We start from the raw sequence: 72,089 nt of genomic DNA, 5'->3' as shown, positions 1-72,089 counted from the left end.
AATATAAATATTCTGATAAGTAATGAGTCAATACTACTTCCTGGGAGTGTTGCAATGATTAAATGAGATAGCACATTTAAAGCATCCAAAGATTTCCCAGATGATTAATAAATAGAAACTTCCCTTTCCTCCTACTTCTTAGTTAACTGTGCTCTTTTGTTCCCTACTGGGGTTATTGTTTTATAATCATGAGGGCTTTGTGTCAGCAACCAGCTGGTAAGCCCTAAACTTATCTGCACTCCAGACCTTCTTGCTGAGCACCGAGTAACCTGTGCAGAGAGGCTTTCCTGGAGAAACTGGGGCTTGATCTAAGCATGGGAGAAAGAATCATGTTTAACATCAGATTTATAGATCTTTTTGTGGTGCTGGGGTATTGTGGAGAAAAGGAAAACTGGGAATTAGAGGATTCCAACCACAAAACTCCCCTCACTTTAGTAGGACACCACTTTGGGAAGCATCCATGATTTATCTGTGGACAAAGTTGCCTGGATTCCGCGCCTGGGGGCCTCTTGGATGACCAGGGCAGGACTTTGCTGCTGTAGGAAGAAGAACTTGTCCTGGGCCACTCAAGTAGCCCATGTGCCTCAGTTTGCATGGGTGAAGCTTGGGTGTGGTAGACTTTGGCTACTTTTTGTCATCTATTCACTTCAGTTTACTAAAATACCCTGATACTGCCTTTGGGTCATAGTGGGAGGAATTGGGGATCCAGAGAAGGACAAGACAAGGTGCCCTCTTGTGGTGCTTCGCTGTCTTGCAGAGTGGTCTGTGGGAAGGTATGAACTAGGAACATGGGTGCTGACTTCTGCCTGGGGGCAATGGGAGGCCTGCCCAAGACTTTGAGGGTGAGACATCTGTTGCTATTATGCTCTGCCGGGTGGGTGTTTCCACTTCAACAGCCAAGAAACTGTCATGTAGTGGATCAGACAAATCTTGGTTCAATCTCAACTCTGTCATTTATTGCTTGTGTAACTATAGCCAAGTCACTGAATTTTTCTGAGCTTCCATTTCCTTTTCCATATAGTGGGAATAATGAGAAAAGCTCCTAAACTTGAAATGGTTTTTGTGACGGTTAAGAGAGACAACAAGTACTACACACACAGCGTCTGGACAATCACCCAACCGGTGTGGTGGTGGTGATACTGATTTTCCCCTGAGAGGTCCAGGAATGGAGGGGTCAGAACCTCAGAGCGAGTCTATGGTTGGTGCTTGGGGAGCTGTTTTTTCTTGGCCTTCTTATATTTTCTATCATGCTCATAAATTCTCTTCCCCCTCTGCCGTCAAAAACTGGCTGGCTCTACCACATTTCAGTTCAGCTCTTCTCTCATCCTGATGCTCCTCTCTGCCTACTCTGATAAGATAGAGAGTCACAGAGAAGCACTAGCACAGGGACATTTCTTTGTCAACTTGGACTTTGGCCCCAAAATCTCATGAAATCCCAGTGAGTTGGACAGGATCTCTCTCATATCAAGTCAATCCTTCATCTCTACAGAGAAATAAAAGTCCAGAAGCCTCCTATTCCTTAGTTTCTTTTTCTTCTCCTCAGTTTCAGCCACGAAAGGTCTCTCTCTGGGGTGCCCAAGTGTACTCTGGGCTCCTTATTTAGCAGGTGCTATGTTGTTGAAATCATTTCACTATGAGTATAGACTTTTTTAATTTCCCCCATGTTTTTCTGTCAGTTAACTTGCTTCCCCCCTTTATTTGTCTAACAGGTTGTGCTTTATATATTTTGAGCCTGTTATTGGATGCCCAGAAGTTCATGATTGCAATAACTTCTTGGATTTTTTTAAATCATAAAGTATCCATCCTTATCCCTATTTGTGTTTTTCACCTTGAATTCCATTTTGTTTGATTTCAATGTCATGAAAAATATTTCTCTATCCTTTTATTTTCAATCCTTTGTTTCAGGTGTGGAAGTACAATAGGTCTGCAACTTCCCTGCATGCCTTTAAAACAGGTCCCAGTCTAGGGCTCTGTATCCAAAGAGGTCTTAGTTAAGACTGATGACTAGGAGTGAACGATCCTCCTCCAGGCTGACCTCTTGTCAGAACTGTGAAGGGGGCAGAGTTAGTCTTTGTAGCTTCCTCCCCTTATCTCACCATCTTTCCTCTCTCATCTTCCCCTCCCCTCCCAGCATTGCCATATTGACCTGGATTTTTCTGGTCTGAAAAACTCATCCCCCTCCTCTGAGGGCTTTGAGCCCTCACTCTCCTCTAAAGCATTTGTGTTATAAAGAAGGAATCACCAGCGGCAGCATTTCAGGCACTAGGTGCAGATGGAAATGTGGATGATTCTCGCCATGTTTTCCTATAAATCAAGGGGTATTAAGTTGCATCTGACAGGGCCCACACTGCTGTGTCCTCCGAGTGCCCCTTTGAACCATGCCTGGCCCAGGACTCTTGACAGCTGTGGGCAATGCCTCTGATAACCCCACTTGTACTTCTTGGGTAGGTTGAAAGAACAACGATTTCACAGGATGTTGGTCAGGACTGAGAGAAGAAACTAAAGCAATCACTTCCCAGATACATGTCTTTCATTCACTGTCATGTCATCTATGGGCAGGTCCTTAGGAACTAATGGTTCCTTCACTGATGGTCAGTGAAGAAGTTGTACTGCCTCTTCCCACCCAAGGGTGCGGAACAGCCTTCCCAGGGGCTTGGCCAAGCCAGACAGAAGGCAGCATGTAGGAAAATTTCTACTGCCCATTCATCCTAGCCTCCCAAAATGTCCAGTCACCATTAGAGAGTGGGTGCTGGTGGTTCTCATTCTCTGCCACCAGCTGCCCTAACCTGCCAGGTGGTGAGGTTTCAGCTTTATTCTAAATGGACCAGAGGATGTGGAAAGAGCTTCTGTGGCTTTTGGCAGGCAAACGTTCAAAGCAGGGCTTGGCAGCCAAAGGCACAATGGAAAAGGCTAAGATCAGAGGGGAAGGGCTTCGTTTGAGAGTGAACGCTCCTGTTCCTCATCCCAGCCCTCACTGAGGCTTCTGTCATTCTCTGTTGAAAGGAACTGAGGATGAGGAATTCGGGCTGCGGCTGGCTGCTGAAGCCACGTGCTGACAGACAATCCTGGAACGGCTGCAGTGTAATTGTAGGCCTTAAAATTCAAATAAAGTCCATTGATGTATAAGAAGAAAAGAGAGTCAAAATTAGTGAGGTCATAAAAGCCATTTTTAAGAACCCTTGGGTTGGCCTAAATCCTGCATATCAAATGGGAAGTAGAAGTGTTTGCCAGGAAAACTGTCAGAGGGAAGCCGAGGGAAAGCAGGTCTTGGCAGGTGATTCCAGCCCTTGGTGCAGGCACCCAGAGCACAGGGGGAATAACTGAGGCTCAGTAAATGGGAACTCAGGGTAGGCCAGGGCCAGTGCATTCTGTAAGGGGAAAGCCTCCTCACTGAGGATGGAGAATCTGCTTCCCAAACTGTATGGCTGGCAGCTTTGTACACTTCGTGTCTGGAGGAGTTTCTTGTAACTTCATTATGAAGCTTTTCTTCTCCCCCTGCCCCCCCACCCAGCAAAACAAAATTTGGAATAGGATGCCCATAGAATACCTGTTTGCTGACTTTATTTCCCTTTCTGTCTGGGAAAGGACCTTAGCTTGGGTGTGGGAGAGTTAAGCAGCTCTACCCTGACTCAGGCAAACTCTTCCCCCTCTTTGTGCCTCTGTTTCCCCATCATACAATGAAGATGTAAGATTAGATGAGCACTTCCCGAATGCACTATTTAGAAACGTGAGCAAAACGTGGGCAAGGCACTGGGAGGAAGGGATTTAAGCATCCTAATACTAAATGAGCGTGTGCAGGTTAAATCCAAGTTGGCACATACACCGCCATACAGCTCCCGGGTTCTGGCTGTGGAGTGGGGCCAGCTGGGCTCTTGCTCCTTACCCCAAGTTTGCTTTGCTCAGTTTGCTTCTGGGCAGAGCTCTGCTGGAGGCTGTGGCCCGAGTCTCTGGAAGTGACACCACAATTTCATGTTTCCTGGAGGACAAGCTCCCCTGGACTCCTGCAGGCCCCCCGCACAGGCTTTATTGTGAGATGGCACTCGCTCATTGTTTCAGAGTGAAAGGCTCCTTGTCCATTCGAAGCAAAGCTTTTATTGCTTGAGAGGAAAGCCTTGTCGTTCCTCGTGTGCTTCTCATAGGCCTTGTCTCTCTCGATCAACGTGAGGGGGTGTTAATCTCACTTAATCCCCTGCAGCTGGCCCCACTTTGCATGGCTGGGGATAAGGTTCTTTTGTTCTTCTATTTTCTTTCTTCTTAAGCAAACAGATTGTCTTTTGAGTTCTGGATGAATGTCATTAGAAGTTTTGGTGGGAAGTGTCTCTCTCTGAAACTAGAGAGGCTGGGTATTAGAGCAGCGGGTAGGGAAGAAGCTGTTTCACAGGGCTGGAGAAATGAGCCTGCTGGAGGCAAAGCTTCTGTGTTGACAGGAAAGGTTACGGTCTGGATCCACACTCACTTGCTGAGTGACCTTGGGAAATCCCCTTATCCTCCCTGGGCTGTATTGCCATCTGTGCAACAAAAGGTTTGGATTTGATTAATGGTTTGCAATGTTTAAGAATACTTTGGAACCCTCTCTTTAATTGAGATCTGCAGAAACCTAATATGAACCCTGTGAAATCGCTGTTTTTGTAAGTGCAAATGGCAACTGTGGGCACTATCATATGGGTTAGCTCAGAGCTTCTCAGCCTCAGCACTATCAGCCTCAGGGGTGGGTAATAATGGAGGCTGTCTTGTAGGGTGGCTAGCTAGCAGCATCCTTGGCCTCTATTAATTGGATGCCAGTAGCACTCCCCCAGTTGTGACAACCAAAAATATCTTCAGACATTGCCAAATGTCCCTTGTGGGCAAAAGAGCTCCTGGTTGAGACCCACTGCTTTAATCTGTTAAAACAATTAAATATCGAGAGTCTCTTGAAGGGGTTGGTGGGAAGTGTTACCTAGAGCCTTTCTGATACACCGGTATCGCAGGAGACAAAGTTTAAAAACTGATAGACTCAGAGCCCTAAGAGTCTCTCAACTCAAAACTTCCATGTGAATCCGGGGTCTTCTTGCCAAGTCAGATTTGTAATTGGAAAGGTTGAAGAGGAGGTTCTGGAGGCTCCTCAACAGCTTCCTCGGTGCTCTCAGCTCTCAGTTCCGCAGGATGGATAGCAGTACAAGCTGCTTTTTTCTAGGCATCCTCATTTGGACACCTTCTCCAGAAAGCCTTCCATCATAAAGGCAATGAAAGAAAATGCCCTCGACTCCCACATCATTCTGAAAAGGACCTGTCCATTCTGTTCCTCCAAACTGAGCTGGCCTTTCCCTTCTGCAGATCCGGCCTTCAGCTCTTTGAGAGACTGACACTGAGATCTAGGGCTGGTGCTTGGGCATGAGGATCTCCAGAAAGCCTGTGCCATGCTTGCCCAGGTGCGGGGCTTGGCAGGAAACAAATCCATGGTGTATTTGGATCTGAGGTCCTTACCGCAGAATCTCCATCTCAGCTGCCACCTGGCTTGCCACACCAGCTGTGTGACCATGGGCAAACCTCTGCTTTCTCATCTACAAAATGCAGCCATTAAGACTTTCTTTACAGGATGGTTAAGAAGAGTAAATCGGGTTACCTATTTCAGTACCTACCCAATAGACACACAGTGGTCTCCTGGAAAGTGTTGATGAGTGTGGCAATGCCCGTGATGATTTTAGTCTTGGCACCACTCTATCCCAGTCTCCTTGCTCAGACTATCTTCATAGGAAGCACCTAGTTTCTCCCATGGTGGCAGAAACTTGGCTGGACTGGGGCAGGAGCTCCTCAGCCCTGGGTGCACCTCTTTGAGGACAAAACCTTGCTTCCATAATTGGAGATGAAGTTTCAAAGGATGTCTCACTGGATCTCAATTTCTTGGTCTACTGAAACACCCTCCTGGGGTCATGCGTTCATTGCTCACATATTTATTGACTATTTGTGATGTGCTATTATATTTTATGTGAAGCTATCCTCCTTTATTCTTAAGGGTTGTTTGCTTTTATTTTGCTTCAATTATATCTTTCCCAAAGTAAAAATAACCATTTTTTCTGATTTTAAAAATAGTACATTCTCATCATGAAGTTTCAAACAATATAGAAAAATAGGAAAAAGGTAAAAAATAAAATCTCTGTCTCAACAATTACCCACTCTTGACATCTTGTGGCCCACCTTTCAATTTCTGGTTGCACCTCACATGATTTTACATGCATGCACTCAAGGAAAATTCACTATTTGCTTTCACCTTTTTTGGAAGCATAACATATAACATGCATATAGGAAAGTGTACAAATCCTGTGTGTGAATCAAATTTTTACAAATTTTTATTCAACTATACCACACAGATCAACATATAGAAGATTCCCAGCACCCAGGAAGTGTGGCAGTCATTACCCATCTCACCAAGGCATCTACTACAGCTACTATTCTGACTTGTGTCACCATAGATGAGTCTGACTGTTTTTGAACTTTACACTATGGGACTTATGCATATATACTCTTTTGTGCCTGGCTTTTTAAATTTGACATTGTGGGATTCATTCATTTCATGGCATATAATAGCAGGTCACTCCTTTTCATTGCTGTATAGTATTGTACTGTATGGATATATCACATTTATCCTCCTACTACATTTATTTATTCTACTAATGTTGGTCATATGAGTTGATACCAGTTTTTGACTATTACAAATGATGCTACTATGCATGGTAAATTAACTTTCTAAAGCCTGATGGTAAAGACACATTGTCATCTGTAAGTGCCCCGTAAGCAGAAAAGAAACATGGAAATATTTGCCCCATGCTGGATCTTGTTTTCCCCACTGTATGTTGAGAGACTTGGAGGAGATGATATCTCAGGGTCCTTCCATTAGAGACATAAGGGGATTCTGGGAGTGCATCTCTATATACACCTCCTTCTCCAGGCCAAGGAACATGTATTAGTTAGGGTTCCACTGAGAAACCGAACCAATAGGATATATAAAGATATATTTAACAGGAGAGTAGTTGTAGGAATTGGCTTATGTTGTTGTAACTCCAGGGAGAGGAAATCCTGGGACAAAATAGCTCTAAAACTGAAATCAGTTTAAGGGAGAAATAAAGTTTAAAATTCGTTTATTGCTTACAAACTGCAGTCTGGGGCTGTCTCTCTTTCCTGCTCCAGTCAAAGTAAATCAGACTCCTCCTAACCTCTCAGGTTCAGATAAGCCCTTGGTTGCCCAGGTAATTACCCCCTGGTATGGAGATGAATGGCTATTGATATGCAGATGCATGAAAACCAGGCAAGATATTCTGGAAATATTACAGTTTTACCCACAGTGGTTATGGAGGCCAAGAAATCCCATTATCTGCCATCTGCAAGCAGTAGAACAAGGAAAGCCAGTGGTGTGATTCTGTCTGGGTCCAAAGGCCTGAGAACCAGGAGAGCCAGTGGCATTAAGTCCCAGTCTGAATCCAAAGCCAGAACACCAGTGTCCAGGGCAGGAGAAGATGCATGGCTTACCTCAAGCAAAAAGAAAATTTTCCATTCCTCCCCTTTTATGTTCTATTCATACCCTCAACAAGTTGGACAATGCCCACCCACATTGGTGAGGGCAGTCTTCTTTACCCAGTCTACCAGTTCAAATGCTAATCTCTTCCAGAAACACCCTCACAAACATATCCAGAAGTAATGTCTTATCAGCTATCTGGGCATCCCTTAGTCCAGACAAATTGACACATAAAATCAACCATCACAGCAGGCTCCTATAGGACTGGTCCCTTGGGTTTGGATGTTGGCCAATATCTCCTAAGATAGACAAAGCAAGCCTTCATCTTGGCCCTCTTATAGGACCTTGGTTCACCTTGAGTATCCTAGACCATTTCTTCCCCTTCTGCAAAAACCCTACTCTGCAGCCCTGGACATGTCTTGGTCTTTTGGTTAGGCTATAGAACAGATTACAGCTTCCTGCTGGCTCCCCTCCCTTGCCCCCTGGCAACTGGCTTTATTTCCCACAGAGGACAACAGGGAGTGGTCCCTGACAAGTGCTCTTGGCCTGAGCCTCGGCAAGCGGAACCCTTAGCAGTCCACTGGAGATGCAGGCTGGATAAGAGCATAGTGAGAGCTGTTTGCACACCAGTGAGCAGGCCTGGCCCTGCACAGACCCTAAGGTGGGCATGGGGAGGTGGAGCCTGGTCTAGGGATGTGGGAATGCTCCCATGGCCTCCAACTGACAGAAATCTACCCTTGTGAATTCATTCTCTAGGCTGAGCACCACTCTCCCTAGGCAGGCAGGTTAGGAGTTAAAAACACAGGCTTATTTTCAAATGCTGATGCTGACATTCAGCATTCAGGAATTTGGGGCAAGATAATAACTTTTGAAACCATAGGCTTGTCATATTTAAAATGAGGATAAATCCCATTTCCCAAGGTTGTCAAGAGGATTAAATGAGTCAGTGGGGGGTGTCACCCTTTTGATTCACAATGCTTGCACACTGTAAGGTCATCACCCAGTGGGGGGGAGGGGAGTGAGAATCCTCCTCCACCTATGTGGAGAAGAACAGTAGTCAGGGGCTGGCAACTGGTTCTAATCTGAGACCTACCAGCCACCTAGCCAAACCCTTGGTGTTTCTGTCATTCTGATGAAGAGGGTACTCTTGGCCATCTCGAGACTTCTAGTTGTAATTCTCTTGGATTCTGTGCAGCCATAATTGTTGCTTCCAAAGACAAACTTGTAAAGCAGGGTAGTGGGTAAAATGAAGACTTAGAAATTGGGGGACTGGAGATGGATTAAAGATGGCAGCGTGAGAGGTGAGACAGAGAACTCCTTCCAAAACCACATTAATATGAAAATATAGTTAATACACTAATCCTAAAAGAGCAACGGGAAAGAAGGTGGCACCAGACTGCATACACCTGGAGAAAAGAGCAGACCTCATGAAACAGGGTAATGTACCAAAGCCATGATCCAGCAGGACCCAAGCCCTTCCCCCACCCCAGCTCACTGGTGGGAGGAAGAAAAACTGAGTGGGGAGGGGGTGAAAGCCCAGGATTGCTGAACACCCAGCCCTGGAGAACTGCTTTGAGAGCACAAACCTACACTGCATGGTGCTCTGGAGATTAGTGGGGTTGGAAAGCTAAGACAGGCAGAATACTTGGAGAGACTGAGATTCCAGCTGTTTGTGGAAATCAGGGATCCACATCTGGCTACTCTGGGACAAAAGAAAGGTCAGCAGTCTGAGAGACTTCTTAACAGCGAGAGGGCTGCTAAAGGGGCAAGGATTGCACAGAGCTTGCTGTTCAGGGGAAAGGATAGGTAGACAAAATTGTCTCAGTGCACTCTGCCCAGCAGGTTGAGAACTTTCAGGAGCTTCAGATGCTCCATCCTCCTGACTGGCTACTCAGCTCTGAGGCCCCCCACTGTGATACACAGTCTGCTGCACCTTACTCCTGGCCTGCCAGCACTGGCTCAAAAACTGGCAGTCCCTGCCCTGGCATCAGGCCAGCCAGAGGGAGGCCCTGCCTATAGCAGCTACAAACACAAAGCACAGAGGCTTACACCTGTGTGCTTGGCCTACTGGTTCTGACACTGGAGGCAGGCACAGCAGCCGGGAAGCAGGAAACAGCTCTTTCCTCCCCCCAGGCACCAGTGCCACTCCCCTGCAACACTTGACATCACTCTGGGGGCTGAGCAGCACCAGAGAGTAGAGCTTCTGGGCACTAGAGGGCGCCACATACAAATATGAAACATCAAAGGAACCTGGTTCAAACAAAAATCCCACGAACACCAGAAAAAGGGCCAGATGAAGGGCCAAGTGAAACTGAACTCATCAATTTTCCTGAAAGAGATTTCAAAATAAAAATCATAAACATGCTCATGGAGGTACAGAAAAATATTCAAGAACTCAGGGACAAATTTAGGATGGAGATTCAATCATTGAGAAATTCCGTATCTGAAATGAAACATACAATGGAGGGACTTAAGAGCAGATTAGATGTAGTAGAAGAGATGGCCAATGGAATAGAAATTAGAGAAGAGGAATACAAAGAAGCTGAGGCACAGAAAGAAAAAGGATCTCTAGGAGTGAAAGAATATTGAGAGAACTGTGTGACCAATCCAAATGGAACAATATTTGCATTATAGGGGTAACAGAAGAAGAAGAGAAAAAGGGATAGAAAGTGTCTTTGAGGACATAATTGCTGAAAAATTTCCCAATCTGGGGAAGGAGATAGTCTCTCAGGCCATGGATGTGCACAGATGTCCCAACAAAAGGGACCCAAGGAAGACAACACCAAGATATATAATAATTACAATGGCAAAGATCAAGGATAAGGACAGACTTCTAAAAGCAACTAGAGAGAGAAAAAAGATCACATACAGAGGAAATCCCATCAGGCTAGCATCAGACTTCTCAGCAGAAACCTTACAGGCCAGAAGGGAGAGGCATGATATATTTAATGCAATGAAACAGAAGGCCCTTGAACCAAGATTACTTTATCCAGCAAGATTATCATTTAAATTTGAAGGAGAGATTAAACAATTTCCAGATAAGCAAAAGCTGAGAGAATTTACCTCCTACAAACCACCTCTACAGTGTATTTTGGAGTGATGGCTATAGATGGAAGTGTCCCTAAGCCTAAATAGCTGTCAGCAGAGGAAATAAAAGCACAGTAAAGGAAGTAGAACAATTAATTACTAAGAAGATGCAAAATCAAATCAACTATCCCAAAAGTCAGTCAATGGATTGACAAAGGGTACAGAATATGATACCTAATATATAAAGAATGGAGGAGGAAGAAAAAGGAGGGGAAAAAAAGAACCTTTAGGTTGTGTTTGTAATAGCATACCAAGTGAGTTAAATTAGACTGTTAGATAGTAAGGGAATTACCCTTGAACCTTTGGTAACCACAAATCTAAAGCCTGCAATGGCAATAAGTATATACCTATCGATAATCACCCTAAATGTAAATGGTCTGAATGTACCAATCATGACACAGAATCACCGAATGGGTTTAAAAAACCAGACCTGTCTATATGCTGCCTACAAGATACTTCAAACCCAAAGACATACACAAACTAAAAGTGAAGGATGGTAAAAGATACTTCATGCAACTAATAGTGAGAAAAAAGCAGGAGTTGCAGTCCTTGTATCAGACAAAATAGACTTCAAAACAAAGAGTCACAAGAGACAAAGAAGGACATTACATAATGATAAAGGGGGAAGTCCAACAAGAGGATATAACCATTATAAATATCTATGCACTCAACACAGGAGCACCTATATATGTGAAACAAATATTAACAGAATTAAAGAGGGAAATAGAATGCAGTGCATTCATTTTGGGAGACTTCAACACACCACTCACTCCAAGGGACACATCAACCAGACAGAAAATAAGTAAGGAGACAGATGCACTGAACAACATGTTATAAGAGATGGACCTAACAGACATCTTCAGAACACTCCACCCAAAAGCAGCAGGATACATAATCTTCTCAAGTACACATGGAACATTTTCAAGAATAGACCATATACTAGGCCACAAAAAGAGCTTCAGTAAATTCAAAAAGATTGAAATTGTACCAACCAGCTTCTCAGACCACAAAGGTATGTAACTAGAAATAAATTATGCAAAGAAAACAAAAAAGCCCACAAACACATGGAGGCTTAACAACATGCTCCTAAATAACCAATGGATCAATGACCAAATAAAAACAGAGATCAAGCAATATATGGAGACAAATGACAATAATAATTCAACACTGCAAAATCTGTGGGACACAGCGAAGGCCATGCTAAGAGGGAAGTATATTGCAATATAGGCCTACCTCAGGAAAGAACAATCCCATATGAACAGTCTAAACTCACAATTAATGAAACTAAGAAAACAGGAACTAATGAGGCCCAAAGTCAGTAGAAGGAGGGACATAATAAAGATTAGAGCATAAATAAATAAAATCGAGAATAGAACAGTAAAAAGAATCAATGAAAGCAGGAGCTGGTTCTTCAAGAATATAAACAAAATATATAAACCCCTAGCCAGACTTAACAAGGAAAAAAAGAGTCTACACACATAAACAGAATCAGAAATGAAAAAGGAAAAATCATTACAGACAGCACAGAAATACAAAGAATTTTTAGAGAATACTATGAAAAATTACATGCTGGGGCTCTCTTGTCCCCTCCTGGCATAAGCCAGAAGCTCTGTCTGTCTTCTCACTGTATCTCTCAATAAAAGTCTCTGTGCAAAAAAAAAAAAAAGAAAGAAAAATTACATGCTAACAAGCCAGATAACCTAAAAGAAATGGACAACTTTCTAGAAAAATACAACCTTCCAAGGCTGATGCAGAAAGAAACAGAAAATCTGAACAGACCAATTACCAGCAACAAAATTGAACTGGTAATCAAAAACCTACCTAAGAACAAAACCCTTCGACCAGATGGCTTCACTGCTGAATTTTATCAAACATTTAGTGAAGACCTAATAACCATCCTCCTTAAAGTTTTCCAGAAAGTAGAAGAGGAGGGAGTAGTCCCAAACTCATTCTATGAGGCTAGCATCACTCTAACACCAAAACCAGGCAAATTCCCCACAAAAACAGACAATTACAGACCAATATCTCTGATGAACATAGATGCAAAAATACTCAACAAAATATTAGCGAACCGAATTCAAAAATACAACAAAAAGATCATCCATCATTATCAAGTAGGATTTATTTCAGGGATGCAAGGATGGTACAATATTAGAAAATCCATCAGCATCCACCAAATCAAGAAAAAAGAAGGACAAAAACAACACGATCATCTCCATAGATGCTGAAAAAGCATTCGACAAAACTCAACATCCATTCATGATGATAAGTCTCAACAAAATGGGTATAGAGGGGAAGTACCTCAATATAATAAAGGCCATATATGACAAATCCACAGCCAACTTAAGAGCAAGAAGCTGAAAGCCTTTCCTTTAAGATCAGGAACAAGACAAAGATGCCCACTCTCTCCACTTTTATTCAACATGGTACTGGAGGTCCTCGCCATGGCAATCAGTCAACACAAAGAAATAAAAGGCATGCAGATTGGTAAAGAAGACATTAAACTGTCACTGCAGATGACATGATATTGTACATAAAAAACCCTAAAGAATCCACTCCAAAACTACTAGATCTAATATTGGAATTCAGCAAAGTTGCAGGATACAAAATTAATACACAGAAATCTGTGGCATTCCTGTACATTAATGATGAGCTGGCAGAAAGAGAAATCAGAAAAACAATTTTATTCACAATTGCTTCAAAAAGAATAAAATACTTAGGAATAAACCTAACCAAGGAAGTGAAAGACCTATACTCTGACAGCTACAAGACCCTCATGAGAGAAATTAAGGAAGATACCCATAAATGGAAACACATCCCATGCTCATGGATAGGAAGGATTAATGTCAAAATGGCCATCCTACTGAAGGCAATCTACAGATTCAATGCAATCTCTATCAAAATACCAACAGCATTCTTCAACGAACTAGAGCAAATAGTTCTAATATTCATATGGAACCACAAAAGACCCTGAATAGCCAAAGCAATCCTGAGAAGGAAGAATAAAACTGGAGGATTACACTCCCCAACTTCAAGCTCTACTACAAAGTCACAGTAATCAAGGCAATTTGGTACTGGCACAAGAACAGACCCATAGACCAGTGGAACAGACTAGAGAGCCCAGATATAAACCCAAGCACATATGGTCAATTAGTATACGATAAAGGAGCCATGGACATACAGTGGGGAAGTGACAGCCTCTTCAACAACTGGTGTTGGCAAAACTTGACAGCTACATGCAAGAGAATGAAACTGGATTATTGTCTAACCCCATACACAAAAGTAAACTCGAAATGGATCAAAGACCTGAATGTAATTCATGAAACCATAAAACTCTTTGAGAACAACATAGTCAAAAATCTCCTGAATATAAACATGAGCAACTTTTTCCTGAATGCATCTCTTCGAGCAAGGGAAACAAAAGCAAAAATAAACACATGGGACTACATCAAACTAAAAAGCTATACAGCAGAGGACACCATCAACAGAACAAAAAGGCATCCTACATATGGGAGAATATATTTGTAAATAACATATCCAACAAGGGGTTAACATCCAAAATATATAAAGAATTCACACACCTCAACAACCAAAAAACAAATAATCCAATTAAAAAATGCACGGAGGATATGAAAAGACAGTTTTCCAAAGAAGAAATTCAGATGGCCAACAGGCATGAAAAGATGCTCCACATCACTTATCATTAAGGAAAGGCAAATTAAAACCACAATGAGATATCACTTCACACCAGTTATGATGGCCAGCATCGAAAAGACTAAGAACAACAAATGCTGGTGAAGATGCGGATAAAGGGGAACCATCCTATACTGGTGGTGGGAATGTCAGCTAGTTCAACCATTGTGGAAAGCGATATGGAGGTTCCTCAAAAAACTAAAAAGAGAAATACCATTCGACCCAGGAATTCAACTCCTAGGAATTAACCCAAAGAATACAAGTTCTCAGATTCAAAAAGACATATGTACCCCTATGTTTATTGCAGCTCTATTTACAATAGCCAAGATATGGAAACAACCTAAGTGTCCATCAGTAGATGAATGGATAAAGAAGAGGTGGTACATAGACACAATGGAATACTATTCAGCCATAAGAAAGAAAGAAATCCTACCATTTGCAACGACATGGATGGAGCTGGAGGATATTATGCTCAGTGAAATAAGCCAGGCAGAGTAAGACAAGTACCAAATGATTTCCCTCATTTGTGGAGTATAACAATGAAGCAAAACTGAAGGAACAAAACAGCAGTAGACTCACAGACTCCAACAAGGGACTAGCGGGTACCAAAGGGGAAGGATGGGGGAGGGCAGTTGGGGAAGAAGGGAGAAGGGGATTGAGGGGCATTATGATTGGCACACATGGTGTCGGCGGCATCATGGGGAAGACAGTGTAGCACAGAGAAGGCAAATAGTGACTCTGTGGCATCTTACTACACTGATGGACAGTGACTGCAATGGGGTATGGGGGGGGAACTTGATATTATGGGTGAATGTAGTAACCACTTTGTTTTTCTTGTAAAATCTTCATAAGAGTGTATATCAATAATACTTTAATAAAAATAAATAAATAAATAAAAAGTTGGGGGACTAAATACTTAGTTCTGCTAAGCCTTAATTTTTTCATCTATGAAATGGAAGTAATACCCTCTTCATACAGTTGCATGAAGATTAAATAATTTATGTAAAGTACTTAGCATAGTGGGAGCATGATAATAACAAAAACAGTAAATATTATGTAATAATTGTATAATATTAATATGCTTACTCATAAATATTTGAAATATTTCTTCCAGTTGCATGGAGCTGAACTTTTAAAGCTTGACTCCCGTCACAATCACTGAGGGTAAAGGAGCATGTTGTAATGTAATTATCCCAAACAGTAGAAAAATATAACATTCTTTATTGTTTACAATGCTAAGTTAGGATGCGAGCCCTCACTCTACACAAATGGGGGAAAAATTAGGCAAATTTAGCTTGAACTTTTTCTGGGTTCTCTCACCTCCTCTCCAGTTCTGGAGATTGGGATTATGACAAAGTCTAAGTCTTCAACTTCAGTGCCAGGGCATGGGTGGGAGGCGAGAGGCTTGCAGGGCCACCTCCTTCTCAGTCATTGGTTCACATAGGGTTTAACATCCATCATCTGCCCAGGAGATCGTTACACTGAGGCCATGAGATTGGCCGCCTGTGTGATGGCTTATGGGGTCTTGTACCTGGGTGCATGCTACCATTCCACTCCAGGTCTGGGACTCACCCTTTCTCCAACCAGGAAGCGTGGTGCAGACGCACTCTGTTCAGTTTCTCCTCTCCACTCTCCTCCACCCTTCTCTGCCCTCTCTGGGGCATGACTTTTTGAAAACAATTGTCCCAAACTGAAATGTTGGCAGAGATCAAGTCTTAGCTTAATCATCTTCCTTCTCTGCATCCCACTCCTGTCCTAATCTCAGTTGGAGCGCTTACCACATTCTATCTTCTGTTAGAGTTACCTGCATTTACCTGCAGACTCTGTCACCCCAATCTAAGCTCTCTATGGTGCCATTTAAATCCTGTTTTCCTCCTATCTTCCTGCCCACAGAGTTATGAATATATTAGTTACTCAGCAAAGGTCATGGGGGGTCCCAGCATTCTCCACAGATGTGTTGAGTGATACTTTTTGAAATATAAAGTTCTCCTGCATTCCTTGTACCTGTTTGGCCTTTTCCCCATTCAGTCAGTGATGCCATTCTGCATTCATTGCCTCAGGGAAGGATGGCATAGCATAAAATAGCCAAAATAGGAATCAATTCTGGACTGCTGATGTGCAAAGCCTTAGTCTTCGGTAGAATGGAGAGGATCCATGCTCATGAACAATAGCAAGTTTGAGATTCCTCTGTCAGCATATGCCAGGAGTTCATTCATTCCTCGACACCCTCCTCTCCTCCAAGTCCATTGCAATGACAGATAACACACAAAGGGAACATTAAGAAGAAGATGAAGTTCTGTTCAAACTCAAGACCAGAAATGCATCAGGGAACACAGAACAGTGAGCAGAGATAGAGTCATCGACTTGGGTCTGAAAGAAGCAAGTGGTAGCAGGGAATTCAACTCTATAGGATGTTATGCACACTCAAAGTAGAAATAAAGCTGAATTACAGAAAAATAAGGTTCTACTTGTGCTCCTGAGTTTGTGGACTGGGATTCATGCATGGTCCCTGGGACAATCTATGTAGTCCACCTGTACACTTACTGGTTCTTCCCCAGTAGAAATCAGAGAGGCTTCACCTGGACTGGCGAATGAGTTTGTGCTGGTTTCAGAGAGCCACGTATTTCCTGGAATTGCCCACTGTGTTTTCAGGGCCATGGCCTGTGCTGGGTGTTTGCCCTGGCTATGAGTGACGGAGAGCTGACAAAATCCAACAGTTGGCTTTTCGAACATGGGGGTTTGGGGGCAGATGTGGAAGTCACCAGTGTATTCTGTCAAGCTTGGTACCAGGGTATAAGTTAGAGTAACAGTGACCCAGGCATGACAGTGAGTGAATACAGAAATGGCCCTGACTTCCAACATCCAGCAAAATCCTTAGAAATGGGATGTCATTGATTTATCTTTCGTCAAGGTGTGACAGTACAACTTACCTACACTGAAACAAAGCCTAAGTGTTCAGCGTCCTCCATCTTTGCATATGTTGGCACCATGTGATCATGAGATGAAGACCCAAAGTGGTTGCCTAACCCCAGATGTTCCCCTGTGCCCCTTCGTCCTTAATACTCCCCACTGACATAACCACCATTCTGATTTCTATTACCAAAGATTAGTTTTGCCTGTTGGTGTCTGGACTCTTTCAATCAAGAGAATTTTCTGAGATTCATCCATATCGTTGTATTCTTTAGTAGTTTCTTTTACTTTGTGGCTGAGTAGCATATAATTGTATAAATGTACCACAATTTATTTACCCATTCTCCTCTTGATGAACATTTGTCTCTACTTTGGGGCTATTATGAATAGAGCTGCTATAAACATTCTTGAACAAGTCTTTTGGGGGACATTTTTATTTCTCTTGGTTATTAATCTAGGAGTAAAATTGCTCAGTCCTAGGGTAGTTGAATGTTTAGTTTTATCAGAAACTGCTATATGGTTTTACCAAGTGTAAAATTTACCAATAAAATCTAAATTTTAATTCCTTCCAGCAACATACACTCTGCATCCTAGCCCATACTTAATATCGTTATTATTTTTTTAATTTTATATTTATCCCTTCTGATGGGTGTGTAATGATGCTCACTGTGGTTTTAATCACATTACCCTGATGGCTAATGATATTGAGCAGCCTTTCATGTGCTTATTAACTGTTTGAGGGTTTCTTTTGTAAAATGCCTGGTCGAGTCTTCTGCTTATTTTTAAAAATTAAGGTGTAATTGATGTATAACATTTTATTGGTTTCAAGTGTGTGACAATTATTTGATATTTGTATGCACTGGAAAATGATTACCACAGTAATTACCATCCGTCACCACACATAGTTACATACTTTTTTTCTTGCAAAGACAAATTTTAAGATTTACTCTCTTAGCAGCTTTCAAATATGCAATATAATATTATTATACTGTAAATGTTCATTACCTTCTGAGGACTAGTCAGTTTTGTAACTGGAAATTTGTACATTTTGACCCCCTGCATCCATTTTGCGCATCCCATCCCCCACCTTCTTTTGTCTATTTTAATTAGGTTGTTTGTCTTTTTATTCTTGAGCTGTGGGAATTCTTATATGTTCCAGATGTGATTCCTCTGTGTATGTTCTCTCCCAGTCTGTGGCTTGTCTTTTCACTTTCTTAATGGTGTCTCTTGATGACCAGCACTTTTTAATTTTAATGAAGTCCAATTTATCCATTTTTTTCTTTTCTGGTCAGTGCCTTTTGTATCCTTTCTCAGAAACCTTTCCCTCTCCTAATATCATGAAAATATTCTCCAATGTTTTCTTCTAGAAGCTTTATAGTTTATTTATATATTTTATTTCCATTACTAAAAAATGAGCCACTTTATCTCTGATAATATTTCTTATCTTGATATCTACTGCACTGAATGTACTGAAAATTTCTGTTTTAAATTGCAGTGCTGAGGCCATTTTCTTAAGTGTGTTTACTACTATGTGTAGGATTAAGTCTACCATCTGACTATAGTTTTGCATTTTTTCTCATCAGTTCTTTTGTTGTTTTTTGTTGTTCTCCTGTCCTGCTTTCTTTTCAATGAATGGAGTATTTTCTATTATTCTTTTTTGATCTCTGTTACTGATTTTTTTTAGCTACATAATACAAGAAACAATGTAACAGAATTCCCTTAACCCTACCCTGTGCTATTTTGACATGTGTTTTAATTCTGTGCACCTGAGAACCCTCTAATGCATTTGTATTAGATTTGATTGATCAGTTTCTTTCAGTCTAAAGAACATCAGACTGGGATGAAATTTCCCTGGGTTTCGGTTATGCCAGGCCATGTCTGAGTAAAACTCTCCTCTAACTATCAGACTGGACAGAAAATCACATTCCTGATTTTAAACTTAACACTTATTAAAGTCTTGCTCTGTCAGGATCTAAGTGGTCCCTGAGGATAAAAGGTAAATCTGAAATGTCACTGCCCTCATGAAGTCCATATCCTGGTGGGAGAGGCAGGTCTAAGGCAGACCTGAAAACCATTAAAGGCAAAGGTGACTGGGTCCCTAGGAAGAAGGGCTCTATAAAATTATGGTAAGTATATATTATGACAATTTTCCTAGTTCTTCTCCAAAAGGACCCATGGTTATTTAGTTGGGTGATTATGTCAACAAACTGCTGGGCCTAGAGTTTGAACTGATATTACCTGGAGACCTAAAGTGTCATCATGACTCCCTTGTTAGAGCGGGCTCCTCTAGGGGCCAAGTAATAAATGGAATCTTAGCTAAATTCTAGCTCATAGTGGGCTCACTGGGTCAGTGGACCCTGCCCAGTAGTCATTTCCCTAATGCCCAAGGGCATAAATTGGGATTGATATACTTGGCAATTAGAATAATCCCCCATAATGGGTTCCTGGTCTGTGGAATAAGAGCTATCACAACAGAGAAAGCCAAATGGAAACCTCTGAGTTTGCCAGAATCTAGGAGGTCCCCACCTCATGGCCAAAATAGTAAATGAAAACTAATACTGTGTCCTGGGGGAGAGGTATAGCAGAATTAGGGCCACCATCAAGAGACTAAAATATACAGGGATGGTGTGTATCCCTTGCAGAACAGAATAGATCTTAGAGAATGGCTGCAGAATACCACAGACTTCACCAGATTTTTCCATTCCAGTGTGAAAAAGATCATCAGAAACAATTCACATCCACAAATGATGCACAATCTTAGAGGGCCAGGTCTCCCTCTGTCTGCCATAATATAGTCCAAAGACATTATAGATTGTGTATCCCACAGAACATCACACTCGCCTGTTACATGTACAGCTTACTGCTGACTGGACAGGAGGAGCAAGAGGTGGCTAGCACTCCTGTGCTCCAGAGGATAGGAGGTAAATCCTGTGGAAATTCAGGGAGTGGACATTCAGTGAAGGCATTAGGAATCCAGTGATTAGGAGTATCCAGAATTTCCTCATTAAAGTAAAAGACAAATTTATGCATCTTGCAAGTCTTTTCAAAAAGAAGGAAGCAAGGCCTCCTTGGGTTCTGTAGGCACCGTGTTCCACACCCAGGCATGTCACACTGGCTCAAACGCCGGGTGACATGTAGGGCTGCCAGCTTTGAGTGGGGTCTGGAGAGGCAATGGCACTGTGGAGCCGTCAGCCCTATTACTTGGGTGATAAGGATCTGGCAGGCCTGATGATATTAAGAGATGTCAGGGACGGGAAAAGATGCAGTATGGAGTTTTTGGCAAACTCCAGGGGGAGAATCATGGTACAAATCCCTGGAATTCTGGACTAAGGCTGTGCCAACTCAGCAGAGAATTACATGCTTTGGGAAGCTTCTCCTGGTGTGTTACTGGGTCCTGGTAGAGAAGAAATACTAGATCATGGGCACTAAATGACTGTACATCTGGAGCTTCCCACTATGAGATGGGTCCTGGCTACAAGTCCACTTTGAGAAAGATTAGGAGAGTGTTTATTGTATATATTTGTAGTGGTATTGCGTAGCTCATTAAGAGGACTCAGCATCCTTTAATCAATGGCTCAATAGGTTTGAGAAGTGGTTTAGATCTGGAAAGGTCTGGTAAGATATTGTGATTTTTAACTGTTATGGTGACATAAATCTTCTGCTCACCAGCTCTTGACTTTTTCTGTTTTTACAAGTTAAGCAACATTCACTTACCTGGCTTCTAGAAATACCACAATCTATTAGCCACTGTCATAAACCTCTGTGGGACACGGCATGCTGGTTGCCACTCTGTGTGTGCTGCCCATGAAGGTCGTTACTCCCACCTTATCTCTGACGATGAAGTAGCATTCCCTGGCCTCTGCTATTCCAGCATCATTCTCATTGACTGAATCTGAATGAAGCCTGTTTTCACGGGGGCACTGCCTACGGTCAACCCCGACCTAACAAGAAGTGTTAGCATGAAGCTCCTCAAAGGCACCGGTGCCCTCTACACTAGTGCATTCCTCACTGCCCTGGTGAAGAGAGACCCTGGGCACTGCTGGTGATCATCAGGTGCTGGTGAAGCACCTCCAGGGGCCCCTGCCCTCCTCCCCGTCTAGGTTGCCAGCCAGATTCTCAGTGACCTCTGGATTCCCTCATTGTAGGAAAAAATTTATTTTTTTACATTTTTGTAATGATCCCAAGCCTTCTCATCTCTTCATCGGTACTCTGCCATGGCAATTCTCCCGCCTCTGTCTCACTTACAGAAAGCTGCATCAGGTGCTACCTTCAGGGAGCATTCCTGCAGCATCTTAGACCGGCCTGAGGCACTCTTTCAAGACAGTAAATCCTGAGTTATGAGATGTGCTCTTATATTAATAAATTCTCTTCTACCCAGTCTTATCTTCTGCCCCACCCTTTTGGCCCACCACCCTCAAGATTCACTCCCACATACGTTGTCCTCAGTTCCTACAGGACGTATCAGCCACATCATGCAATTTATTCAGTGAGAAAGCCCATTTACTCCCAAAGGAGAGACTACTGTTCCTTTGTTCTGGCTATGCTGAAACCTGGCACCAGTGATTGGCCTGGGGCAGTGTGTGAAGTAGGGTGATCTTGATAAGGAAACGCATTTTCATGTGAGGCACATGAGAGTAGACACATCAGGCCTCCTCTCCTCTAGAGGCAGAGGGTGCTGCTAGCGTGGAGACTTATGAGAATCTGGGTGTCCATGGCTCTCAGCTGCATCCCTCTAGATGTTTCCATCTCCCGTCTCAGGGTCCTACTCATTCCTTACCTGGGCCCTGACTTTAGATCGTCCGTGGCTGCACATTCAACCTCCCTTGTTAGCTCTCTTGCTCTTATGGTTAAGTCCGAGTCTCATTTTTAGCATGGTCTAACCATGGTTCCAGGAGATAAGGGTTTTAAAGTCTTTAAGAGCTGCCAGGAGGCCTTCTAATTTTCAACACATACTGTGTTGAAAGCTTACTAACCAGAACCTGTCTCTTTCTTCAGAGGTTCCAAGCCAGCCAATACCCATCTTTACAATTGCCATTGCTGCTGTACCTCAGAGATGCAGGGGTTCCACCCTCCAGCTGGTCCACATCCCGACCCACCCTGGGATCTTTGGGACATGATACCGCCTGACTGGTGAATAATCCAGTTACAGAATCCCACTGAGGGTCTGTTTTCTAGGTCTCCTTCTAGCGCGCAGTGGCTTAGCTTAGTCCCCTGAAAGCAAAGCCTGAGGCAGGGAGGGGAAGAGAAGGTCAGGGTGTAGTATTGTGACTGCTGCTCTGAGCAATAGCAGCCCAATTTCTCTAGGACCTCCTGCCTCCTGAGCAGCATTCAGGCTGTTTGTTGAGGTTTACTCCTGGGAGTCTTAACTGTCCTATAATTCCCGTCTCACTTGAGCAAAGATAGAGAGGCCTTTTGTGATGAGGGAGAAGGCTGTGCAGCCAGAAATAGAAAGTCACGTGGCCCACCCATGCTTCAAGTGGTGTGCTGTCAGCGCAAGGTGAGGCTGAGCCTGCACAGAGCTGTCCACGGCAGCGCTGATTGAATCAGAGTGGGCTGAGGTTACGTGAGCGGGGATGAGCAGTGTTATCATTATCATTACTTGTGAATAAACCGGCTATAGAACTAGGACAGATTATTGTCAGCAGTATAACAGAGACAGAGAGTGTATTGGGGGAAGGAGAAAATGATTCTAGTATTTGAGAATAAGGAGGTCTGCATGTAGGAGATAGTATTACCATGGGATCCTAAAAGAAAAGTAGGATTTTTTTTCCAAGGCAAAACATTCCAGGAGAGGAAGATGTAATTAACAAAGCCTGGGTGCAGTGATGGGTGCAGTGATGTGGTTGAAGTAATCGTGTTGTAGTGACTTGTTACAGTGATGAGGTACCATGATGTGTTTGTAGTGACAGGTTTGTAGTGATGGTGCAGTGATGGGGTGTAGTGGTGGTGCAGTGATAGGGCGTAGTGGTGGGTGCAGTAATGGGGGGCAGTAGTATGGTTGTAGTGATGGTGCAGTGATGGGGTACAGTACTGGGATACAGTGATACAGTTGTAGTGATGGGGTACAGTAATGGGATGCAGTGACGGGGTGCAGTGAAGCATCCATCTGGAATGACAGGATGGAGCCAGATGGGAAAGGATTTGAACATCCCGGTAAGTGTTTGGGTTTACTGTGTATGTGAGATGGGTTTGCAGAAAGGTCATGAGAAGGAAGCTCTAAGGGCCCCGTGGAATGGGAGGCATTGCCCAGTGACCCAGTTCCATCCCCAGGCATCTTCCCTTTGTTTTGTCTGCCAAGAGGCCAGTCTCCTCCCTAAAAGTGCTGCCTCCCAGGTGCCCCCAGGGCTCCTTTACCTCCTCTTATGAGAGCTGGGCAGTGGGCTTTGATCTCCACTGCCTGTCAGCAGGGTGGGTAAGCACATGTTTAAGTTAAGCTTCAGTGAGGCCCTCGCCCACTCTGGTTTCTCCCTCAGGGTTTCAGCAGAGGAGTTGGGAGAACATAGAGAGCCCATCAAATGTCTATGCCTCTCAGGGGCCATCCAGGCCACGGTCTGTGCTGCTAATGGGAACATCAAGGTCCTAGGAGGTGAGGTCAAGGGGTTACTAGAAGATCAAATGATTTTTTGTGGCCTAGTAACTGCAGAAGTCAGCCCGTCCTCCCTGATCTTCCCTTCGCTCCTCATTTCCTACTCTCTCCTCCTTCATGGCAAAGCCAGCAGCTTGGAGGCAGGAAATCTGGGCTGAAATCCCAGCTGTGCTCCTTTTCAGCCTTGTGATATTTGGTAATTCACAGAGCCGCAGTTTCCTCATCTACAAAATGGGGATGATAGCATTAAATTAGGTGATGGCTGCAAAACATTGAACCCAGGTTCCGATACTCACACAGCATTCCATAAATGAAAGCCGGTGTCATTGTTTCCTGGCATAGTGGTGTTCCCCACAGTGAAGGGCCTGCACATTAAGGGGTGTCTGAGATAATCCGAGGCGGTACCTGGACAGAACAGCAAACATAAGAGAAGCAGTTAGGATCCCATGTCTTCCGCAGTTCCCTTTCAACATTGATTTTGTAGAAAAGACAGACTCAATTTGGTGGTAGTGTTTCTTATGTGTATATATATATATATATATATATATATATATAACACGCATTGCTAACTTCTCTTTTTAACAATCACCCCCCTGGTAATGGTAGTTAATTTCATTGACCTCAATCTGGTAAACAGTCCTAATCAGTAATTTAAGCACTCTCTCTAAGTAACAGGCTTTTTCAAGCACACGCATAGCCTCTCCGATCTGCCTCCCTCCCCCGCCTCCTCTCCAAGATGCCATCGGGCTGCCTGAGCTGAGGGAGCGTACATGACCCCAGGAGTGGGGGGGCAGAGGGAGCCCGGACCCACCTGCAGAGGTTCTAACACGGCCGTGGTCTCCACGGCAGCTTCCGTCTGCCCTGGATTCTTGGAGGGGTGATGAGTTCTCACATGGCGAGCTCTGGTGTCCCCTCGGCTTGGTTGAGTCGCATGGGCCCTCTCCTGGCGACTCAGCACCTCACCTCAGCCTTGGCCGGCAACCACCACCGTGGTCGGGTTGTGGTTCTGCTTTGTTTTCAAGCCCAAGAAGCACCTCCGGGGGCCCCTGCCCTCCTCCCCGTCTAGGTTGCCAGCCAGAGTCTCACTTACCTCTGGGTTCCCTTCAGGGCCATGCCTGGGGCCCTTCCAAGGAAAAGTGGATGGAGGAGAGTGGGAGTGTAACCTGAGATCCCGGTTGGCCCAGTCTCTTCCCCGCTGGGGTAGCTGTCACAGGCCGGTTCAGACGCAGGGCACCCCCAAGGCAGCCTCCTCCTGCAGATTCAAGTCTGCCTTCAGCATCCCCTGTCCAGGACACCTCCCACTTCGGGACTAAAACTGAGAGGGGGGGTCAGAGCACTTTGTATCACCCCCTGCTTTCCTTACTGCTGTTCCCTTCTCCTTCCCAAGCCGCCCGGGGCAGGAGGAGCAGATTCCCTCTCTGTCTGTTTTGGGGGTCCTCCACACCATACCCTACCATACACGATAATGGTTGCCAGAGGTAGGGAGGATGATTTCAGAAATGCAAAACATACTGTTTTTCTCTTTTCAAAACACTATCTGAAAAAAAAGAAAAAAACACATTATCTGTATTGCATTAGATACATAAACATTTCTTTGATAATTTGCATTTTTTAAAAGGTCAGTTTAAAGAAAAATGTCAAGTAAATTTATAGTCAGGTTAGTAGTGGGAATGGTACAAACTGCTAAGCTAGCAGGTCAGTGTTTGAGTTTGGGGAAACCCTAGGAACTCGGCAGAAGCTGTGATGGTTCCTTAAGTGGAAAGACCTTCTTGAGAAGGAAGGCAATCATGTACACAGATGACTGGGAAGCAGGAGGGCTGGGCAAGCAAAGCTGTAAGGAGTTCAGGAGAATCTAGGAGAGCTTCTTGAAAGAGATGGCAGTTGAGCTGGGCTTCAAAGCATTAAGAAGCTGGAGAAGAAAGACATCCAAAGTGTGTTGTGTTGGGTGTATGAAATAGTACATGTGAAAGCTCCTTAAAAACTGTTAAATGAATAGTGGTATAGAGAATTCCCGGTGTTTCTGATTGGATGGAGGAACAGCGTTACAGGGCAGAGAGAATGTTTTTAGTGGCAACTAGGGAGGGCCAGGGTGGGGAGGTAGTCTAAGATGTCTCCAGGTTGTAGACAAAATGGACACTGAGAACCCTGGCTGGCAGGGCCAGTGGAGATGCCATCCTGAGCTGGCAAAGTCTGTGTTTTCAGAGGCACTCATGTGCCCTGCCAGCAACCAGTCCCCTTCTTAGAAACTTGCCCACTTTTCCACCCTGCTCTGGGTTCCTCTGGCATAGCAGGCAGGTCTGGACACCTCTTTCATACTTTGGGTCTTTGTTTTATGACCCTAAAACATCTGCACAATTGTCATCATAAGATGGGAAGACTAAGGCCAAGAGGAAAAAAGGGATTTATTCAAGGAGACCCTTGATTCTGGAGAAGAAGCAAGATAGAACCCAGCTCTCTGTACATGGTCTCAAGGCCACAGCAAGAGCATACGGCTCCTTAGGACTGCCGGACCAGGAAGGGCCCACTCGGTAGGGCAGGAAAACAAGTTGTATTCTTCTTGACAGCTTTTTCAAGAACAATGTACAGGTCTAGATTCCAAATTAGTATATATACTACTGTACTGCCTACTGTATGGCCTGGATACAAGCTAAATGCATTCATGCCTACAAAGCTAGAAATCTTTGAACCTATCAACAACAAACATGTCTATGAACATGCATTAGCATATTTGTATGCTTAATGCTAAATTTAAACCAGTAAACCCTGCAGGCAAGCTGGAAACATTTTAGAAATTCCCACCTCATCCCACATTCACCTCAAATGTGGGCAGTTTTAACATCTGGGCTTCAGATGTAAGCAGTCTCTTCTTCCTTACCCTGAGTCCCTCATTCCCAACCATCATGCATAGGCACTGCTGCCCACAGTTGTTCACTGGATTTCAGGGGTAGTGTGACAGATTTTCAAGGTTTACCTGAGCCATATGTGATTTTTGCTGAATTGAAATCAAGCCCTTGCATCAGGTTCCCTTGAAATTTTCTTTCCATAATTCCTGGCACTGTCAATGGCATATCAGAAATGGAATTGGAGTTGGGGAGAAAGATATTATTTACTGGACAACTTCAAATCTGCAAAGCTTTGTGGAGCACATACCTTGAACAAACTGCATCATGCAGCCCCTTGCTCTGAGCTTGAGGAAGGCCTTCCCTGCTTATTGTGCAGATTTCTGTATCCAGCAGGCATGTAATGTCTGTTTGTGGCTTCCCTGCCTCCCTCCGGAGGTGGTTATTCTGGGAAACCTTGCATGCATTTGATTGATGATTCCCGGACCTACTACGGATGTTGTTAAAGCCCCGACCCCACATCTCCCGGGGTTGGGGCAGAAGGACATATTTTCAACAAGTGCCCCCAAATAATTCTGACTCCACCAGCCCAGCCCCAAGCATGCGGGAAGCCCCTTCCTGGGCCTTTTACCCTAAGCAAGGCATGGAGCCTGCGCCAGATGATGCGTGACACACCAGCCCTGCACCGAGAACCTGGAGTGCTGCGGATAGGGTCCAACAGGACGGCTTGCAGTACCTTCACCTCCCTGGGCTTGTCTCCATGTATTCATGCTGTGGGACCTGGGTCTAGATGAGAATTGCAGAGGCTTCACCCATGGCACAACTCAAGCCAGTAGAAATGCCACATTGGGTTCACATCATGATTTTTAAAACTTGAGGCCACAATTTAAAAATTGAGAGATATTATAGACTTCTGGTTTGGTGCACTTACATTTTCATAAGTGAAATGTTCACCGGAGTTGAGAAGTCATTGACCCTTTAGACAGAGCGTGTGCTTGCTGTCCAGTTTTCCATGGTCCCCACCATTCCCTGTTGCTCTCACCTGGCCAGCTTCCTTCACTGCCTGTTTGCTGCCTTTCTGGCTCCTGCAGGCAAATGAATTGAGGTCTCTGGCTTACCTGACCCCACATGTCCTTTCTACTTCTACCATCCTGTGAGCCCAAAGCCTATCAAGCTGTCTTTCCTCAGCTTAAGAGTTAATCATCAGCTTCTTACCTATGTCAGAACAGGGAAGTCTTGCTTGGCCAATTGCTCTGAAAATCTTGGTTGGATGTTGTTCTCCGCCAACCCCATGTTCTGTGTCTGCCTACTCAACATTTGTCTATGAACAGGAAGCCCTTTTGATCCTAGAAGCTCTCTGAGGCCAGCTTGGTCGTGGATATCCAGGGAGCTCAGGCGGGCCAGACAGATGAGTGGGGAGTGGGGGCGCCTCATCCACACCCTGATCTGGGCTGTTTGGATCCTTGCAGCCGCAGCCAAGGGTAAGACATCCAGGGGAGAGGAGGGTTTTCAGAAGACAGGGTAGGAGGAGTTTCCTACCATGGATGATTTTCCACTGGTGGAAACAAACTGACTTCTCAGAGGCCTCTGAGGGTCCATGGACGGCTGTGTAGTAACCTCAGCACAGCTGAGCAACGTCCTGGTGTTACTGAAAGGCATGGGTAGAACACGGAAGCCCCCAGTGCTGCCCTTGGGCTGCTCGCACCCTATAGGCGCAGAGAGCCCTCTGTCCTGGGCACTGGGGAAGGGCGTGGGACAGAGCCCGTGCTTCTGTAAGGCTAGCTGCCCAGGCAGGGTGTCACTGTTGGAATGACATTGGAACACCTGGTCCTGTCAAATAAACAGCCAGGCAGCTAACTCCTCAAGGCTCCGTATTCTATATGGAAACCAAGAAGCGCACTGTCGGTCTCCCAAAATGCCACCTCATAGCCCTGGAGGTGGATGAACTGATTTCAGGTGGCATCTGCATGAGGGTTTTTAATTTTCATTGCTGAATATTTATTTTCATGTGCCTTCAACAGCATATACCTAACTCATCCAAAGCACAATCCCATAGATGTTATTGCTTTAGATTCCTTTAGGTAAGATTTTAAGTTTATTTAAATTTTAAGAGAAGTGGAAAAGCCAGTAGTCATACAGGGGGTGCACAGACACACCAGCCATTGTGCTGGTGGGTATGAAAATGGACAAAGTGTGGGAAACTGTGGGCCAGATCCCGGGCTTCCAGGGCCTGGCATACATCACTTCACACAGTCCAGGAGATCTTCCATGCAGCAGGCAGGAAATGTTGCTTGTTCCCAGAGTTTTGGGGCTTGGTGCTGTGCTCCTAGGAGGAACTCAGTCAGTGCCCCGATGCAGGTGGATTCTAGGCAATCCTGAAGGAAGCAGCGGGCATGGGTTCACTGAGAAGGAATCAGCTGTCGGACAGCCTCTGGCTGAGAAAGAGCCCCCCACCGAGGGGAGCTTGTGTCCGGCTCACTCCTAGCCTTTTCCTTGCCAGCTCCCCATCCTCCCTGTGTGTTCCCTCGGGGCCAGCTGCTGGTGCACCAGTGAGGAACACCAGGCTGGGATGGGTCCAGGGGCAGCAAGCCACTGTGCTGGGAAGCTCCGTGCCTATGAATGTGTTTCTTGGGGTCCCCTATGCTGCACCCTCGGTAGGACCCCTGCGATTTGTGAAACCTAAGCCACATTGCCCTGGAAGGACTTCCGAGATGCCACATCCTACCCTGAATTGTAAGAGCAGGTTTGGTCGCATGGGTGGCCTGCAACCTGGGAGTGGGGGCAGAGCATTGAGGGGGAGTAAGGGTCATGCAGCCCAGTAGGAAGGGGGAGGGCATTGGGGGGAGGAGGAAGGATACAGAAGTGGACAAAGGCATCCGTAATCGCATGGCTCCCTAACTGGCTGATCATCAGAATGGCTGGAGGCTTTGTTCAGAACACGCAGATTCCCTGCATTCCCTTCTGAACTTCTGGAACTGAAATCTCCAGAGCTGGGCCCAGGAAACTGGATTGGCTGAAGGCTCTCTAGGAATTCTGGGGATCAGTTATTTGGGAACCACTGCAATGGGCTTACTAAGACTTTTGGTTAGCAGGGACTGGTCAAGTGTTTCTGTGTGATCTGTCACCAAGGCTTAGTCTCCATGGTCAGATTGGGTAAGGGCTTTAGAGCAAAGAACCACGCTAGAGGGATTTTAAATGTAGCAATGCACACTGTGCCCAGTGCAGGGCCTGGTCCACAGTGGGAAGTCCATAAATACCTGTGGAATGAATACGGGAGTGTGTCTCTGTCATACAGGGAAGCCGGGGAGTAAGGAGCTCTCAGTCACTGCAAAGCTGAGATGGGTGAATTCTGGAGGGTCCTGGAGCACTGAGTGGGAGATGACACCTGAAAATCCCCAAGAATCTTCTGCCACTAAGATTCTGTGAAACCCTCATGTTGGGCCACACGGGTTCCTGGCACTGGGGTCCCAGCAGAAGGAGTACCCTGCTGCCAGGATGCTCCGTAAGCTAGAGAAGACCCCATGTGGCCCAGGGACTGACACTAAGCTGAAACTCATCTGTTCATTCATTCATTCATTCATTCATTTCTTCAGCTAATATCCCTTGAGAACCAATTCAATAATTGGCTCGCCACTAGGCCCTGGGTTAGTCACAGCTGCCCTTAAGGAGCCTGGAGACTAGTAGTGGAAGTGGGGACATAAACAATAATGACAATTAAAATATAGAGTGACAAGGGCAAACAAAGGGGATCAGAGCAAGGTGCTGAGGAAGCACTGAGAACCACCTAGCTTAGCCTCGAGGGGAGGTCAGGGGTGGTTTCATTTCACCCAAACAGTGAGGCCTTGATTTCTGATAAACAACATACAAAGAGCAAAAAGTCAAAACACTTGTCAGGGAGTAAATTTGCAGTGATGGCTTCCCACTGCCCAATCTGTATACTATTCTATTTAAAAAAAACAAGACAACTGACATAATTGAGCACTTAGTATAGTAGGAATATTCACATATATTTACCATCTCAGTTTCATTGTGTATCCGATTTGGTGCTAGGGGAGATAAGGCACCAAGGTGGCTAATACAGAGTCCTAGACTTTTAGCTGCTTACGCTTGAGTTGGGGAAGATAGTAACACGTGTGTATGAGCCTGGGAGAACTTCTAGGAAAGAACACAAAATATTTCTAAAGAAGAGCTATGACCTAACTAGGTAAACCTCAGAAGGCTTCTTGGAGGAGGTGGGACTTGGACTGAGTCTGAAATAAAGGGGAGGACATGAGCAAGCAGCCATAGTGAGAGAGCAGTCTGGGCAGGAAGATCACGTTGAGCAAAGGCCCAGACGCAGGAACCTTCCAGCGTGTCTACCTCATTTGGTTCCTGGTGGAAGCGTCCTTTTGTGCCTCTGGGGGCAGAAGAGGGAGCTGTCAGAGCAAAGCCCTTGCTATGCAAGTGGTGTCCTGCCTTCTACGGTTTGGAGAATTGTTGTGCCCACCTGAATCTTTATGTGTGTGTCAGGATTATGGTGATGGGTGTAAGCATGGGTGGGTGCTGGGGATTAACAGTACAATTGTTTGGCACAACGTGCTTTTCTACCTAGGACCCAGGTCAAAGAGAATTATAGTTTGTTTATGCCACCAGAGGGGGAGGATAGCTCTCGTATGCCTCTTCTGTTCAGGCACATGAGACCGCCAGGCCTCCCTGCTGTCCCAAGAACTGGCCCCTCCCAGGCAAATTTCATGACAGCAACTCTGGGGGTTTCTCCTCCTCTTTTCTAAGGTGCTTCCAGAACACAGAGTGGCTGGTCTCAGATCAACACATTCTCAGGGTGCATTTCCCCAAATTCAGAGTGTCAAGACTGCCTGTACCTCAACCTCTGTGCACCAGCCCACGCAGACGCTGGCTCCAAGCTGCCCGTAAGTGCACCTGCCGTGCTGGGAGCTCCAGCTTCTTGCCCTGAGCTCCAGGCACAGAGGCTGGGTGTCAGGAGTCAGAACGAGCCCTGTGGTGGGCAAAAGGAAAGTGGAATCCCTTGACACATCAGTAACTTTCCCGAAAAGTCATTTAATGACAAATTCACTTTATCTTCTTCTCTGATTGCTTCTTTATTACGCTGACTTGACCTTTGCTTTTGATTTTGATTTTTTTTCCCTCTGTTGAGTATTTAATGATCTGTAAACATTTAGAAAAGACACTGCTTAAAAGGACTTCATTTTTTGTGTTTGGGAAATCCTTTTTAAGAGGATAATTGCATCCTCCAATTTTTCTGTTTGCCTTGAAGATAGTCAGGTAATAATGTTAAGTATTTCATTTAAGAACCTAAAATATGGGTGGAAAAGTGGGTAGAAAAGGAACATCTACCATCTGATTTTTAACCACCCCCTCCCATCATCCTCTGTCCCCAGGCCCCTGCAATGAGATTTTCACTGAATTGCATCAAGACGGCAACATATATCGAGCCCTGGCTATGCGCCAGGCACAGTGCATTATCCCAGCTAACCACCACCACACCCAGTGGGTCAGGATTACTGGACCCATCCTAGAGCTGAGACAGATGAGGCACAGGGAGGGCATGACTGACTTGTTCCATGTTGTACACACAGTACGTGGCAGATCCTGGGGCCAAAGCCAATTCTTTGTCTGCTTCTCCTTTTTCCTTAGTGACTTTCTTCTCTTTTTCTGCCATAAGAGTTGTAGTTTCTAATATGACCCTAAAAAAGACAGCGGAGAGATTTATTATTAAGTGTATCATTTGTGATAATACAATTTAAATATTTTTGTTCCCCAGGCCCAATTTTTCTAATCAATATAGTAAAGTTTCCACATTTCTCTTCCTTTTTTTCTCTCCTCTCTGTCAGTAGGGAAAAGCCTTAAATTAAAATACCTTAACTGGCTTTTGCTTTCATACATGGCTTACAGTGATTTCCATCTTTCTGTGGGGCACAAGTTCAATGATACTTAGTTAACTTTCTGAGCACTTGAATTGTGACAACACTGTCCTATGAACTTTAGATGCAGCATCTTGTTTAAACCTCATGATAAAGTCATAAGTGAGATACTTTCATTTTTCACATATTATAGCTGGGAAAAACAAGTCTCAGAGAGGTTAAGTAACCTGCCCAGGGTCACACAGCTTGTCAGTGGCACAGCTGGGAATCAAACCCAGGCACTCTGATCCCATGTGCTTACCCGTGGGCCTATCTTCAAAGGTAAACTCTCTGATACTATTTAGAAAGGAAAGTGAAACATTTGTATTTCCCTAAAGAAGGAAGTCCCAAAATGCATGGGGAGCAGATACGGGTGCCTGGTCTGCTGCCTGGACAGTTCCTCTCCCCTCCTTAGGTCATGCTGTGGCTCCCTGGGGGCGCCTTTGAGACTGGCTCAGCCTCCATCTTCAACGGATCCGCCCTGGCTGCCTGTGAAGACGTGCTGGTTGTGTCTATCCAGTACCGGCTCGGAATATTTGGCTTCTTCAAGTGAGTGAGTGACACCCCTCATCCCCAAGGCACAGCTGTGCTACAGCCACAGGGGATTCAGTGCCCAGCTGCCTAAGGAGGAACGACCATGGGCAAAGGGGACCCGAATTAGGTAGGTAATTGTGGCAGCTAAAACAGTTAAGCCTCCAAGTCTTACTGGCTTAAAACAGTACACATTTCTTTCCCATTCAAGTAAAGTGCAATTAAGAGTTGCGGACTGGCAGACATCTTCCCACATGGTCAGTCAGGGGCCCAGGCACCTTCCATCTGGAGGCCCTGCCCTCCTCTAGGGCCTCAGACCCTCTGCGTCTGGCCAGCAGATGGAAGAAAAGCATGAGGTCACTTGGCCACCCCCGACTGCAAGGAAAGAGGAGAAATGTAGCCCAGCTGTGTGTCCTGGAAGGTGAGGAAATGGGGTATGAGAGCAGGTAGGCCTCCGCCACAGGGCCCCATGTCAAATCCCCTCAAACGCTCACCCGAGAACGATCCCTCCCCTGCACTGGCTGCCCTCCCCCCAGTAACATCCAGCGTGCCTCGGGTGCTCACTGTGAGTCAGGCGGGGTGCTGTGTGCTTGCCATGTCTTATTTCAACCCACCCCCAAATAATCCTAGGAGAAACATACTAGTGTTATTGTCACTTTGTAGTAGAAATTTGGAGACACAGAGAGGTGAAGCAACCTCTCAGGCTCACAGAGCAGGGCTTGACCACTTCTACTGTCCTACTTTAAGCATGGCAGAACTCAAGCCCTGGGCTGGGTACCGTGTGCGCCAAGGGGAGTAGTGAGACGTCACCGCCAGATACCGTGAGGAAGGCAGCAACGAATCCTACCCTCAAGAGGCCCTCAGAGTCGTGGGGGCAATGACGCAGGGATACAAATACCCGTGCAATGAGGTGGGGCATGATTATTGCTCTCAGAGTGCTGGGCCGTGGGGCTGCACAAAAGGAGTGGGCTGCAAGGAGTCAGGGAGGCTTCACAGAGAGGCAGCATTAGAACTGCACCTTTAAGACAGGCTGGGTTTGGGCAGAGGGGTTGGGAGAGCGTACTCGGCAGGGGGAGCTGCCTGAGCAGAGGCTGGGAAGCACGGGAGCCTGGAACAATACTGGCAAGCTCTGCTGTGGGATGCCCTGCATGAGCCCTGGGGCCACAGTGGAGGCAAGGAGGGCTGACCAGGGCCCTTACACTTCTAGTTGCCCTGTTCATTGAAGTTCTACATAAGCTTCCTTTGACAGAAAGATTTCCACAAAACTGCTCATAATAGCTAGGCTCTAGTGGGCAGGTAGGTGAAGATACAGCAGGAGATGGATGTGGAGGATACAGCAGGGACAGGCCCGACTGGGAAAGGCCTTGAGTGCCAGGCCATGCACAGAGGCTGGCCTTTATACAATAAAGACTGAGGACCCAGGCGTGCGCTGCTCAGAGCAGTAGAGCAGGGACGTCACCCCAGGGCAGAGAGGAGGCTGGGCTAGAGGTGCCCGGGCTGCAGATGTGGCATCTGGTTGGAAGGCTGCTGCAGTCTTGATGCAGGCCGTGCGGGTGAAGCAGAGTGGTGGCTGAATAACTAGAACGATCTCCAGCATGTACATAGCGCTTATCGCACGCCTACACCATCAGTCTTCACAACAACCATGCCAAGCAGGCACCATTATCAGCCCCATTTTAGACATGAGAACATTGAGGGGGAAGCAGGTTACGTGACTTGCTCAAGATCACCCAGGTCATAAGTGGCCAGGTTGTGAGTCAGGACAAATAGGGAGGAGTGGGGACCAGTGTGGGAGCCGCAGTGGGATGGAGGTAAACTTGGCAGGGCGTGGCTCCTGACCGGATGTGGGGGTCATGAGGGAGAGAAGGCAGAAGAGCCCGCCCAGGGGTCATGGACACACAGAGGGAACCAAGGGCAGTGTGGGAGCTGGAGAAGGATGGGGAGCAGACTGTGATCCCAGGATTACTCACATACGTGGTGCGAACCTCATGGATGTTTGCTCTAGGCATTTATCTGGTTCTATATTTTCCTTTGTTTCCCATTAATTACCCATCCTGAGAAATATGCTGTTCTTCAGGGTGGCAGCAAGGGCACGTGGTTGGGAGTGTGGACTCTGGGACCTGTTTGGGTTTGAATCCCAAATCTGCAACTTTCTAGCTCTTTGTGCCTCCGTTTCCTGCCTGTAAGGAGACCATGTACCCAGCAGTATCCTTAGGCCGTGCTCCCAGATTTCACTGAAGGGACGGGGTGTGAGCTGTGGCTGTGGAGAAAGGCAGCCACTGCCCAAACCACTTCCCAGCAGAGAGGGGACGTGGGTGGTGGAGCAGATTTCCCAGCCTCTTGATAGCCCGCCCTCAAGCCCCAGCTGCTGCCGCCCACCGACTGCACGCAGCCGGACGCCTGGGTGGTGCACTTCATTGAGGTCAGCCTTTTGGGAGGAGGGTGGAAAAGGGTGGAGAGAGGACCCACAGAGGCAAAGGAGGAAAACCAGCACTGCCTCCCTCACAGGGTGGGGGGACTGTAGGAGCACTGGCCGACAGCCCCAGGACCGTGTCACGCACAGTGCTACGGCTGCTGCTCTTATTCTGGTATCTAAGTACCAGGACTAGCAGTTATTTATTTAATGAATGACTCATTATTCATTAAGTCATTCAGCAGAACCTCTGTGCCCAGGGAGGCCTTGGTGCAGACCAACTCTCAGGGGCAGGACTCTTCTGGAATCCATGAATTCAGGGGAGCTTATGAATTCCCTAAAATTGCACAATAAGGTTGTGCATTTTTCAGGGATGTGTAGTTTTCATCAGATTCTCAAAGAAACCTAAATCCCATCAAGAATCAAGCCCATTTTTTCCCAGCTGCTCCAGGCCTCCAACTCTTAGCCCCTCCCCAGTGGCAGGGGCCATGGCCTGACACTCACGCAGGGCCTCCGCAGTGACCTCCTCGGGCTGTGGCCGACCCGCAGCATTCTCACCCTGCCTCCTGCCCCCTGCCCCCAGCACAGGGGACCAGCATGCTCCGGGGAACTGGGCCTTCGTGGACCAGATGGCCGCTCTCACCTGGGCTCAGGAGAACATCGAGTTCTTCGGAGGGTTCCCCCACTCCGTGACCGTCTTTGGTGAGTCAGCGGGAGCCATAAGTGTTTCCAGCCTTGTAAGTTCTCCTCTCTGGGACTTGACTGAACCTGGGGGCGGGGGCAGGTTACAGAAATGAGGCTGATGAATTGCTCACACCTGATTTGTGCCTTCCTGTGAGACAAACGCTTCTATACACATTTCCTCCCTCAAGCTTCACATCATGAGTTAGGGACTCAGTCTCGTTTTGTGGACGAGAGCTGTCAACAGGAGAGTTTAAACAAATTGCCCAAGTTTACAACACTGAGTGACAGTTTGAGGAAAAATCCCTTATATTTGTAGAGTTGAAGCCCTGGTATCTAAGTACCAGGACTGGCAATTATTTATGTAATAGAAAAACCCAGCTAAATTGTAAAATAATGAAGGACGCATAAAACATTTTAACTTCAAACATAAAACATACATTTTTTCAGCAATGGTTTGACATGGTGCCTTATCGTTTCAAAGTTGGTCTGCTGACTGGAGGTCCAAAGTGACCTCTGTGGCATAAGCCACCCGCAGAATTCACTACCCTCAAATTGCGGTTTCAGCTTCTTTGCAGCAAGCACAAACCTAAAGCTGCCTGCACAGTAGTCTGCAAATGCAGTGTGCTCACAGAGGTTTCTGTTCCTCCCACATATTTTACTCTAATCTTGTTTACACCTAATTTGACGGCACTATTTTTTTTAGCTACTTGCCTTTATTGAGATTCTTTTCCCCCAAGCATAATTTTCTTTTTACATGCATACTTCATTGGTTCCCATGATATTTCATGGACTGTGTAGTTACAATAGCAAATGTACTGACTGAACAAGTTTGGAAGCAAGCACCTGACTCACGGCGAGGAATTGGTGGCAATAGAAATGTGCAGAGGTGCGAGCAGATGGCCTACTGGCTCCGAGAGGTCAGCATTTCCTGGGCATCAGTTAACATGTCAATCACAGGAGTCAGTTACAGGCAGATGAGTTAAGAGAGCTTCTGCTGTGTAGCATTTGACAATATACAAGGTATTTTTTTATCTTCAAAACAACTTGAATCACATTAACTTAACTTTACATGTGTAACAGCCACCATCGCATGAGTGCTTCCTCTTTGTGCAAAGCCTTTTATGTCTATTACTTCTCCTACTCTTTAGAACGATTCCATAACAGGTGCTCAATTTTTCCTCTAGTCTTACAGGGGAGTCAATTGATGCTTAGAAGTAGTGAACAACACGCCCTAGGTTACCTAGCTAGGGAGTGAAGGAGCCAGCACTCCCATGCCAGAATGTTTGGCTTCAGAGTTCATGAGGAACCTGGAGCTCAGAGGAGTTAATTAATTTGGCCAAACCTCCATGGCTAGTCCTTGAATCCCCAAGCCTGGGCATTTTTCCTCTACGCATTGAGCTCTTAAGGAGGCTCCCTGGAAAATTTATTTGAAGAAGGGATGGGTGGTGTGTGTGGTGGGGCGGGGAGCCTGCTGCACAGCTTTCCCTGGGTCTCCCGCTTTCTCTTTCCAGGTTCTGTCTCCCATGGCCAATGGCTTATTCCACAGAGCCACCATGGAGAGTGGGGTGGCCAACACCCCATACCTGAAGGCCCCTGAGGACGAGAGGAATGAGGATGTATGTGCATTGTTAACGGCTCTCCAGCTTCCTCTGCTTGGTCAGGAGAGAATGTGGTTGGGGTCAAAAGACCATGGGCACGGTTGTCCTCACCGCCAATGGCCAAAGAACTGGCGCTCACCCACGGCGAGGCTTTAGCTCCATGGGAAGTCTGACTGAACACGAAATGGTTTGTGGTGCACAAGGCAGTGCTGCTGTGCACACGTGTGTGTATGTGCACATGTGAGGATGTATGTGACATGCTCATCTTACTCATTATTCTTGGTTTATGATATATAACTCAGCCCGCTGTATTATATACAGTTCTCCTCCTGTACCTCCTCTGCTCCACCTAGAACATTATATTAAGAAAGATTCTGAGGTCTTTTCTAGTTTAGTGGGGAACACCTGACTACTATTACCTGAAGTGAGATTGTGAGGGGATGTGAGGCATATGCCCCAGGGGTTTGCTACTTGTCTTCTTGTCTTACTGCTCTACCAGACAGTGAGGACCTGGAAACCAACCTCTCTCTCTCCTTCACATCCCAGCATAATGCCTGGGGTGTATCAGGCAGCCAAAAATGTTTGCTGAATTGGTGAGTTAACAAATGAGTTGATTTGCTCAAAGAGTATTAATTCAACACTGGTCTGTGGAACCATCTTCGGGGTATTGTTCATTTTAGTGGTACATTTTCTTAAATGTCTTATAGAGAATAACAACATACACCGAAAGCAGAAACAGAGTTAGAATATTGTAAACACACCCTCAGTACGCGGGACTACTGATTTGGGAAAAGTGCTATGTGAAGCTGCTCTCAGGTTGTGCATATGTTCATTTATTCACCACACACATGTTGAGTGCTCATTGTTTTCCCAGCTCGCTGTTAGAACTTGGAGGTTTGTAAGTGGAAAAGGCATATACTAACTTTAGAAGGCTATAATCTTTTATGACAGGGATTTTTAACCTAGAATCCATGGACAGTTGGGCAGGTAGCCCTTAAACTCCTACAGTTATCTGCAAGTTCTACATGTTTGTACATTTTCCCAGGGAGAAGGTCCGTATCTTTCACTGGATGCTCACAGCATGTGTGACTCCCGATGGTTAAGGACTGCTACTTTCAGGGTGCAAGTTCTATGCATGTGGAACAATGACAAGACAAGATGGTGCTTAGCAAAGTGCTGAGTAGAGAAGGTGGGGATGCTGGGGTGACATTCTGTAATATGAGAAGGTCAGGAGATTAGAGGAGGAAGAGGTTCCCAGGAGCTGCAATGATCCGAAAGGACATCCTGCAAGAGGTGGGTCCTGGGCCTTGAAGAATGGGTGGAATTGGTGTAGAGACAGAAAAAAAAGATGTTTAGGGCATTTCAGGCTAGGGGTAGCGGTGAGGCTTGAGCAGAGTTGACAGAGACTGACTTGGAGTCATGCCTCAACTGACAGTTACGGAGCTTGCTCCTTACTCCTGGGGCTCCTGTCTCCATTTAGCATCAGAGCTGGGCTTCTGGGCTCTGTGGGGCCTGGTGCCAATGGGGCCAACATCACAGGACTGGTCTCACTGTGACCAGGACTCTTGACTCCATTCCATGGCTACAGACTAACAAACCACTTCCCCAGCTCCGGCGGTTGCAGAAGATGACAAGGAGCATCAGGCAAAAGAGTAAGGATGACACAGCATCAACTCATCAAAAGTTGTTCTCACTGTGTACATTTCATTACTGGCACCAGGGGGCGGGGAGGGACAGAGGCTGCACCTCATATATAAAGGACCAGTTTGTGGCTGGACTGAAGGCTCTTCAATTCTCATTTTCCTGGAGGCTTTCAGTACCTTGCTCTGACCTGGTCCCTCTCTGGAAATAGTTGCAGGATTTGCAAATATCTGTGGTTGCAGTGCATCGGACTCTGTGGCCCTGCTGCAGTGCCTGAGGACAAAATCCTCCAAGGATTGCTGAGCATCAACCAGGTGAAGAGGGATGGGAGAGTTTGGGGCAAGGTTGTGCTTTGAATGGAGTGGTAGACAAATCCTACCACTCTCTTCTTTATCTTGATTTGGGACTTGGAAAGATAGGGGTTGGGGATTCATAGTTATTGCTGTAAAATAACAAAGTGGAATATAGAACCCTTATTGGTAATTTAAGGAACTGGATGGGCTGCGAGTTCTGCTTAGCCTGGAGAATATCCAGAAAAATAACAAAAGTCATCTTTAAGTCATCGAAGGCATCTCTCTAGGAGGAGGGGCTACCCTTGTTCCATGTGCCCCCAGAAGCAAAAGTCAAGATCCAGAGCTGGAAGTTCTGTTAGGAAGCCAGTTTGGCTTGGTACAACCAAGAACTTTTTAAAAACTCAGTTATCTGAGCAAGGACTGGCTGGCTTTTAGAAAGCAAGGAGATAACCACCATTGGAGATCTGCAAGCAGAGGCTAGATGACCCCTGACAAACTTCAATCACTGGATTATTCATTGGGTTGAATAAGCTTTTATGTCCCTTCCAAACTTGAGAGCTTCTGATAGTCCTTGAAGAGTGAGGTCCTTACCTGTCAAATTCCAACAGTTGTGAAGTAGTTCCTTGGCAGGCATTGAGGATCTGTTCTGAGCTGTGCTGAAGTCCTGGAAATGGGTAAGTCCTTGACCCCATGTAGTGTGAAAGCTCTTTTGTGTACTCCCTTCTACCGCCACTCCCAAACAGACCTGAAATAAAATCACAGGTAGAGCCGGGTGATGCTTCCTGCGACCCGAGAAATATCCCGTCAGATCCAAGGCACAGGGCCGAGGAAGACGCTCATGCCGTCCCCTCCACTCACTGCTCCGTCCATTGCATTTGGCCAGTGGTTCTCAGATTTGAACATGTCTCAGAGTCACCTGGAGGACTTGTTAAAATGAGTTGGCTGGGCTGTACCCCCAGAGTTTCACATTCAGTAGGCCTGGGGTGGGACCTGAGAATTCACATTTCTAACGAGTTCCCAGATGATGCTGATGCTACTGGTCCAAGAGTCACACTTTGAGAACCACTCTGCTAGGCTAATGTTTGTCTTAGGTAGATACTTTCATTATCCCCATTTAGTAGGTGAGAAGTTGAGTCCCTTTGCCCAAGTTAGTGGCAGGGCTGGCCAGGGAGACCTGATGTGTTCAGATGCCCCAAGAGTGGCTTATATTTCCCTTCCTAATGCATTTGATCATGGCTGGAGTGGGTTGGCTCAGCTTGTGTAGGGGCTCATGGATAGCAGATTTTGTCAACAGAAACAGTCACCATTTTTTCCTTTTCTTCCTTATTTCAGAAAACCAAGTCTTTCACTCCAGTGTTTGATGGTTTTTTCTTTCCTGATGAGCCTGTAGACATACTGAGTCAAAAAGCATTTAAGCCAATTCCTTCTATCATCGGAGTCAGTAACTACGAGTGGCTTCCTGCTGCCCCTGGTAAGAATTCGGCTTTCCTGTTGCTCCCTCACCAGGGAGGCAGCTGTTCGTGTGCACAGCTGGGCATTTCCATAGATGACATTTTGAGGGAACCTATCAACCAAACCTTTCGTCTCTCTGAAGGAGGGCAGCTGAGGACTGGGGGCAGCCATCGCAAGTTCTGCCCTGCTCCTCATATAGGTTTACAGAGGAAGAAGCTATTCCATTAAAAAAAAAAAAAACAGAGAGGATGGGATCTATTTGAGCTCTGTTTAAAACAAAGTACTACAAATAATTGTTTCAGATAAGCACAGAGGCTGCTTCAAAGATGAAATTGATGTAGGTTTGGAAAACTTCAGGGTTTTACATTTTCATGACCAGCCTCAGTTCTGGCATTCTGACTTCCAAGAATGTTCTCTAAACTTGTGCAGGTTGCAAAATTATTGATTCATTGCATTCATCCAAGTATGAACTGAGTGTTTACTATCAGCTCCACACTCAGAAATACCAAGCATTCAACAGTGAACAAGTCACAGGGGTCCAGCTTTCGGCAAGCTTACATCCTAGGAAGGAGAAGCAGATGAAATGCAAGGTTGCAGAGATGCATCCCTGGTGCTAAGTGCTCTGAAGGCCATAAACTGGGTGGAGAAGGCTTCTCTAAGGAGGAGAAAGGGTGGTGGGGAAAGGCTACTCTGAGGAGGGACCACCTGCACTGGGGCCTGAGCGCTGAGAAGGAGCCATGGTTTCCTGACCCTGCCACTTAAGACCCTCTGGATTCAAAATAAATTTGTGTCTGTCCTCAGGAGAGACGGGCAGGCTCACACTCATAATACCGCCACAGCTCACCTAGAGAGGCCAGCCTCCTCGTCCACACTGGGGTAAAGGAGGTGGTAAAATACAAAGGTTTTTCAAGCTGCAAGGCTTGTTGGTGGCTGCCTAGAGCCAGAGCCCTGAGTTCCCTGTTCTGGGAAAGGCCTGTCCTGCCATTAGTTTGACTTCCAGAGCTGTGTTTTGGGGCATATGGGGATGGGAATTGTTCCTCCTTGTGTTGTAAATGAGGCCTTAAGTGAGGCCTTTCAGTGCCATCTGTGTCTGAGCTAGAAAGAAGCAGGGGGTCCTGATGACAGCCACCACCGCAACCACTGGGATGGTCCCAAGTGCCTCCATGGGCCAAGTGTACACCATCTGTGCCACAACCTGCCCCCCGCATTGTCATCCCTATTGTGCAGCTAAAGAAGCTGGGGCTAGAGAGGTTAAAATGTGACTTTCCCATGTCTCCCAGCTTGTGAAGAAAGACAGTGGTGTATAATTTTTTGTGCCTTTAGGCTCTGCCTTTAAGTGCGGACTTATCTGTTTGCTTGCTGTGTGACCTTAAGCAAGCTGCCTGACCTCTCTGAACCTCTGTTCGCTCATCTGTGAAATAGAGCAAACCTCACAGATGTACCTCAAATAGCCTGGCAGATAGTAAGTGCTCAGTAAATGTTAGATGCTGGAATTATTCAAGTGGCTGAGTGGGAATCAGTGCCTGGTCCGTGCAGCCGAGAGCCTGCGTCACTGCTGATGTTCCACGTGGCCTTACTGTTACATCCATTGCTGACCCCTGGAGACCACAGGACAGCCCCCCAAAACAAATCCCCACCCCTGAATAGACAGAGAGCTTCTCAGTAGAGAAAATATACTTGTAGGTAATTCCAATGACTCTGGACATTCCCTCAGATTCCAGAACAGGTGTTTTAAAATATTTACCCTAGTAATTAATTAACCTTAAGATTTTCAGCAGGAAGTGTCCAAGGGAAATTCATTTGACAAGTGGAGAGTATTTCTACCCTCTCATGTCTTTAAGCTGTAATATTGGCCAGGGAAGGGTCATGTAACAAATAAATGCCCATAGTTCTTCCTCTGTGCCAAGCAGAGCCGGTGTCCTTAGCCACCAGGACTGCTAACCACTGGTTTCTCAGAGGCCCTGATTGCAAAGGTCTTTAGAAAGAGAACAATAAACCCCTTATTTTAAGTTTTCTGGTCTCTCTTTGAACTTGGTGTTAAAGACAGGTTGTAGCCTGCTAGTTGGCTGGGGCTGCCCTAACAAAACACCACAGACAGGGGGGCTTAAACAACAGATGTTTTTTCACCACTCGGGGACAGAAGTCCAAGATCCAGCTGTCAGCAGGTGTGGTTTCTTCGGAGGCCTCCCTCTTTGGCTTAGAGGCAGCCACCTTCTCCCTGTGTCCTCACACCGTTTTTCCTCTCACATCTCTGGTATCTGTTTGCATTGCTGAAATTTCCTCTTCTCATAAGGACACCAGTTAGACTGGATTAGGGCCCAACCTAATGGCCTCCTTTTAACTTAATCACTCCTTTAAAAACACTGTCTCCACATGAAGCCCCATTCTGAGGCACTGGGGGTGAGCACTTCACCATAGGGATTTGGGGGGCACAGTTCAGCTAATCGCATGGCCTTTCCACAGGGCAGCTACCCGGGCCCCGTGAGGCCACAGGTATGACAGACAACAGCTGCCTTTCATCAAATATGAAAAGAAACTTCATTGCTGGACCAACTCACTCAGGGGGCTCCAAAACGTGGCCCACGGGGACTGAAAGGGGGCCTGCTCTTCGCAGCCTCCCCTTATAAGGCAGGTGCCTAGGCCCTCCGAGGGACCAGTTTCCCCTCTAATGACCTGATGTGCTCACATGGGATACTCTTCTCTCCACAGAAAGAGTTTCCTGAGATCCTCGGGGGTTCCAGCAAGTCCCTTGCCCTGCGCTTGATACACACAGTCCTGGTAAGTGTGACTCTCCAGAGGTCCATTCATTTAACATTCCTCCCTGGGTCACACTTGGGGGTAGGGGCTTGCAGTGTGGACAGTCCTCATTCAGTCACTCAGTAGGTCTTTACTATGTAGAGATCTGCGATCCTTATCCCCAAGCTCACAATCCAAAGAGCTCTGAAAACCCAAAGACTTTCCGTGACACACAGGGCAGCCAAACCTGCCCCAGCTGACATGTAGCCGGTGGTCCTTCCGTACCCACATGTTCATTCAGTTGATTATCCCCCATTCACGTTTCTCTGAGCACATATTAATGTGGGGCTGGGGCAGTCACACCCTGGGCGTATTATGTAATAGGCAGCATATGTACTGAATTATCCACAGTCTGAAAAGTACTAAATTGTGAAACACGCCCAGGACTGCAGCCCTGTATTGACAGCATGCCCGCCAGGCACTGTACCAGGTTCTAGCAATACCGAGGACTATTACTCAATCCTTTGCTCATTCACTGCCTGCATGAATGTATCAGAATCAGGTCTCACTCTAGACACTTGGGGGTAGAGATGGATTCCTTTCCTTCTGTCCTTTCTTCTCACCATAAGCATTTATTCAGTGTGTACTCTGCCAGGTTCTCAGTATTCACTGGACAAATGTTTACTGAGCCCACGTGCCCCAGCACTGCCCTAGACGCTGGGAAGCAGTGATCAGCAGGCACTGCCTCTGTGCTGGAGGTCTGCAGACGGGGGCACTGAGTGAAGACACATTCAGCACAGTGGCTGTTACACGCTGTGAAAGGAACATAAAGTTCACCGCAGGGGCTGGGAATGGAAGACTGATTCGATTTCCACTTTAGAAAGGGCTCCCTGACTGCAGAGTGGGCCAGAGCGGGGCAGGGGATCCCTTAGGCCCCAAAGCTTGCAGGGGCTCTTTGATGAATCTTGGCTGTCTGTCTGGTGCTGAGAATTGGGACTAAGGTTTGAGAGAGAATTTAAAATGGAAGTCAGACAGTGGGCGCTCTTGGCTGGATTGGAGATGGCCTTGTGGGGGAGGCGGTCATTGGCCTGGGCCCTAGGGAAGGGGAACACTTGAGCAGGAGAGCACTTCAGAAGGAGAGGATGCCTTAGGCCAGGACCCAGGGGTGCGAAGCGGGCTGTGTGGGGAGGTGCCAGAGGGCCAGGAGGGGGCGCGGCTCCTCCTGTGCAGCAGAACAAGAGGGACTTCTCAGATGAGAGCAGTTCTCTGCTGCAGAGAGCACAGCCTTGCTCCAAGCCTCAGGGCTCTGCACTGTGACTGTCCTGTTGGGGCTCATCAGAGGCCCCACAGAGCATCCGTGTCCACTTCAGATACCTCAGGTGCTGGCCGTGTGCTCCAAGTGGGGGTACTCGCACAGGAGCCTGGACTTGCTCTGGGCCTGATTAGAAAAACACTCAGCCTTCAGAGGACCAGTGAACGAGTCCAGGTAGCACAACCTAATTCCAAAGGAACCTACGAAGGGCTGTGCCTGTATTAGTGTCCAGGTTTGAGGTGCAGTGAGTTGTCCCAGAGTTCCAGGCCCCAGGTCCCCAAGAATATCATCAATTTGGCAGAACCTGAATCTTCATGAAGTTCACCTCCCCCCCCACCCGCCCGCACCTCCAGCATTTGTGCTCAGGCAAGCCGAGGCATTGAAGAGTGGGAGGCAGCCTGGTGCCCGGTCCCAGAAGGCATGGGATGCCCTGGGAAGGGATTTGGCATGGGTGTCAGGGGACCAACAGAACCGAAGACCTGCTCTGTGCCAGGCAACATGCTTTTCTCTTCACCTCTTGGGTAAGCCTCTGAACAAGCAGTTTTTCACTAGATGGGGGAACAGCAAGAGACTAGCCAGCTTAGATCAAACAGCAAAGGATGGGAAGCAGTGCTGGTCCCAGGAGCAGGGCTGGCCTCACGGGTGTGCGACCTGTGTGGTCACAAAGGACCACACCTAGAAGGGTCTGACACTTGGTTGAATGTAATGTTGTCACCATCTTGAAAATTGTTTAATTTTGGAACAAGGTGCCCCACATTTTTCACTGGGCCCCACAAATGATTTAGCCGTTTCTTCCCAGGGGTGTTTCTGAAACATTTCAGAGAGGTGTGCACACTATGATTGGGAGCATGGGATTGGGGTGGAATTTGACTTGTGAAAGTGTCATGGTTCTATCACTTTGGACAAACCACTAACCTTCCTAAGCCTCGGTTTCCTCATCTGTGAAATGGGGCAAATTTTGGTACTTGCAGCATAGTTACCATGTGGATTCAATACGAATGCATGGGAAGTACTCAGATTCATGCCCATCCAGCAAATGCTTAATGTCTTGGCTGTTGCTGTTGACCTGGATCTCCTGTGACCATGACTTTTTACAGCACATCCCTGCCCAGTATTTAGACCTTGTGGAAAATGAATATTTCTACAACAAGCACTCCCTGGTTGAAATATGCAATAGCTTTCTGGACTTGCTTGGAGACATGTTCTTTGTGGGCCCTGGGCTGCTCACTGCTCGATATCACAGAGGTGAGTCTCTGAGCACCCGCAGTGGGGCCCAGCAAGGCCAGTGGCTGCAGTGATCTGTCCGCCTGCCCCACCCGCGTGTTCCCTCCCTGACAGGGAGTTCCCTAGGGGGTCTGGGATGGAACCCTGCATGCTGACCATCGTGGTGCCCCTGCCTGTCAGAGTTCAAGAATGTTGATCAGTTCTTCGTGTTCCTGTTTCTTCCCTTTCTTTAGGTCTGTGCAGTAAATTACCACTTCTGCATAATTTTCTGGGGCCAGTCTCCCCGATTCCTTTCTCTTTGAAAGTATCTTCCCAAACATCTTAGCTGTAAGGAGTAGTGGAGTGATCAGAGAGAGAATATTGTTTGTGGGGACAGAAACCCTATCTTCTTTTCTTCTTTCTCCTCCAATAACTGGAGAAGCTGAGACCAAGAAGAAGTACGATTGTGTGTGTGTGTGCGTGTGCACGCGTGTGTGCACACATGCATGTACATATACATATGTATGTGTGTGCACATGTGTATTTGTGTGTGTGTTACAATAGGAGACTTTGTAAGCATGTTTGCTATTGATGGCAATGATCCAGTAGAGAAAATCTGATAATGCAGACAAAAGGGAAATGACAGAGCAAAGACCTCTTGCAGAAGGGAAGAGAAGCGGGGCAGGATGCATGGAGCATCTTGGAAGCAGAGAATAACTTTGTTCTGTTTGTCTCTGGACAGTTGAACCAGACTCAGTGAGAGCAAGTCACAAGGAGATAGATCTTGGCTCTGTATTTAGGGCTCTTCTGAGAAGTACAGCTATTGTCCTCGCCAGCTGCCCTGGGAGGAGTGAGCCCTTTGTCACCATGGTGTGAGGCCCCTGTAGCAGCAAAGACTAGCCTCAGATACGAAAGGGGGGAGTAGCTTTACTCAGGTTCCCCTTTGTCTCTGAGCTGTCCACCCGTGGATCCGTGAATCCAGGACTAGATGGGCAGGGACACAGAGCCGACCCCTGCTCCACTCCGCATGCCTGCCTGCCAAACACCCTTTCCTACCTTTCGGCACATGCTGGCGCTCCGGTCTACTTCTGTGAGTTTCGGCACCAGCCCCAGTGCTTGAAGGACACGAAGCCATCTTCCACCGAAGCCGATCACTCTGATGACATCCACTTCGTCTTTGGTGGCACCTTCCTGAAGGGTGACATTGTCATGTTTGGTAAGACACTGGCCTCAGGAGCTCCTGCTTTTGCAGAAACAGCAGGTTGGGATGATCTGGAGAGACCACACGACTCCCCACTGAGCACACAAAGTCCCTCACCTGCCCCACACTTTGCAAGAGCCTGGAAGGACTGGTGGGTTGGATTTAATCTATGGTTCACAGACACAACCTTTCCCTGGAAAATACCCAACCCTTGTTTTAGAAACCAAGGTGAAGAAGAGCTGCCAACCCTTGATTGATAAGTGTTTTCTCTTGTGCTAAAGCCCGTAGGGGGCACTCAGGCAATCTAACATTTTTGGAAATTAGAACCACTTTCTCCCATCTCTCTGACCACCGGTCTCCCCTTCCTGCCCTTTCCCAAACTCCTATGAGGCTGCCACCCAGGGCTTTAAAAGGCAAGAACTACATTTTTCATAATTCTCGCCCAAAAGTGGTCTGGATCCAGCTAGAATAAATGCTTATGCACTGGTACTGGTGAAGTTAGCTCATTTATTCCTGATCGATGACCTTTTCAGTGCCTAAAATGAGGATGCATGTGAGGTTATCAATAGAAAAATTACAGGAATTACACACAGGAGTTATTACTAAAATGTTTAGTTTAAAAAATTGCACAATACAAACTTTCAACCAATTTATGCTGGCCTCTTGATGGTGAGGACAGAGCCTCTTATATACAACATGTTTGCAATGTGGTGGGTTCATGATTTCATGTATTCATTCTGATCTCATAATACAGATAATATCAGAACTACCTCCTAGGTTGTCGTAAGGGTGAATGAACCGATTCTCATAGAGCAGACAGTGAATACTTAATAAATGTCACTATTATTATTATTCAGCACCCATATTATGTGATAGGCACATGGACTCTACAAACTGAAAAAAAGTAAACAATATATGTGCAAAGGGTTCAATTCCTTGATATTTAAAGAGCATCTAAAATCAATGAGAAAAGAGCAACTCAGTCAAAAACTGGGCAACAGATATGGGAAAGGAAACATGAATGGATTTTAAGCATGATAATCCATTCAACCTCACTCCTAACAAGAGGACTGCCAACTAATCTTGACCAAAGAATCAGTCCCCATCAATCAAGGTTGGGAAGAACATTACATTTTACATAATGTATTTGAACAGGTGTGGGAAAACAGACAACCTCTTATAATAATGAAAAACTCTATCAAAATTTAAAATGCATACAGTCTTTAGCCTAGCAATTCAACTCCTAGGATTTTTTGTGTGCAATTATACTTCCACATGTGCAGCAACATACATGCATACTAAACCATAGCTTCCATCAGCAAAAGATTGGAAAAACTGCCAAGGTCCATCAATAGAATGCTGAATACATGAATTATATATTTGTATATAATTGCATGTAAGTACATCTTTATATATTATGTATTTATAGAACAATAAATGGAAGTTTTATAGGTGACAGTGTGGAACTATCTTCTAGATTAGTTTGAGTAAAAAGAGAAAGATGCAGACAAAATGTCCCTGTTACAGCAAGTGTGTAAAAGGAGGTCCGCTTAAATTCTTGTACGTGCCTAGCCAGGCTTTGGAGGGCGCTGAAGAAGCTGGTAACGGCGGTTGCCTCTGGGGCTGGTAACTGGGTGTCTGGAGGGAAATTCATTTTCATTAGGTGTCTCTTTCTGCATTTGGGATGTGGTACTTTGACCAAGGGTTACTTTTTCAAAGAAAGAAATTCAGTCATTATTTAATTGTTTGAGGGAGAGAGAGAGGTGGTCTCTGTTGCCAAGGAAATTGCAGCCGCCTGGGAAGAGCTGGAAGAGCACTGGGTGGACAGGGAAGATGTGTGTTCAGCCTCCTCCACCAGTCAGAAGCCATGAATCCTCAGGCAAGTCAGGGTTTCTCTGAGCCTGGGTATCTGCAATGCAAAATGAGCACATGACTTGGTAGGCTGGTAAGGCTCCAACGGGAGGAGAGATGAAAGTGACTCCTCAAATGTGAGGCACACTTGGCGTCTGGCCGATGCTGTGATTGTCTTCTTCAGAAGCAGCCACAGAGGAGGAGAAGCTGCTGGGCAGGAAGATGATGAGATACTGGGCCAACTTCGCTGGGACGGGGTGAGTGCACCTCCCGGCCTCCCCCACAGCTGGCATTTGAGGATGAAAACCACACCTCTGGCTCTGCTCTCAGCTCCAGGAATCCTAATGGGGAAGGCGTGCCTCTATGGCCGATCTGCAGTCAGACGGAGCAGCACCTGCCGCTGGTAAACGTGACCACGGGACACAAGCTAAAAGGGTCAGAGGTGGAGTTTCGGACGGAGTCCCCCCTGATAACGTCCACTTCCAGACCACTTCTCAGGCCTCTTCCCTCTTTACTCTTCCTTTCTCTGCTCCTACCTGTCTTCTCTTTCACTGCTTGAGAAGCTGTCTCTGTGTGGTCTGGTTTTCCCGTCCTTCTGCGGTTTCTCCAACAATCATTAGCTTCATTCTGTGCTAAGCTACTTTGTGGAATCAGCTGCTTTTGCTGGTGTTTTGTGGACTTGGGATGATCCTTAGTGAATTCATTTAACATCAAAAATTACCATTTGCTTTGGAAGGCTACCAGATTTCTCCAGTAAGTCTGCAGGAGGCCTGGCCTATTCATTGGCATAATAATCATCTTGTTACCCAGATGAAATAAAATCGGAATATAAAAAATGTACAGGGAACAGAATTTAATTCTGTGCTGAAAACTCTACTCCTCCTGTATCCAAGATGAAGTGGACCTACAGTCAGAGAAGGTGTCGGTGTGAGTTACCTGAAACATGAGCTCTCCAACTCCAATCCAGGTGCTGGTTTCAGCCACAGTCAAGCATGGGTGTCCTGAAAGTCACTGGCTTGAACTCAGTCTCTTCTCTGGCTCAGGATATATATAGGTTGAGGGCATGCCTGTAGAGCCTCCTTATCAGCATTGAAAACCAGACATCCTACAAGGTCAGGAACATGGAAGTCAAACGCCAGGCAGCAAGGTCAGGTCAGGGATACCAAGGAGAAAATATGTTTTCTTGCTGGGGTCTAGATTAATCCACCATTCAATAAATCTGTTTTGGGTGCCTTCTAGGTACCAGGAATATCCCCACTGGGGGTACGTTGGTGAACAAAGATATGCTCTCCACCAATGGAAAGCAAACATTCACACAGGTGAAACCAGTGAATATCTTATGATGTAAATATGATAAATTCACTCAGGAAAAGTAAGTTTTAAGAAAGTATAACTAACTGAAGAATGTAATTCACATTGAAGTTTTAGGAGTTTCTCTCCATAGATATAACGTTTATATTATGAAAGGATGTATTAAGTTAACTGGATGATAGGTAGGGAGAATGTGGTACATAACATCATTCAAAGGATGTACTTTTACTTTTTATATCCATATAATCCATAATGTAACCACACAATCCCTGTTAAAGCCATACAATTTACCAGGGTAATTAGCTTTTCTTTGTGATTGCTTCAAGACTACACAGGAGGTACATAGAAATAGGAGGGTTTCTGAGATGTCAGATCTTAAAGTTTATCTGGGTCAGAGACCTACACTCATAGCCTATAGCCTGAATCTACCCCTGAGTGTACTTTGTTTAGCTCCCCCAGGGTCAAAATGTTTTGGAAATAGTTTCCAGCTTCTTTTAAATTGGGGGAATTTTACATTAAAAGCTGTATTTCCAATTTCTCCAGAAAAAAAAAAAAAATCTAAAAACACTGGAGCCTCATTCTCTCATGGTATCCAGGGCTCTGACAGCCCATACAGCACCTTTGTACAAAGTAGAAGGTATCCTTTCCTTAAAATCCTCTACGTACATCTTCTAGGGAGCTGTCATGGATACATACCTGCATCTGTGATGTGAATGACACCTCCCCTGAAGTAGTGCCCTTGTGCAGTGCATAACCTGCTCAATAGTTTTCAGTGACCCTGATGGAGCAATGTGCAGGAACCCAGTACTGGCTACCCGCTTTACAAAGGCATGAGCTCTCAACTGTCCACAGGCCTCACTATTCCCCTTTGTCTTGTTCCTAAGCTTATTTCACTTAGTGATGTTACCTGATCCCTGAAGGTGTTTAATTTGGACTCTGGCTTTGCATTGTATAGTAATCTACGGAAAGGTGAAGGCATTCACCAGAGATCACTCAGAGAGTCAGCAGCAAGCCCAAACCAGGCCTTGAGACGCTTGTCTCCCCTGAGCAGAACTCTTCCTGCCATGCTGCTTGCCTCCCTCGGCAGATGGTCCAAGGCTGTTGGCTTGTCTCTGGTTTGGTGGCTGGGGGGCGGGGTCAACCAATGATGCTCAGGTCACTTTATGGCTCTAGGAAGAGGATCCAAGCCACATGTGTGCAAGCTGGAAAGTCATTTGTTTCTGCAGCTGCAGAAGGCTAATTTCTACACCGGTATTTGACAAAACTAACAGCTAGAAAACACCACTCAACTCATTTTTTAAAATTCTGTCATATTAAATGGCCTTACATATATCATTTATATAGTTCTTGCAGTCTCGACATCCTCAAATATGATTCTAATTTTGGTAGGTGTCTTGCAAGAAGGAGCACATTTCCCATCCAGACACAATCAGATGTTTTATTTACATAAAGTTGAAATATAATGCCATTATAGCATGCCCCCCTTTTTTTAATTCAGTTTTCTATCAGGGATGTAAGTATGGGAATCACTTGAAGGGCTTTTCCAAAATTCCAGTGCCGAGGTCATACCCTATCCCATATATGTTTTCCAAATTGCTAGAGGATCTTACAAAAAAAAATCTGCTTCCTGTCTGCTGATATATCACCATCTCTGTAGCCATTAGCCTGCTCCCAGACATTTATGAGCATAATTTAATGTCAACTTTTTAAAGTTATTTCTGGCATCTGGATTTGCAAGAGAAGATGGACTGGGCCAAAGGCCATGCCTTTTTAAAATTACTCTTCTTACAATCCACAAATTCACTTCCCTAAAGGGTCACATTACTTCATACTCACCAGTGACACAGGTACATAATATTTCACAGTCATCTCTGCTTTTTCATTATTGTAAAAACAGAAAATATTTCATTGCTTTCTTATTGTAAATTAAACAGTTTATTTTTTAATAGAAAATCCTTTTTTGTTTATTTTTCAAACGATCTTGAACCTGAACCACTATCAAATCCCAAGAAAGCTTTCGAGAAAAGCGAAGTTTTGCCTGAGTGTTTCCAGATGTCCAGTAGAGGGCAGCATTATAAAAGGGGGAAAATGCCTCCCTTCTGAGGTTTCTGGGGTGCTGCTGTGATACTGTGGAACTTGAAAGGAAATAAAACCATACAAAATAGTTAAATGACGAACCAATACCATCTCCCTGTAACATTTGGAAAGGGGAATAACACGATCCATTACCAGAGAAGTCAGACTGAAATGACTACACTTCCAGGCACAGCAGAGATGCATCGTGCCAGCACTTTTCTCTCTCCTGATTTTTGTACTTCCCATCAGGTGCACTGGCACCCACTCCAGGCAGAAAGGAGTCCCTTCCCTGTGGCTCCCTGTTCCATCCTTTTCCCTCAAGGGCCCTTTGGATTCTGGGCCTTCCTGTCCAACTTCAAAGCCCAATTCTCCTCCTTCTCAGCCTCTGGCCCTGGTTTCAAGTCTTCGGTTTCTGCCGGGGCAGAGGGGGAGAGGGTGGGCAGCAGGCTCAGACCCTGTCCCTGGGAAGCTGCCCTGCCTGGCGCTGCCCCGGGTAGCACATCTACAAGGCGAACCTCCCTTCCCACGGCTGACACAGACTCACCCTGTTACAGCCCTTGTGCTCTGCTAAAGTTTGTGTTAAGAGTGTGTATGCCTCATTTGCTTCCCTGGAAAGGGAGGAGTGTGAGAGAAAAACCTACCTGGTCACTTGATTGTGTCCAAATACAAGGGAATTCTCTTTGCAAAGAGATTGCTGTTCTCCATGAGTGGGCTGGAGCTCAGTTTAGGGCCTACAGAGTGGGTAGGAGGATAAAGGCCGGCAGAAGAGTGGTGGCAGTGTGGCCGTGAGTGCGCAGTGGTGGTGAGAGGGGCAGCCCAGCGGGCAGCCTGGCTGGTGCTGGCAAGGTTGCTGCAGCGCTCAGTGGAGGCCGAGAGGGGCAGCTGCTACACCGTGGCCTGTGGGAAACACCTTGCTGTTTCCTTTACAGGGGGATGGTTGGTGAAAGGCAAACTTATCTGCCCATCTAGCTGTCTGTCCACTATCTATCATATCTATGTATCTGTGTAACTATCCATCCATCCATCCGTCCGTCCATCCATTCCCTCTTTTTTTTTATGGTATCATTAATGTACAATTACATGAGCAACATTATGGTTACTAGACTTCCCCCATTATCAAGTCCCCCCCACATACCCCATTATAGTCACTGTCCATCAGCATAATAAATGTTATAGAATCACTACTTGTCTTCTCTGAGTTGTACAGCCCTCCCTGTACACACACCCACGTTATGTCTGCTAATTGTAATGGCTCTTTTTCCCCCTTATCCCTCCCTTCCCGTCCACCCTCCCCAGTCCCTTTCCCTTTTGGTAACTGTTAGTCCATTCTTGGGTTTTGTGAGTCTGCTGCTGTTTTGTTCCTTCAGGTTTTTTTTGTTTTTATACTCCACAGATGAGTGAAATCATTTGATACTTCTCCTTCTCTGCTTGGCTTATTTCACTGAGCATAATACCCTCCAGCTCAATCCATGTTGCTGCAAATGGTAGGATTTGTTTTCTTCTTATGGCTGAATAATACTCCATTGTGTATATGTACCACATCTTCTTAATCCATTTATCTACTGATGGACACTTGGGTTGCTTCCATTTCTTGGCTATTGTGAATAGTGCTGCAATAAACATAGGGGTGCATATGTCTTTTTCAAACTGGGCTCCTGCATTCTTAGGGTAAATTCCTAGAAGTGGAATTCCTGGGTCAAATGGTATTTTTATTTTGAGTTTTTTGAGGAACCTCCATACTGCTTTCCACAATGGTTGAACTAATTTACATTCCCACCAGCAGTGTAGGAGGGTACCTCTTTCTCCACATCCTCACCAACATTTGTTATTGTTTGTCTTTTGGATGGTGGCCATCCTAACTGGAGTGAGGTGATATCTCATTGTGATTTTAATTTGCATTTCTCTGATGATTAGTGATGTGGAGCATCTTTTCATGTGCCTGTTGGCCATCTGAATTTCTTCTTTGGAGAAGTGTCTGTTCAGATCCTCTGCCCATTTTTTAATTGATTATTTGCTTTTTGTTTGTTGAGGTGCATGAGCTCTTTATATATTTTGAATGTGAACCCTTTATTGGATCTGTCATTTATGAATATATATGGGAACACAATCCCATACTGTTTTGTTCTATTGGTGGTATCCTTTGTTGTACAGAAGCTTTTCAGCTTGATATAGTCCCACTTGGTCATTTTTGCTTTTGTTTCCCTTGCCCGGGAAGATATTTTCATGAAGAAGTTGCTCATGTTTATGTCCAAGAGATTTTTGCCTATGTTTTTTTCTAAGAGTTTTATGGTTTCATGACTTGCATTCAGGTCTTTGATCCATTTCAGATTTACTTTTGTGTATGGGGTTAGACAATAATCTAGTTTCATTCTCTTACATGTAGCCATGCAGATTTGAATCTATTGAAGAGGCTGTCATTTCCCCATTGTATATCCATGGCTTCTTTATCGTATATTAATTGACCATATATGTTTGGGTTAATATCTGGACTCTCTATCCTGTTCCACTGGTCTGTGGGTCTGTTCTTGTGCCAGTACCAAATTGTCTTGATTACTGTGTCTATGTAGTTGAACTTGAAATTGGGAAGCAAGATCCCCCCTTTTTTATTCTTCTTTCTCAGGATTGCTTTGGCTATTCGGGGTCTTCTGTGGTTCCATATGAATTGTAGAACTAGTTGTTCCAGTTCACTGAGGAATGCTGTTGGTATTTTGATAGGGTTGCATTGAATCTGTAAATTTCTTTAGGCAGGATGGCCATTTTGACAATATTAATTCTTCCTAGCCAAGAGCATGGGATGAGTTTCCATTTGTTAGTGTCCTCTTTAATTTCTCTTAAGAGTGTCTTGTAGTTTTCAGGGTAAAAGTCTTTCACTTCCTAGGTATTTTATTATTTTTGATGCAATTGTGAGTGGAATTGTTTTCATGATTTCTCTTTCTGCTAGTTCATCATTAGTGTGTAGGAAAGCAACAGATTTCTGTGTATTAATTTTGTATCCTGCTACTTTGCTGAATTCAGATATCAGTTCTAGTAGTTTTGGAGTGGAGTCTTTAAGGCTTTTTATGTACAATATCATGTCGTCTGCAAGTAGTGACAGGTTGACTTCTTCCTTAACAATCTTGATGCCCTTTATTTCTTTGTTTTGTCTGATTGCTGTGGCTAGGACCTCCAGTACTATGTTGAATAAAAACGGGGAGAGTGGGCATCCCTGTCTTGTTCCCGATATTATGTGAAAAGCTTTCAGCTTCTTGTTGTTCAGTACGATGTTGCCTGTGGGTTTGTCATATATGGCCTTTATTATGTTGAGGTACTTGCCCTCTCTACCCATTTTGTTGAGAGTTTTTATCATGAATGGATGTTGAATTTTGTCGAACGCTTTTTCAGCATCTATGGAGTGATCATATGTTTTTTGTCCTTCTTTTTGTTGATGTGGTGGATGACGTTGATGGATTTTCAAATGTTGTACCATCCTTGAATCCCTGAGATGAATCCCACTTGATCATGGTGTATGATCCTCTTGATGTATTTTTGAATTTGGTTTGCTAGTATTTTGTTGAGTATTTTTGCATCTATGTTCATCATAGATATTGGTCTGTAATTTTCTTTTTTGGTGGGGTCTTTGCCTGGTTTTGGTATTAGAGTGATGCTGGCTTCATAGATTGAGTTTGGAAGTATTCCCCTCTCTTTGGTTTTTTGGAAATCTTTAAGGAGAATGGGTATTATGTCTTCTCTAAAAATCTGATAAAATTCAGCGGAGAATCCATCTGGCCCGGGGATTTTGTTCTTGGGTAGTTTTTTGATTACTGATTCAATTTCGTTGCTGGTAATGGGTCTGTTCAGATTTTCTGTTTCTTCCTTGGTCAGTCTTGGAAAGTTGTATTTTTCTGGAAGGTTGTCCATTTCTTCTAGGTTATCCAGCTTGTTAGCATGTAGATTTTCATAGTATTCTCTCATAATTCTTTGTATTTCTGTGGTGTCCATAGTGATTTTTCCTTTCTCATTTCTGATTCTGTTTATGTGTGTGGATTCTCTTTTTCTCTAAATAAGTCTGGCTAGGGGTTTATCTAATTCTTTATTTATTTTCTCAAAGAACCATCTCTTGATTTCATTGGTTTTTCCTATTGTTTTATTCTTCTCAATTTTATTTATTTATGCTCTGATCTTTATTATGTCCCTCCTTCTGCCAACTTTGGGCCTCATTTATTTTTCTTTTTCCAGTTTCAATGATTGTGAATGTAGACTATTCATTTGGGATTGTTCTTCCTTCTTTAAACAGGCCTGGATTAGTACATACTTTCCTCTTAGAACTGCCTTCAGTGTGTCCCACAGAAGTTGGGGCTTTGTGCTGTTGTCATTTGTCTCCATATATTGCTTGATCTCTGTTTTAATTTGGTCATTGATCCATTGATTATTTAGGAGCATATTGTTAAGCCTCCATGTGTGTTTGTGAGCCTTTTTGTTTTCTTTGTTCAATTTATTTATAGTTTTATACCTTTGTGGTCTGAGAAGTTGATTGGTAGGTAGAATTTCAATCTTTTTGAATTTACTGAGGCTCTTTTTGTGGCCTAGTATGTGGTCTATTCTGGAAAATGTTCCATGTGCACTTGAGAAGAATGTGTATCCTGCTGCTTTTGGGTGTGGAGTTCTGTAGATGTCTGTTAGGTCCATCTGTTCTAGTGTGTTGTTCAGTGCCTCTGTGTCCTTACTTATTTTCTGTCTGTTGGATCTGTCCTTTGGAGTGAATGGTGTATTGAAGTCTCATAAAATGAATGCATTGCATTCTATTTCCTCCTTTAATTCTGTTAGTATTTGTTTCACATATATTGGTGCTCCTGTATTGGGTGCATATATGTTTAGAATGGTTATATCCTCTTGTTGGACTGAGCCCTTTATCATTATGAAGTGTCCTTCTTTATCTCTTGTTACTTTCTTTGTTTTGAAGTCTATTTTGTCTGATACAAGTACTGTAACACCTGCTTTTTTCTCCCTATTGTTTGCATGAAATATCTTTTTCCATCCTTTAACTTTTAGTCTGTGTATGTCTTCGGGTTTGAGGTGAGTCTCTTGTAAGCAGCATATAGATGGGTCCTGCTTTTTTATCCATTCTGTTACTCTGTGTCTTTGGATTGGTGTATTCAGTCCATATACATTTATGGTGATTATCGATAGATATGCACTTATTGCTGTCGCAGGCTTTGGATTTGTGGTTACCAAAGGTTCAAGGGTAGCTTCTTTACTATCTAACCATCTCACTTTAACTCACTTATTATGCTATTATAAACACAGTCTGATGATTCTTTATTTCTCTCCCTTCTTATTCTTCCTTCTCTACTCTTTATATGTTAGGTGTTTTATTCTGTACTCTTTTGTGTTTCACTTGACTGCTTTTGTGGATAGCTGATTGTATTTTTTGCTTTTTGTTAGTTTTTGGTTTGTCTGCTTTCTTTGCTGTGATTTTATTTTCTCTGGTGACATCTATTTAGCCTTAAGAGTGCTTCCATCTAGAGCAAATCCCTTCTTCAAATTTAAATGATAATCATGCTGGATAAAGTATTCTTGGTTCAAGGCCCTTCTGTTTCATTGCATTAAATATTTCATGCCATTCTCTTCTGGCCTGTAAGGTTTCTGTTGAGAAGTCTGATGATAGCCTGATGGGTTTTCCTTTGTAGGTGATCTTTTTTCTCTCTCTGGCTGCCTTTAATGCCCTGTCCTTGTCTTTGATCTCTGCAATTTTAATTATTATATGTCTTGGTGTTGTTCTCCTTGGATTCCTTGTGTTGGGAGAATTGTGGGCTTCCATCATCTGAGAGACTATTTCCTTCCCCAGCTTGGGGAAGTTTTCATCAATTATTTCTTCAAATACACTTTCTATCCCTTTTTCTCTCTCTTCTTGTTCATTATAGGTAACCCTATAATGCGAATATTATTCCATTTGGATTGGTCACACCATTCTCTTAATATTCTGTCATTCCTAGAGATCCTTTTCTCTCTCTCTGCCTCAGTTTCTCTGTATTCCTGTTCTCTGATTTCTATTCCATTAACAGTCTCTTGCACCTCATCCAGTCTGCTTTTAAGTCCTTCAATTGATTGTTTCATTTCTGTTATCTCCCTCCGGACTTCATCCCTTAGCTCTTGCATATTTCTCTGTGGTTTCATCAGCATGGTATGACGTCTATTTTGAATTCTTTTTCAGGAAGATTGGTTATATCTTTCTTGCCAGGCCCTCTCTCTGGCGTTGTTTGAGTGATTTTGGACCGTACCAGGTTCTTCTGCCTTTTCATGGCAATAGACATGATCGCCAGCAAGTGGAGCGTGTGTCACCTGGGAGAATAAAGTCCCTTCCTGCTTGCTTGTCACCTTGCCCTTCTCTGTTGCCTGTGTCAGTTACCCGCACACAGGAAGCAGTCTCTGGGTTAATCCTCTGAGCTGCCGTGGGGGGGGCAGCCCTCCAGATAGCCTAGGGCACTGTGGGAGGTCGCAGACATGCCCGGTGTGTTCTCCTGCAAGAACACACCCCTTTGTGCTTTCTGGACCTTGCGTTGGCTTCCTCTGCCTGTGCCAGGCAGCTGTGTGTAGGCAGCAGCCTCTGAATCTGGCCCAATTAGCTTCAGGCTGCAAGAAAACTCTGTGTGGTTGCTGTGGGCAGGGCTGCTCCCTGACTGGTCTGCAGCAGTGGCAGGTCAGCCGTTTTGCTTGCAGTGCTGGTGGGGGGGAATGAACAGCAGGCTGCTTATCACTGTGAGGGACTTTGGAGTTGCACTGCCACCCAGGGGGTTAGAGCACCTGAAGTTCCTTAAGATTCCAGCCTGCTGGACTGAGTGTGCCAGGACGATTTTGCCCACCTGTTAAACCCTTGTTTCTTTAAGACTTTTAAAGTGCCCGCTTTTCTTTTGAACCAGGGCAGCCGGCTGTGGGGTCCTGCTCACAGTCTCCATCTCAGATTTTACTTTTCCATTTCTCTAATATCCAATACAACATGCAATGTGTGTCTGTGCTCCCGGTGCAGAGTACTAGAGCTGGTTATTTAGCAGTCCTGTGCTTCCACTCCCTCCCCACTCTGATTCTTTTCCTCCCACTGGTGAGCTGGGGTGGGGGTAGTGCTTGGGTCCTGCTGGGTCACAGCTTTGTATCATACCCTTTTCGTGAGATGCCGAGTTCTCGCAGATGTAGATGTAGCCTGACTGTTGTACTGTGCCTTCTGGTCTCTCTTTTAGGAACAGATGTATTTGCTGTATTTTCAAAATATGTATGGTTTTGGGAGGAGATTTCCACTGCCCTACTCACGCCGCCTTCTTGAGCACCCCCCTTCTCCGTTCCCTTTTTCTCCGTCCATCTTCTATCCATCTCAGCCCCTTTATATAATTATATTTACTTCCTATTTACCTCTTCGACTTTACTCCTATTTCCTGTTTACCTCCTCAACTTTTCATATTCAAGAGCCAATATAGTCAAGGTATGCCTTAAGTAAGTTTAAGTAGGATTTCTATTCATATACACAGTAGAGTCCTGATTAAAATAATTTGACATTTGACTATTTGCACTCTATCTTATTTCTCTAATTTACATTGTGCTTGATAATTTTATCTATAACAGTCTTTTCTCATCTATTGGATATGTTCTTAAGAACTGGTAAAAATATTAAACTTTTTAATTGAATATAATATACATACAAGAAAGTGTATATAATATATATTTCTTGAAGAATTTTTTCACTAACTGGTCACACTTGTGTAACCAGCTCCCAGATCAAGACACAGAATATGATCAGCATCCCAGAAGGATCTTGAGCTCTGCTGTAAGTCCTGCCCACCACCGCTCTTACTGCTTCATCAACTACGGGGTAACCACTATCCTGACTTCCAGCTTTTTCCAGATGTTGTAGTTCATGTAAACAGAATCATGTGCTCTTGCATCTGGTTTCTTTCTCTCAACAGCATGTTAATGAGACTTGCCCACATAGTACGTGGTTGTAATTCATCTTTATCATTGTTGTGTGGGTATTATTTGTGTGAATATGCCATAATTTATCCAACCGACTGTTGGCATTTGGGTAGTTTCCAGTTTCAGGTTATTATGAATGGAGTTATCATGAATATTCTAGAACATGTCATTCAGTGACCACATGCATGCTTTCTCTTTGATATTTACCTAGGAGTTGCTTTGCTGGGGTCACGTAAGTCAACTTTAGCAGACTAGACACTCCTGAGTTTTCCAAAGCAGTTATACAAATTTACTATCTTACCAGCAGAGTGAGAGATTTCCAGCTGCTCCACATTGTTGTCAATACTTGGTATTTTCTGAAGGACTATTTCACTTTGTTTTTTTAATTGAAATATTGTTGACATACAATATTATATTAGTTTCAGGTGAACAATATAGTAATTCAATGATTAGAACATTACAAAATGCTCCCCATGGTAACTGTAGTTACCATCTGTCCACCATACCAAGTTATTGTACTATTATAGACTGTATTTCCTATCCTGTACTTTTCATTCCCATGATTTGTTTATTTTACAATTGGAAGTTTGTACCTCTTAATCCTCTTCACCTATTTCTCCTGTCCCTACTCCCCTCCCCTCTCACAACCACCAGTTTGTTCTCTGTATTTATAAATCCCTTTCTGTTTGTTTTCTTCTTTAGATTCCATCTATTAGTGAAGTCATACGGTATTTGTCTTTGTTTGACTTACTTCACTTAGCATCATACCTTCTAGATCCATCCATATTGCTGTGAATGGCAAGATTTCATTCATTTTTTAGAGCTGAGTAATATTCCATTCTGTATATGTAACACATCTTCTTTATCCTTCATTTATCGATGGACACTTTGGTTGCTTCCTATCTTGGTTACTGTAAATAGTGCTGCAGTGAACATAGGGGTGCATATGTCTTTTTGACTTGGTGTTTTCATTTTCTTTGGGTAAATACCCAGAAATGAATGTGTTCTCTGCTAAAGTTTGTGTTAAGGGTATATATGACTCATTTTATTCCCTGTAAAGGCACGAGTGGGAGAGAAAAACCTACCCAGTCACTCGATTGTGTCAGGTAGGTCACAGATTGATTCAGAATTTACTGAATAGTTAAGGTAGTTATATTTTTAGTTTTCTGAGGAACCTCCATACTGTTTTCTGTATTGACTGCACCAGTTTACATTCCCACCAACAGTGTAGGAGGGTTCCAAAGACTCTCAGTTTTATTCTTATTTAGTACTATGTATTTCCTTGCTTAGTTTAACCGTGTGCAGCAGTCATTCATTCCCAAAAATGAGTTACTCACTGGAAACCATGGACTATTGATGGTCAGTTAGTAATTTAAGGGACAACTTTGTTCAACATCATGAGTACTGGTTAAGTGACCAGGCAATCAAGGGCCACTGTTACTGCCACCACTTCTTTGAACTTCAGGACTTTTCCTTTTGACACTCAAATCTCTGAACAGAAATCATGTTATGTTGATGTGGTCAAGGCTCTTCTGATCCTCTGCTGTAATCAGGCAGATTCCCTGGATTCAATCCAGTTCTAGCCCTGGCAGAGGCAGAGCTAGATGGCCCTAGAAGGAACTGTGGCCTGAGGGGTGGATCTCAGGGGGGAGAACTGCCCTCCCCATGCACACAGTGGGGGAATACCTGCACCCCCACTTTCACCAAAGAGTTCCACTGCCAGATTCTGAATCCAGCTGAATGGGGCTTCTTCCTCCTCCCAGGCCCTGACTTTCACTTTCTCTGCTCTAAAAGCAATGGTGATTGCTCTGTCCTTCCTCCAGCCTCCAAAACACTGTTGCTGTCATCTCCTCTTTCATTCTGTTTGCACATGTGGGCAGGTACCTTTAAAGACTTTATTTTATATCCTTTTAGAAGAACACAAGGAGGGAGTGGAAATAAATGCAAATTCCGATCCTTCTTTTTTAATAGGAAGTGGCAAACTGCTTTTTGAACGAACATTTAAAAATATTATGCAGTTGACCCTTCAACAATGCAGAGGTTAGAGGCACTGACACCCCATGCAAAAATCTGTGTGTAAATTTTGACTCCACCTAAGATTTAACTAACACTGTTGACTGGAAGTGCCTTACAATAACATAAACAGTCAGTTAACACATATTTTGTATGTTCTATGTATTAGATACTGTATTCTTAACAATAAAGTACAAGAAAAGAAAATGTTTTTTCCAATTATCACAAATCTCAGAAAAGTTTTCCAATTATTTGTTGAAAAAAAAATCTGTGTATAAGTGAACCCATGCAGTTCAAACCCATGTTGTTCAAGGGTCAACTGTATATGTTTCTACATTTTTGACAGCTGCATAGTATCCCATAGTGAGAATATTTAGTGAATTATGTAACCAGTGATTGTTGGTCCTTCAGGCTATTTCATAGTTTTACCACTGTCAGGATCAGTGAGGTGAGCCATGCAATACATACACCTTTGGGCTCCTCTGAGTTAATCCTAGAGAGGAAATAGCTAGGATGATGGAGATGCCCCTTTTAAGTGTTTGAGTGGAGTTTTCCAAATTGCCCACAAGGAAGCCTGTACTAGTTGATTTACCACATTAGTGGTGAAAGTTCCTACTTTACCAAATTCTTGCCAGTACTTGGCATCGATGCCGGGAAATCTTGTTTGCAGAGTCAAAGAATGAACTTAACAAACACTCAAGGTAGGAGAGCCAGAGAGAAGCTTTTATTTAAAAATAAAGTGAGAAGACAGAGCTCATAGGGGACAAGAGAGCCCATAGTTATGCGTTGTCTAGGGGTTTTATAGGCAGTTGAGGATTTTTGGGAACGTGATAAAGGGCTTAGGGGTGTGGACTTGTTAAAAGTGGCCTTAGAATGTTCATCCTTGATGAGACTTTAAGTCCCTTTTAGCATGCTAAAGTGAATCTTATACATGATTATAAATGATTAGCATAATAAAAACATGGGCTCTGCTGAGATACTTTCCTTTATCTGGGGAATATTAACTGATGTCACTAAAGACTGACTCTAGAGCTGAATGTTTAGCAGAGTTTTGGTAGGGGGTTTCCTTGCATGCTGTTATGCTGCTCTGTCATTATCCTGCCTTGCTTTTTCCAGGGGCCCTCATCCTGCTCTGACTGCACCCAGGGTCCCTGTCTCAGCATGACACTAAAATAGTAGTGGCAAACATCCTTGCCAGTTTGACAGGGGCAGTCTGAGTATTTTCATGCTTATTGACATATTGAAATGACCTTTTACATGTATGTAGCTTGGAAGGACTAGGAACCTGTGACCTTCTAAAGTGAGAACTGAGAGCCAATATCAGTAGCTCCTTGGATTTGGCAAACCTCTGTGAAGTCCAGCATTTTCAAGACACTTACATCATTATTCTTGCTGAGATGTGTGGGAGTCCAAAAGGTCAAGCATTCACACATAGAGAACTTAGCTGTCCTAGGAAAGGAGAGCTCACCTTCTACCCTCCCAGTGAGTGTTAAGGATGTTCCCTTTCAGAATAACCTTCTTGGCCTCTCCAGTGGCTTACCTGCTTCTGCCAGATTCTACTTTTGGAAGCACCCTTTTTATCTCATCTTTCCTAGGATTAAAGCATTTCAGTAGTTCCCCATTGTCCTGGGTGAAAGCCAGCTCTCCTTAGCTTGGCATTCACGTCCTCTGACCTCTATTCACCTTTCCAGCCCAAATGACTTCCTCAGTAAGCCCCCAGACCCACCTTGCACCACTGCTAATATCTTCTCTCCTCTGGTTCTCCAAATCCTACTTACCTCTTAAAGCCCAGTATAATCAGAAGTCATGAACAGTTTGTGGCATTAATGTATATAAACTCTGACAATGGGTACTTCTCAGGGTAAGAAAATATACAACACAATTCTCTAGTTTGAGGTCACTATATTCACCCAGAAGTCTGTAATAACATTTTGTCTGCTAAGTTTGCTGAGCCCTTTCCAGACACAGTTCAACCTTAACTTTCCTGGGCCTAAATATTTTGATTTAGGATCAAAATTTTATATTCATCCTTTTTCCTTTCTCCTTTCTTACTCTTAGAAGTCTGCAGGAAACCTTTTTATAGAGTAGCTGTAGGTTTACAATCAGGCTTGTGGAATTTAAAACAAAGAAAAACAAAAGCTCAGTGTTTACCAAAGATAGTGTACTTATTTGCAAAGTTAGGCAAGATCACTTTAGATGTTGTACGAACTTTAAAGTGTTATATAATGGTTATGTACATTTTTTGCTATGTATTGGAAAAACAGTCCCTAATGCCAAATTCATGATTTAATGGATATTATTTGTGGCAGCAATTGCTAGTGTTCATTAAAGTCTGTCCTGTCTTCTTTGGCTCACATCCAGACCACACCTCCTCGCCTACCTTGAAATTAGACTGGCCACGTGGCTAGGTTCTTTCCAATAGAATATTCGTGGAAGTGAGGAGTGCCACATCCACGCTTTGTCCTGCCTCTCCCACTCCCCAAAATTCTCTTTCCTCCTTGTTTCTCCCACTCCTGCTGACTAGACTCAACACTCATGACATTAAAAACCACGAGTTAAGGATGACAAATTTGCCATATTCTAGATCAGGGATCAGCAAACTATGCCTCATGGATGCAAGGTCAAATCTGGCCCACCACCTGTTTTTTTAAATAAAGTTTAATTGAAAACAGCCATGCCCAGCTATGGCTGCTTCTGTTATAAGCTCAGAGTTGAGTAGTTGCCACAGAGACCATATGACCTGCAAATCCTAAAATATTTACTTTCTGGTCCTTTATAGAAAAAGTTTCCTGACCACCTGGTTAGATCCCTGAATGAAGGATATACACTTTATTGTCCTGAACAGCACCCCACTTCTTTCCATAAGCAAGAAATAAGCCCCTGAAATTCTGGCACTATTTGCTGTCATGGTTTACCCTGCTCTCACAATCCATTCTTAACTCAACAGGAGCTCAACTAGGCAGTCCTACGCTGACTGCCTAACGTAGATGGTCTAAACACCAGTTGGTTTAGTGCCATGCAGGGTGACCACTTAGGCCCATGGGGAGTCCAGCACTCCCCTCCAGAACCCACCCCCAGGCCAAAGTTTCTCACAGGTGTTCACAGGTGCTGTCTCTCAGTCCTAGGACTGGATTAACCCCAGGGAGTCTGACTACCTAATTACAACATAGCGCCAAGGGCCTTTAGATGTACGGATATATGTGATTTCTGCCCAATGATCTGAATGTCAAATTGAAGAAGGCCCCTAAAGCACAAGGAAGTGGCTGTAGTAATGATAACCCTTGGTGAAGCCAGTGTCTGCTCCCCTTGTCATGATGGTGGACAAGGTTGTCCTTGTCCTTATATTACTATTACTGTCAACCTTAAAAAATAAACAACAACAGTTATGAAGCAGCAGATTAGTTTATTCAGGAATAGAAGAGAAATTGCAATTAGGGCATGAAAACTATGGCAACTCATAAGCAAGTCTGAGGGACAAAGGAGGAGAGCATCCTTTTATAGAGGAAAAGATGCACTTGGTTGTTTTGTTCAAAAGTTCATTGGAGGAAAATAAGAGTTCAAATTGGTGGCAGCTCTTCGTTGGCCACAGTTGAGGGGAGCTTGCTACAGGCTGAGAGGAAATCGTTCTTCCTGCTGGGCATGTCAGCTGTGACAAGTGCTAGTGCCTGACAGCTCTCCCTTCAGGGCTCCCCAGCTCCTGTTTGAATGAAGATTCCTTTATTCATTTTCAAATTTCTCCCACTTGATCAAGATCTTTCTCTGAAAGCATCACTGATCAAGAGTCAGGTTTTCCATATTCAGTGGTTTTGTCCACTGGTGTCAGGAAGGACCTTTCCCAGCTGTCATGTCCCGAGTCAGAAAGGACCTAGTGATTGGAAACCATGTAAGGCCACATTTGAGTAACAAGGAAAGGTAGGAGGAAGAACTCAGGATTTTCTCACTTAAAGTCTGTATCTATCTTATCAAGATCAAGAGAAATCTTCCTGCAGCACTGAGCCAGCACCACCCTGTTATGTAGGTTGTTTCTCTAAAGATTCGATAGGCAACAGGTACAAAGCTTTAAAATGATTATACAAAACAAAATGAAGAGCAGAATAATAAATCCAGTTAGTATATATAATTGTTGTAAACCAGGAGCCCAAACCTGAAGGTAACCAGCTAAATAAATGAAAAAAGACAGGGGTCAGTTAGGTTTTCTCCTAGCCTGACATAAAAATTGTTATAAATTCCAGAGGTTACGTCCCCAACACACACTTAGCAATGGCGTGGGAGATATAAATGATGCCGTTACTTTCCAGGCCAGTGACAGAGTGAAGGAAAGAAAGAGGACAGGGTTTTATGTTTAAAGTATGAAGTCTTGATCCAGTGTCTTGGGTAGAATGTCTCAATGTCAGCTGCTTCTCTGCCTAGTCACTTTGATTCAGAGGTCTCCAGCGTTTGTGCCGGACCAGAGCCTTTTTTAGCTGTGAGATGTATATCCATGGTTCAAGTCCCTGAAGTCCGGTTGCCATCTGGGTAGTAAGCAGGACCTAGTATAGTCCCTTTCAAGGAGGCTCAAGGACAGTTTTGTTCTTAGTCATTCCAAATCAGAAGGATGGAAAAAAATTAGAAACATTACTTTGGGGAGTCAGCCAGATATTTGAGGAAACTAGAAGAATTTAGAATCTAGTTCAGTTTACAAGTGTATAACAAAACCTGAAAGACAACAAACAGGATTAGAATCTAAGACAGACAAAGGTGCAAACATTATTTTTCTTTCTGTAATTATCCCCATTGTTTTTTCCATAATCACAGTAAAACTGATTTGTTTGCATTAAGTTTGGCCTGATTATTTACATAAGTGTAGCAAGAATACTGATTGACTATATATAAGCTCTCTTAAGACTGCCTTGCTGAAACCTCTCATAAGGAATCTCAGATTAAACTTTTTAAAGCCTCTGAACTTCTTAAAGTCAACCTGAACCCCTTAAAGCTATCTGGTAGTATCTAAGTCTCTGCATCTCTCTCTTAAATATGACAATCCAGTCAAAGTTTTGGCAGTATATAACTATCTTTAATAGTTTCCTATCTCAAGGAGAACATATTTTCATTGAATTTATGCAAATAACTAATTATATTGCTATGAGAAAAAGTATTCAAGAGTTTCCAAGTTCCAAAGGAATCAGATAGGGAGAAAAAGAAAATCTAATCTTGGTTCACAACAGTATGTTTTACTAAATTGTTGAGTCATAGATAGCTTAAGAGGAAAGATTGCCTCATATCTGGAAAACAAAGATTAAAGAACCAGCAGAATTTTAAACAAAAACACATAGAAATTGTAATCATCCTCATCAGTCCCATATTACTAATTTTTGTTCTGTTTGAATCCAATTTTTCCATTACTTCCAGAAATTCTTACCCAGTTCAATTTTATGATCTCAAAGTTATCAGAAACCTGTGTTTTGTCAAAGTTCTTTCATGAATCTCTTTGAAGATAAATTGCTTTTGTATGTACACCTTTGCAAAAAGCGTCTGAGTAAAACAGTAACTGTAAATGACAGACTTAAAATTGCCCGTTATTAAAGATCTGATGACAGTTCATCACAATGTAATTAGCAATGTAAATTTGATTATGTCTGTAACATACAACAACTTACGATAAATGGAATGGTGACTATAAACATTATCCCAAGACATATCAGATTTCAAGGAGTTTCCTATAATTTCTAGAATATTTATATTAATAACATCACCTATACAATATAACCTAACCAAGGTTTATCATCACTTATTTGACAATGCTCCCCATGTAATTTAACATACCAAATAAGTCTAAATGGTTTAACATCTCCCTTTTTATAAGTAGAGAGAAGAAATCCTTTGAGATGTTCCAGGAGCTGTCTGGAAAAAACAAAGGATAGTTGAAAGCAAAAAACTTTATTTAGAATTTGATTTGGGAAAATTTGTCAAAAATGGCAAAAAGTTTTGAAACACTGTCAAATAGGATCATAGGTTACCATGAAACAATATGTATTCATTTAACCATGATGACAATAGAAGATGTTTAAGGCAAATACATGAAGTTACATAGTTCTGAGCAGAAACTTAGCTCTTTTAATATTAAGAAGACTCAGTTTACTTAAGTAATCAAAGATCTGGTAAAGAAAGCAAACAGGAAATCATTGTGATAAGTCACAGAGTCCTTGCTTTGCTTTATTTTTGTTTAAGGCAGACTGCTTTAAAAGGTAAAGAAAAACCTTTTATAATCTTTTATAGTCCAAGAAAACTATGTCCTTTCACCAGAAGACAGAAAATTAAGGTTTAGTTTTATGTAAATACACTATTGATATTAAAGCTTATTTTTAAAACCTCTCTTATGAATCTATTTAATCTCATCAAGCTTGATCACACATACCATTCTTTTCCCAAGATTCCTTTTCTGCAAACCTTCTACAACTTTCTATGTCCATTTTAGTTTGTCCCTTGTTCTTTTTCCCTTAGAAATAACCAGCATTTTTTCTTTAGAACAAAATCATTTTCATTTCCCTCAACAAAAATGCATCTCCGTACCTCATACCTTTTCTAACCAAAAAAACCTATCCTATTTTCCTGGCATACAGAGTTGTTTCCCTTATTATTTCTAGTAGCTTTCATTACAATTCTATGATTCTTTAATCAGAAATTTTAACCCTTAAAAATCTTAATTTCTAGTGAAAACTAAGTGAGCAATTGTGCACTGTCTGTTGCCAGGTCAATCTTCAAAGAAGCAATCACCTCTGGGGACTGACTAATGCTGTCACAAAGTCCTTGCTCTACCACGAGGCTCCCCCTCACTAGCCTGCCACAGTGGCTAGAATGAGTGTAAATGACCATCCTGTTTTTAATTTGGGTCTCCAGAAGCTTCATTTCAGCTTAAACTATGGCCTTGGTCAAGAACCCCTTACTTTTCTAGGACTGTCCCATGCTTTATGGCTGCTGGTTGCCCAGTTCTCCCTGATGTCAATATTGGTTTGGCCTGGACAGTGGCAGGCTTGCCAAATGCACTGGGAAAGCAGTGCAAGCACGGAGAAGGCATAGCTGCCTCTTCACCACTCTACCCTGGAGACAACCCTGCTTCCTGTTGTCAACCCTCCCCCTCCATTGCCAAGAACAAATTTCATGACTCTAATTAAATGCCAGGGAGACTGGGGCATGTGATTCCTGGCTGGGCAGTCACTTCTCAGCAACAAGTCTCCACTGGGAGTTGCCAACCATGAAGTTTGAGCCATCAGCAAGTACCTCTGCTACCTGGTCATTAACTCTCCCAAGAACCCCGGCACTCCTGTTACCAACCATGCTTCCAGGCAGCCTGAGAATCCGGCAGGGCTCAGCAGGAAAGAATTGGTGGGGGTGGAGAAGATCCCGGAGGAGAGAGGCTGCAGGACCTCACCGACAGGTGAATCAAGCATGTGCTTAGGGCACCAGCCACATCAGTTTGTCAAAAAGGTTTTGACATTGTGGCAGAGTGACATAGAGTGTGGGCTGTAACGTTACACAGCTTTTGTGCAACACTCAGCTCTTCCTCACAGTTGATGTGTGACCGTGGGCTGGGCCAGTGCCGTGACCACACTGAGCCCTGGGAGACAACAGTGTCCACCCCCAGTTACTTTGAGAACTGTGAGGTCCTGCATACAAAATATTCAGCACAGTCTTTGACATACAGTGAATTCTCAAAAAGTATTTGTTAAATGAATGTGTGAATAAATAGAAGTGGAAAACACAAATAAGTAAAACCACAACAGCATATAGCCAAGAAATGGTTATTGTAATACAAAGTAGATGTATAACCTTCCAGATTTTTTCCTACACAAATAAAGATAAAAGTTTTCGCTAAAATGGGATATATTACACACAACTAGATTCTTAAAAAATATTTCTTTATTTGAAGGCTAATTCATACACCATAAAAATTCACCTTTTAAAAGCATACAATTCGGTGGTTTTAGTGTATTTCACAAAGCGGTGTAACCATCACCACTATCTGACTCAGGACACTTTCATCAGCCCAAAAACAAACCTCATGCCCATTAACAGTCATTCCTTACTCCCCACCTTCCAGCCCCTAGCTGCCTCTAATCTACTTTCTGACCCTAAGGATTTGCTTACTCTTATAAATTCATTTGACATAAATAGAATCACACAGCATGTGACCTTTTGTGCCTGGCTTCTTCCATTAGCATACTATTTTCAAGTTTCCTCCATGTTATAGCAAGTATCCATACATCATTTCTTTTTATGGCTGAATAATATTCCATTATAAGGCTCGATCACATTTTATTTATCCGTCCATCAGATGGTAGACATTTGGGTGTTCCCACTTCAGGCTATTTCAAATACTGCTGCTATTTGTGTACAGGTTTTTGTATCAATATGTTTTCCATTATCTTGGGTATATACCTAGGAGTGGACTTGCTGGGAAATACAGAAACTCTACACTGAATTTTGAGGAACTGCTAAACTGCATTCCAAAGCAGCTGGAACTATTCTATAACCTGTTTTTTTCCCCTTCACAACAGATCATGAGTGGCTTTCCTTGTCAATAAATAGAGGTGCGCATCACTAGTTTGAGCGAATATACAGTATTTCCTTAGCCAGCTGTACCGGAGTATATTTAAGGAATTCCCTATTAGCTGGACATTTAATGAACCTATGAAACAGGCTTTGAGCATTTTCCCAGTGTGCCCAGCCAGTAAAAGGACACTTTCTCAGGTGTATCCAGAGCACTTTGTATCTCTCTATTTTGCTGCTTTTGGGTTGCATTGCAATCTACCACCCCCCTCCACTTCCCACCCCCAACTGTCTTAACTACTACATGGTAAGCTTCTCAAGGAAATGGAACATGACTTGAACTCATCTTTGTATCTGTAACACTTAGAATAATGCCAGGCATTTGATAAATGTTTGGAGAATGAATGAATAAATGGAAGGATGGATGGATTAGGTCCAGGGAGTTTGGAGAGATGGAGTTCCAAAGAACATTCTACCCAAAGATCCCCGCCTGGAGAGGTGGTGAGTTCCCTGACCTGAGAAATGTGCCACAGAAGGCTGAGTCACTTGGCAGGAATATTGTAAAGTTAATTTAGACTTCAGAAGGGGCATGGGAGGAAATTTAAGATGTTCCCAAACATGACAGCATAGAACTCTCTGAAAAAGGAGCCCAGGGAAGCTAAGAGATTTGTCCTAAATATCCCAGCTGAGTAGCTGTGCAGGTAAGAGCTGCTCTGAAAGTTTGCAAGCTTATTCTGAGGACCCCAGACCAGAGGCATCTGTCTGCTGGTGCCTGCCTTGGGACGCT

The 72,089-nt window shown here is 44.3% G+C and overlaps 1 pseudogene; it reads left to right on the top strand.

Annotated features, from left to right (window-relative positions):
• The first annotated feature begins 28,013 nt into the window (after positions 1-28,013).
• Positions 28,014-49,997, top strand: LOC130680976 (carboxylesterase 5A-like; annotated as a pseudogene).
• Positions 49,998-72,089: the final 22,092 nt, after the last annotated feature.

Source organism: Manis pentadactyla, chromosome 15 (genome assembly GCF_030020395.1).
Source record: "Manis pentadactyla isolate mManPen7 chromosome 15, mManPen7.hap1, whole genome shotgun sequence".
NCBI classification, from domain to species: domain Eukaryota; kingdom Metazoa; phylum Chordata; class Mammalia; order Pholidota; family Manidae; genus Manis; species Manis pentadactyla.
Note: the sequence above shows the minus strand (reverse complement) of the source record. Positions and strands in the feature narration are given on the sequence as shown.